Source organism: Polypterus senegalus, chromosome 9 (genome assembly GCF_016835505.1).
Source record: "Polypterus senegalus isolate Bchr_013 chromosome 9, ASM1683550v1, whole genome shotgun sequence".
In the NCBI taxonomy this organism is placed as follows: domain Eukaryota; kingdom Metazoa; phylum Chordata; class Cladistia; order Polypteriformes; family Polypteridae; genus Polypterus; species Polypterus senegalus.
Genome location: NC_053162.1, coordinates 169,787,871 through 169,859,959, shown reverse-complemented (window position 1 = coordinate 169,859,959; position 72,089 = coordinate 169,787,871). Strand labels below are relative to the sequence as shown.

Sequence of the window (72,089 nt, the reverse complement as noted above, 5' to 3'; positions counted from 1 at the left end):
TATCACAACATGCACACATATACTCTCAACCCCACTTAACTCACTGCAGGTTCTTGAGAGGATGAAGACTATCCTGGCAGGCCTAGAGGGGGCACCAGTCTGTCATCTGGCATGCTCACACACTCAGCAACAACTGACTTATTTGAAATCTCTAATCAACCTTAGAAAGAGCCTCTACAAATACATCAGTAGTCAAGTCATCCACAATGATGATCTGCCTCCCATCACCAATCCTCTTCTGGCTCGTGATTGATTGGATGATGAGAACAACCATGGGCCAGCCTAGGGGCACACAGTGGACCCTGGCATGGAAGCTGGAGGACCTGGACTTCGCTGATGACCTTGGACTGTTGTTGCAAACCCACCAGCACATCCAGGCAAAGACCAACAGACTATACAGTGTTATCATGCCCTCAGGACAATAACGCCACTCAGAAAGCTCCACTCACCATCAATGGACAGGCCAAAGAAGACGTGAATTGCTTCACATACTTGGGCAGTGAGGTTAGCAAAACAGGATGGCCAGACAAAGATGTGAACTCCCGGAGCACTGAAGCATGCCAAGCCACTGTCGCCCTGAAACCAGTGTGGAGCAATAAGAACCTTAAGTCTTCATACCAAGTTGAGGGTTTTTAACACAAATGTTAAGTCCATGTTACTCAATGGGGCAGGGACCTGGAGACATACCAAGCATCTTGACCACAACCTATAAGTCTTTATCAACACCTGCCCTACGACTTATCCTGCACCTTAGGTGGCCACAACGGATTTCAAACCAGGAGCTCTGGTGGAGAACTCAGCAGCAGACAATCATCAGTACAATCCAGACAAGGAAATGGAAGTGGGGCCTGTACACTGTATGCAGGGAGCAGACAAAGAAGTCATGACCCCCAGGGAAAAGATAAAGGAGGAAGACCAGTCCTGACATGAAGAAGAACCCTACAGTTAGAACTCAAGACCATCGGTGAGGTAAAGCAGATAGCTCAAGATAGAGAGAGATGGAAACTTACAGTGCCTGGCCTATGTTCTCAACAGATCGGAAAGGAATAACTAACTGACCTAACCTGAACATAGGAATGAAAAATGTCAATAACATAATCTTATCACCATCAGTTTGTAACCATAAGCATAAAGACTGACATCATTTGGACAATCTCAGTGAACAGGGTGTCTGAGCTTGTTGAGTTGAATAGGCCATTCTGTCTCCATATTTCTACTGAAGCAGTCAAACATGTACATTTATTTCCCTAGCAGACACTTTTATCCAAAGCGGTCAGCATAACTGAGTAAATGACAGTCTTGGGGACAGCAATGGAACCAGTGTGACAGGACAACGTAAAGAAGTTGACCATCTCAAGTGAAAAGCTCAGAACAAAATGCAAGCGAGTTGCAAGTCCTAGATTACAAAACCTAAGTGATCAGTTAGAGAGAAATTTACAGAACCAGAGGGTCTTCAAACACTTCTTAAACACACTGAGGGAGTGAGAACTTCAAAGTGAGGTGGGCAGCTCATTCCACCTGCCAGGAGCTACGCAAGAAGAGTCTGGATTGAGATTTGATGTCACGCTGAGGTGGCATCTCCAGATGCTATTCATTAGCAGACCTGAGTGGTCGAGAAGGAACATTAAGTGTCTACGTATACATAGGCGCTGACCAAATGACTACACTGTAAGCCAGCGTTTCTCAACTTTTAAGTATTTGCGATCCGAGTTTTCACAACAGTTTTAATCGTGACCCCCCTAACATTTTTTTGAAATGTACAGTAGATGCATATTTTATTATACCTACTTAACTTTTATCGACATTTATCTAACTCTAGATTTATTTTTCTAGTATCAGAATGTAGTTTAAGTTAATTTGTTTTGGTTTCAACAGATGTTTTTTCATATTTTTGATTCTTGTTTTCTTTTTTCACATCTTCGTGCCCCCCTAGCGGAGCCCGTCCCACAGGTTGAGAACCACTGCTGTAAGCAAACATCAAGGATTTGAACTTAATGTGTGCTGCCACAGGGAGCCAGTGGAGTGACCTGAAAAGTGGAGTGTCACGTGCCCGCCTCGGCTGGTTGAACACAGAATGTGCTGCTGCATTTTGAATCATCTGCAGTGGCTTGGTGACACATGCTGGTACCCGTGCTGATCATAATAAGTAGGCAATCATCACAGATTTGAACTTAATGTGTGCTGCTGAAGGGAAACAATGTAGAGAACTGAAGAGAAGAGTTACATGTGCCCACCTCAACTGGTTAAATACAAGACGGGCCACTGCATTCTGTACCATCTACAGTGGCCCGATAGCACATTAGGGAAATCCTGCCAGAAGTGAGTTAAAGTAGTCCCGATGAGATCAGACCAAAGCCTGGACCAGGAGTACAGTCTGAATCTGTGGATATTGTAAGGAGTGAATCTACAAGACTAGGAGACGTGAGGGACAGCTGGTCATCGATCACCAGCCCACAGTCACACACAGAACAGGCAGGTGTTAGCAATAAGTCTGTCTTAAGAGAAAGGGGGCGCTTAATCGTTGGAAGAATTGGGATAACAAGAAGGTCTGTCATTGCCAGGTTGAGCATGAGATGGTGTTCCTTCATCCAGGTTTCAGTATTAGTGAGACATGCCAAGATTCTACCTGAGACCATTTGGTCCTCTGGTTGGAACGGCAGGTACTGCTGCACATCATCAGCATTGCACTGATAAGAGAAACGACAAGGCAGGATGACGGGGGCTAGTGACGAGGTGTATAGAAAGAGGAGGAGAGGGCCCAGCACCCGCTCCTTGGGTGTATCCCTGTGCTTGCTTGGTGCACCCTTAACACCAGCATGATTATGAGACCCAGGAAAAGCCATCAAAGATTCAAATGACAATGAATGTGTGCAACATGTTGTGTCGAAGCAGGCCTTTACTAAAGCTGAGGGCCTGAACATGATGTGCGGCCTGCTGCATCATCAGTTTTATATGCTGTTGACGAATGGCTGAATCAGCTTTCTGCAAAGGTGAAATAACTTGAAATTACTTCCATGGCGAAGACATAAAAATAAATCTATAGAAGCCTTTATTAGCTACACTACCTATTCCTCTTGCTCCCAAGGGTGACCTTAAAATTATGGGTAACTGCTATACGGCCAATTCTGTTTGGTATGCTGCCATAGGGTATGGTGGCACAGGGTTCAAGTCTTCGGTTCTCTCTGAATTCACAGGGGTCTCCTCCCTCAGTCCAGAGACATGCAGGTTAGGTGGATCTGCAATGACAAATTGGCCCAGATATGTGTGTGTGTTCACCTGGTGACGGGCTGGCACCTTGTCCGGCAGTCATTCCTGCCTTATACCTAAAGCTTGTTGGAGCAAACCACAGGATAAACAGGTGGATGGATGGAGATGCCACGGGCACTGACAACCACTGATCACCTCAGCATGAGATGCCTTTCACTCAGATCATGGGTGCTGAATGCTGAGTCACTAATGTGCTGCTTATGCACATAGCTCCAGTGTGACACTCCTATCGTCAGATTATGAATCACCCTTTCATCCCCTTGTACTCCACACACAAGCATAAGATCACTGAGTGAGCTTTTAGATCACTATTTGTATGGGTTGGAATGCCTATGCCCATTACTCCTTTTTGAGAAATCCCTCCACTCAAGTCATGGGAAGTAAATCTGCATGTGATGTGTAGCTTATGCCATATCTCAAATGTCAGATTGTGTTATTCGGCTTGAGAGCATCGGCCTTGTTTCACCAATTGTATGCGAGGTGTTGTCTATGCCCATCACACCTGGGCAAAAAATCCCCACATTTCAATTATGGGTGGATGCCAGCACAGAACCAATTGTGTGTGCAATATTACATTTCCCTAAATTTCTATGTGATCCACACACAAGCATTTGAGAACTTCATTTGGACCGCGGGCACCTTAATGGGTGCACACTTCACTCCTTATGTGAAGCCCCTTCATTCTGATCATGAAAGATGAGCAGGATACTAGCATGCCACGTGTTCCTCATCATTTACAAGATCACTTAATTCTGATTATGGGCACCAAGTGTCTTGTGTGTGATGAATTTCCTATACCTAGTACTTCTGGAGTGAAATTCCCCCATTCCCAATATTCATAATAAATATTGTATCAGTGTGAGAGATGCTGCCTATGCTATTTGCCCGAGTACAAGACCATGGGCACTGGGGGTTTGATCACCAACTGTACTGTATATGAAAAATGTGTAAAATTCTCCCAACAAGGAAGACGTGGTGGTGGTGATCTGTGTACGGATCCCAAAGCCCCAGTGTAATGACAGGGACACTGTGCTATAAACACTGGTGCTGTCATTTGGATGAGTTGTAAAACTGAGGTCTTGATCTCCATAGTCATAAAAAGCTCTGGGCATCCTTTGAAAAGATTATGGTGTACCCTGATGTCCTGGCTAAATTTGTCCACCATGACCTGGTCTTTTTGGCCCCCTAATGATCCTCTGTTCCTTAATGACAATATCTTTCTCATGCCTTCACTTGCTAACGGAAAATGTTTGGTGAATATACTGGCACAAGAATGACTGCCGTCAAATCATCCGGGTGGATGCTGCACATTGGTGGTGGCTTTAGTGGCTCTGCACTGTCTTGAGAATTGCTAAACAAATGCAACTAAAAGCACTGTATGAATATGGGAGACGCTGCTTATGCTTCATCCCATGTGTGAGATTCCTCTCAGCCACCATATAACCAGTATGAGGGGCAGATGCCTTTCCTTTTCATCCCCATGTGCTCTACATTCCCCTCTTTCAGTTAATGGATCTCCGATTGCATATGGACAGTTACCTCAGCCTCTCACCCTCATATTCCTCCATGCCAGTGCAAGATCCTCTTATTCTGATCAAAGCCCCCAGGCACTGCATCATCCTTCTGCTTCCTGATGCCAATCATGTGCCCACCACCCCAGTTTACATTATTTGTGCCATGTGATCTCTGCTTCTCAAGCTGCACAAGATAATCACTTCAATGTCACTCCAGGTCACAAAGCCATAGAGCCAATGCTCAAGTGGTTAACTCTGATCCCATCAGATTATCTTTTTGTAGCAGCTGGCCTGAAGGACTTGCTTTAGATGGGTCACTTGTGTGGCGACAATCTAATTTTTCCAGGTATTATTAACTTTATTATGGAACATCACAATGAGTCTGGCTCAATGTGTGTGTGTTTCCAAGGCACTTTCAAGACCTTTAGCTCTATTTTGAGAAAAGTCCCTAATCTCTCAATTGCCACACAGTTTCCCCAATCCCAGAACACAGCTGCCAGCTCCACTGCCAGGAACATTACGGATCCAGGCTCCACATTTGGACCCATAAGGTGGTTGCACACTTTGCCGCGTTGTCTGGGTTGCCCCATGCAGTCCATATTTACCCGTTTTGCGAGTCAGGATGAGCCGATTTAAGGGTACTCATCATCGGGCTGGCGTCCCGGCCACGTCCCCTGCAAGTCTTGTTCTAGTTCAGCCTCCGACTCCAGTGCAGCGAAATCCCTGCCCTATTGGATGTGATCCTTGTTTTTTTAGGACCCTGTCATTACTCACTTGATGGGATGCGCTTTCACAGCCAGTGCAGCACGCCGCTTGCTCTGCGATTGGCATTGTGTGCACCGCTGATTCCACAGAATGAAAGAAATTAAATCGTCGCGAGCGTACGACTGAAGCACTTACCCGTATCAGAGCACGAATCCACTTCTCGCGTTCTCTCCGGCAGCTCAGAGCTCAGAGACTCGGCCCATATTCTGCACTTTTTGTTACCGGCCTGCAGCGCTGCGAAGCCATAGCTTAGCTTCCCAGCGTTTGTTCACATACGCCCTCCAGTGGAAAAGAATGATCCTCGCAGCCCGGTACCCTTAGCAACAGCCAAAGCAGCGTCATCTGCTGCTGGAGGACTGACGTTACGATCGCCAGATAACAGAAAACACCACCATCTGCTGGTAATGAATGGTCGTAGAATTCTACTGAAGCTTATCTCCGCATCTCCAAAAAAAAAAAAAAAAAGAGATTGCTTTATTTCATAATAACTGTAATTTAGCAAACAGCACGGATCCAGTGGGTCATTTACCTCCACCCCACCCACGTTGTCGGATATACTGTTAATTGGTGGATATTTCACAACTCTCACCCTGCCAGAAATATTCAGCCCCCCCTTACCATTTTGGTCTAGAGCTGGGGCTGCACAGTCAGACAACACATTAGGCGTCCGCTAAAGGCGCAGTCATCCCAGAGGCGCCGTTTATGGAAGTTAAGGGGCACCTGCTCTGGACACTGAGGGGGGGCCGTTTATGACACTGAAGCGGCGCGAGATCTGGAGCCACTGCACCATGGACCCCGAGGGGTGCCTTTTTTTCTGATCTCCAGGGGCACGTGCTCCAGTCCAATAATACTGTCTAATAATACTGAATGCGCACAATGGACACCTATGAGAAGCGTTTATCAAATTCAATCGGGGTTTGAGTGTGCATGCTCTAGACCTTTCTGAAAGTAAGCGCTATGGACACAAAGGGGTGCAAACCGTAATCCCGCTCCCCACTTTGATATAGACACCAAAAGACGCTGTTTTGGGAACTCAAGGGGCACATGCTCCAGTCAATGAGGACAACCCAGGTGCTTCATATTGGCCTTGACCAGCAAGTGCAGGTCCATTTTCTTTAAAATCTAATAAAATTGAATGTGCGCAATCGACACAAAATGTCCCCATTTATCAAAATGAAGTGGTGTGCGATCTGGAAACCCCCTTCCCACTGAGCTGTGGCCACCTTAACTCTAGGGGCAGATGCTCCTCACTCAAAGTCTAATAATACTGAATGCATGCTATGGACACTGTGGAGCACCATTTATGAAACTCAAGTGACTAGCACTCCTTCCCTTTCCAAATCCAAGCGCTATGGACATGGAGGTGTGCCGTTTCGGTAACTTAAGTGCCTCATGCTCCAGAGACTGTGGCCGAGCCAATCCCCCCACCAAGGCTCTATCTGGGCTATGCATTCAAGCGACAAGAACATGCTAGAAATACAATTAAATCTCACAAGTACTCAGCGGTACATTTCATTTGCAGTTCAGAGGGAGTCAGTAATTATACCAACAGCTACCAACACCCACCACTCAAATCCATCGACCTTGAAGAATTGAATGGTCTCTTCTCATTTGTCAACTTTATGTTCTTATAACCTTTAAGAAGAATCTCGATTAAATATTGGGACATTTTAGGTATTACCTGAACAAACGAACAACACATTAGCTGAACGGTCTCCTCTTGCTGATCAAATGTATGTTCTTACAACCTTTTAGAAGAATTGGGATGGGATATTGGGACAGCTTAGCTATTGGCTAAACAAACAAGCTTGATGGACTGACTGGTCTCCTCTCATTTCTTAATTTCTTATGAAGACATGTGATCAACCCACTGTATAAATTTAGCAGGTGGTGGTGGTGATGGTGTAGTTTGCTTACTTGCCCTTCCCAGTTCAAAGCCTTTTCTCTGTCACTGGTGAAGTGTATGGCACCATCAAGGGCTTGTGTAGATCTATACAGTAGAATATTTTACATGCAATAACAAATAAAAAAATTAATAAAATATGAAAAAACACAGCATACATTTCCAGCAGCGACCATTAGAGAGACAGCATTTAAATTAAGAGACATGGCTCACATTTCAAGGTGCACCTCCCAGCATGCACGAGAGAACATATTATGGGATGTTCAAAAAGTGAAAGAGATGCATGTGTACTACAGTAGTCATTTCCACATAGAAAAATATTTTGTAATAACTAAGAGTCAGTAGTGTCCTGAATTAATAAGAAGTGTGTGGCTTCAACACCATCCAACCTCTGCTCCTTAGGGACAAGCTGACAGAGATGGGAGTAGATTCACACCTGGTGGCATGGATTGTGGACTATCTTACAGACAGACCTCAATATGTGCATCTTGGGAACTGCAGGTCTGACATTGTGGTCAGCAGCACAGGAGCGCCGCAGGGGACTGTACTTTCTCCGGTCCTGTTCAGCCAACATACATCAGACTTCCAATATGACTCAGAGTCCTGCCACGTGCAAACGTTCGCTGATGACACTGCTATTGTGGGCTGCATCAGGAGGGGGCAGGAGGAGGAGTACAGGAAACTAATCAAGGACTTTGTTAAATGGTGCGACTCAAACCACCTGCAACTCAACACCACCAAAACCAAGGACCTGGTGGTGGATTTTAGAAGGCCCAGGCCCCTCATGGACCCCGTGATCATCAGAGGTGACTGTGTGCAGAGGGTGCAGACCTATAAATACCTGGGAGTGCAGCTGGATAACAAATTGGACTGGACTGCCAACACTGATGCTCTGTGCAAGAGAGGACAGAGCCAACTATACTTCCTTAGAAGACTGGCGTTCTTCAATATCTGCAATAAGATGCTGCAGATGTTCTATCAGATGGTTATGGCGAGTGCCCTCTTCTACACGGTGATGTGCTGGGGAGGCAGCATAAAGAAGAGGGATGCCTCACACCTGGACAAACTGGTGAGGAAGGCAGGCTCTATTGTAGGCTGTGTAGCTGGACAGTTTGACATCTGTGGCAGAGCGACGGGCACTGAGCAGACTCCTGTCAATCATGAAGAATCTACTACATCCACTGAACAGGATCATCTCCAGACCGAGGAGCAGCTTCAGCGACAGACTGCAGTCACCGTCCTGCTCCACCGACAGACTGAGGAGACCCCACACTACGCCACTCCTCAATTACGCCTGGGGGGGAGGTAAACATTAATGTTAACATTATACAAAGTTATTGTCTGTTTTTTCCTGCATTTTTATTATTCTTTAATTTAATATTGTTTTTGATCAGTATGCTGCTGCTGGATTATGTGAATTTCCCCTTGGGATTAATAAAGTATCTATCTATCTATCTATCTATCTATCTATCTATCTATCTATCTATCTATCTATCTATCTATCTATCTATCTATCTATCTATCTATCTATCTATCTATCTATCTATCTATCTATCTATCTATCTATCTATCTATCTCTTAATGACCAGAGACCACACACACATATGTACCTATTCAAATACAGGTGTATATCTTCAAATAAATCAGGCAATTTCATTGTGCACTGCCTTGTGGAATTCTCTACATCATTTACCAGTGACCTGACTGGCACTCCAGAGTGAACACTATACGTCCTGAACACATTACAGATACAGTTGTCCTTTGCTACAGCTATAAAACAAAAAAATATAGAAAAGATCAAATTTCTTTGATCTTTTCTCCAGCTAATATCCATCCATCCATTATCCAACCCACTATATCCTAACTACAGGGTCACAAGGGTCTGCTGGAGCCAATCCCAGCCAACACAGGGCACAAGGCAGGAAACAAACCCCGGGCAGGGTGCCAGCCCACCGCAGGGCAGATCAATTCTTATAGACTGTATTTGTTATAGTTAGAGGTTTATTAAAAAACTAGGCTGACCGGCCTTTTAAAGCGACCGACTTTTAAGTTGACCACTTCTTAAGGCAATTCAATATGTAGATCAATTTGATATTTTATACAAACTCATTAATTTGGTTATATTGCATTTGAGCGGTATTACTTTAATACTTGTAGTTTCTGTTATTTTTGTGATGAAATTTAAACTTTTTTTTCTATATTGGGGTCACCATTTTGAACCCCCCTGATATTTACTACGCGGTGAGGCATTTGTACTCCATCAACATTAATTATTTCCAGAGACATAATTTTGGCTATTTTTCCAGCGCATCGCACACAAAAGCAAGGGAACGATGGGAGCACCAGAACTCTGCTCACATCATGTCGCTTCGTACCAGAAGCTGCAAGTAGTAAGTCTGTGATAAGCGGAATAGCGCTACGCTTTCCACTCACAGGACTGAAGGACAATCCCCACCGCTTTTATATAGTAAGAAAGCAGAAGAAGATATCGCACAGTCTGGAGTAAAAAATCATCTTTTACCTGGAAAAACGAAACTACAAATCCCATCGTGCATTGCAAAATGGACAGGGCGTGTGTGAAACTCCACGCCTGCGTAGCACTCACAGGATGGAAGGACAATCCCGATGGCTTTTATATAGAAGGATGTTTGTGCATTTATTTTAATAATTTTGAATGATGTTACCCTTGTTGTGGGGTATTTTTGTAGTTATTGAATACTTTTCGAGTTTTATTTTTCATTTTACTACGTACAGTTTTTTAGATCATTTTCACGCTGTGTTAGGCTGGCTAATACGGTGGAGCACTTAACTGCTAAAACTCAGCCATGGTGGTCCTCCAGGACAGGAGTTGGCACTGAAGTACTACTTGGACAACAGTCCAGTGATAATGGCAAGAAAACAGCATTTAACAAATAAATCGGAGAGAGTATTACTACCCTTAGAAGTGTAGGCCTTTCATTTGGAGAAATTGCAATAAAAAAAAAGTTAGTCAGTGAGTCCAGTGGTGTCCTACACAGTCCAAAGTCAATTGGAAACTGGAAGAAACTCTGATAGGAGGAGACCTGACAGAGCCAAAGTCACCAGCCAATCAGAAGACAAGTTCCTGAGGGTCACCTGATAGGCGCCTCACAGCACAGCAGCTTCAAGCACAACCTAACAGAGCAGGTCGACATAAAGCAAGTGGCAGTTTGTACTGTGAAGAGGAGACTTTGTGCTGCAGGTTTGACAAGGTGAGTGGCAGTAAGAAAGCCATTTCTTAAATGACAAAATAGGGCCTTGAAATTCCCTCTGTAGACTACTGTAGAACGTCTTATGGATCAATGAATCACAATATGAACTCTTCAGTTCATCATGCAGGGTGTTTGTACCCCGTCGAGTTGGCGATGATGATGGTTCCTCAATGTGTGACACCACACTTCTTCCTCCATGTTTGACAGCTGGTTATCTGGGGTCATTTTCCTGCCAACATTAACAGAGTGACTGGCATTCTGAATTAAAAGAGTTACCACAGTTTGGCTGTTATATCAGCAAAAAGTGCAGGCTACTTTGATGAATCAAAAATTGGAATAAACCTTTGTACTTTGTTAGTGACTCATTGACTTTTTTTTTTTTTATTTGTTATTGTTTATTTGTTTTATGCCTTGCTTTCATGAAACATTAAAATTTAACTGCATGCATTTTCATAAAAGCTGAAAAAAACTGAGCTGTTGTAAAACTTTTGACCAGTAGTGTAGCTTGACTCCACACCTGATTCTACCACCACTGTACTCATTTTTAAAGGCATGCAGGTGTTCTTCCTCGGTTTATGTCACTGCTGTCACCTTCCTACATGGTATACATTTTAATTAGTTTCACAGTCAATTAAATTATTAAACAATAAGAGAGGAGTTTTTATTTTTTTATTTGTGTAATATTTTATGTCCTGTGTATGACGTTAAACTGCATCCGGCCCTGCAAGTGGTTCTGCAACTTGCAGGGAAATCATGGGGGTTGGTGGCATGATTGGCACTCCAGCCACTGTAAAAAAAACTTCACAAAACTCTGAGACCACAGAAAGGACTCCTTTTTGCTCTCCGCAGGAGTAGCTCTGCTGCAGCCGCCCATTGGAAGGCTGCTCGCATCATGAAGGGGATGGGGGAAAACCCTCGGGAGCCCCATCCCCGGAAGAGTCAAAACCATTGGAGAGCCAACAGGGTCGAGTCTGTTGGGAATCGGAACTAGTGTGGTTCTGAGGTGAAGCCCGCTGCACAGCAGCACTCAGGTCCCAATTTGAGGCGGCCCATACGGGTGGGCGCATGGAACGTCTTGTCTCTCCGGCATGATAATCATCTTCCTCTGCTGTCGGAGGAGCATTTCAGTGGCAGCACTCTCTGAAGTGCGTAGACCGGGGACTGGCCAGATCTCTGTAGGTGGATACACCTTTTATTGGTCTGGTCGGACTGATGGCTGTCATACTCAGGGAGTAGCTGTTGCTGTAGCGGATTGGCTTTTTCCAATGGTGTTCGATGTCACTCCTTTCAAAGAGTGTATTATGGGACTCAGATTACGGCACTCCCTGGGTGCCTTGTCTGTTGTCTCAATGTATGCTCCGATTGCGGTCAGTGATGTCTCGGCTCAGGAGACATTTTATTCACAGCTTCGCTCGGCGGTTGATGGGTGCCCACAGGGTGATACTCCTCTGGTCATGGGTGACTTCAATGCAACCACAGGCACTGACAGGGCTGGCTATGAGGATTGTTTTGGTCCCCATGGGTCTGGTGACCATGGTGAAAGTGGCTCCATGTTCCTTGACTTTGCAAAAGGTCAGGGGTTGCGAATCACTGGATCCTGGTTCCAGTGCCCTGAACTGCATCGTTGGACTTGGTACTCCAATACTGGTGGTGCAGTGAAGGAGATCGATCACATCCTCGTGGGCAGACGCTGGAGGCTCTTGCAAAACTGCAGGGTCTACAGAAGTGCCCAGTTTGTGTATTCTGACCACAGACTTGATGCTGCTACTCTTAGGATCCAGCGTAGGTCCAGTAGGTTACCACATACTAGGAAAATGAGCCTGGACTTGGCAAGACTCCAAGACCAGGCTGTTTCTAATGAGTTTGCATGCAGTTTGTGTGAGGAACTCTCAGATTTGGATATGACTGCTGATCCTAATGTGATGTGGGAGACCTTCCATGACAAGACCCTGAAGGTTGCTGAGGGTTGTGTTGGTGTTACTGGGTTTTCCCAGAAGGAGTTGTTTCATCTCGCAGGGCACCCTGGATATCATCGAGAGGAGTCGCAGCGCACAGCTCAGTGGCAACTCTGGTTTGTACCGGGAACTGAGAAGGACGGCTGTGAGGGCTCTGAGGGCAGATAAAGAGGCGTTTGTAAGAGGAATCTGTGAGCAAGTGACACACCATCTGTGGTCTAGTGACCCATGTCCGGCTTACAGAGGAATCGAAGCATTTGCACATCTAAATCTGTTCCTCGGAGAGTGGCAGCCAGGGCAGCTGATGGAACGGTCTTTACGGATGACATTGCAGTTGTGACCCACTGGGCTGGCTATTTTGAGCAGTTGTTCAAAGCTGATCCTCTGGCTAGGACTTGGGATATCTCTGGGTCCTCGGTTCTTGAGGCTCTGATTAGCTGTGAACCCCCCAGTCTCATTGAGATTGCACAGGTGGTGAACCATCTGAGGGGGGGAAAGGCTGCAGGGATCTGTGGTATCCAGGGTGAACTTCTCCAGGCTGGTGGTAAGGCTGTCCTCCTGGCATTGCAAGCAATCTTTGCTTCCATTTGGGAGACTGGCATCATCCCAACTGACTGGAAAATGGGACTTGTCGTCCCTATCTGGAAAGGGAAGGGTGATTGCCTGGATTGCAACAACTACAGGGGGATAACACTGCTCTTGGTGCCGGGTAAGGTTCTTGCTAGGGTCGTCCTCAAAAGGATCTGTGATCACTTGCTCACCTACCAGCAACAGGAATAGTCTGGTTTTACGCCTAAGAAGCCTACCATCGACCGCATCCTGGCACTGAGGGTTCTCATGGAGCGCAAACGCGAATATCAGCAGAGTTTCTTTGCAACCTTTGTTGATTTTCACAAAGCGTTCGACTCAGTTGATCGAGCTGCCCTGTAGGAGATCCTGAGGGTTTGCGGGATCCCCTCGAGGTTGCTGGATATCATGGCTGGCCTGTACATTGGTACTGTGAGTGCTGTGCAGAGTGGAGGCAGGACATTTTTCCCAGTTGATTCTGGGGTTCCTCAGGGGTGTGTTCTGCTCCTACTCTGTTCAATGCTTGTATGGACTGGGTGTTGGACAAGATCATGGGGTTCAGTGGCTGTGGGACATCTGTTGGTGAAGAAAGATTCATGGATCTTGACTGCTGACGATGCTGTGATCTTCCTGGAGTCAATGGAGGCTCTGATCGTGGTACTCGAGAGACTGAGTGAGGAGTCTGAGTGTCTGGGCTTGCAAGTGTCCTGATAAAACCAAAGATCCAGGCCTTTAATGACCTCTTGGGCATGGCCATCAGCAGTGTGTTTGTCTGCGGAGAGAGTGTTGACCTTGTTTTAGGGGTTTACTTACCTTGGCAGTGACATTCATGTCTCTGGTGACTCTTCCTATGAAGTCAGTAGATGGATTGGGAGAGCATGGGGGGTCATGAGGTCGCTGGAAAGGGATGTGAGGTGCTCCTGATATCTATGATAAAGGACTAAGGTCCAAGTCTTTATAGTCCTGGTGCTTTCTGTCTTGCTATATGGTTGCGAGACATGGACACTATCCAGTGACCTGAGATGAAGACTGGACTCCTTTGGTACTGTGTCTCTCTGAAAAATCCTTGGGTACCATTGGTTTGACTTTGTGTCGAATGAGCGGTTGCTCATGGAGTTCTGAATGAAGCACATTACCTGCATTGTGAGGGAGCGTCAGTTACGGCACTATGGCTATGTGGCGCGTTTCCCTGAGGGTGATCCGGCTCATAAGGTCCTCATTGTTGGGGACCTGAGTGGCTGGACCAGGCCAAGGGGTCGCCCACGTAAAATCTGGCTGTGGCAGATAGAAGGTCATTTCTGGAGGGTGGGACTGGACTGCGTGTCTGCCTGGGGGGTTGCAAACCGGGATCCCGAGTTGTTTCGTTGTGTAGTGGGTGCGGCAATGCTGTATACCAGTGCATGCTCCCCAACTTGACTTGACTTGTAATATTCTGTGTAATCTATTAATGTAAGTGATAAATATGTAACTGGGACACAGGAGTTCTCCTAAATGTCCAAGGCAAATTTTCTCTTAAGAGCGACAATAAAGGCTAACCTAACCTATGGAATGCTTTTGTTTTCCCGGCTCACCTATTTTGTTGCATGGGGAGCGAAAACACCTTTGAATATCCATTCGTGTTAAATGTGGCTGCCACAGACGGAAACACTCCAGTGCTGAATCTAGAGGAAAACAAACTAGCTTCTGTAATACGTTATGAAAAAATGCCTGCAGCAATTAACTCTGCAGTTTAAAAATTACTTTTGATTTATTATTTTCAGAAATACATATTACTTTTTGAATTAATAATAAAATTATTATTTAAACCAAGTGGGAGGTGAGCAACCTGTGTTGTTATTGAAAATACCTGCAGTGACAAATTCTGCATTTTGGTAACCACTGGTTATTATTTACCCTAATGAAATGAACTATTCTTTGTTATGTGTGCACTACTAAAATAATTATTTAATAAAAATCATACTAGCTATTTTAAATGCCAGCAATGTATCAGCGCTAGCAGAAAGTATAATTTTGTTTATGAATGAAAGTTAAAAAATGTGTACCTTTGTCAAGACGGCAGCTGAAGGATATCATTTAGAGGTCTCTCACATATTCATGTGGTTCTCTGGGGGCCTTGGGGTAATAAACTACTGTGATAGAGCAATTCTATTACCAGATTTGGATTCAGCACTCTCAGATCATGAAGTACACCTGAAAGTTTTGATGCAGGCAAAAGAAAACCTTTTTTTTTTTTTGCAGATCAGTATAATTAAAAATGCTGGTTTAAATCTTAAAGTGGAGTGTTTAAACCAATGAGTAAAAACCTGCTGCTGCTGGACAAGCTCATCCATTAGAATGTGTAGAACAAAACCATCAAGTGCAGCCACAGCACCTCAAATCTCTGTATTAAGGAAGAGCGGAGAGAAAAACGCTTATGAAGAAAGTGAACATCTCTTGGAATGAAACAAAAATGTCCTTATGAACACTTTATATTTATTAAGCATTTACATTTAAATAAGAGGGACAGCTGAACTCCTCCTAGCCCATTACCCCAACCCACATATGATGTCAGAGGAACCCCTTTGGACTGTGGCCTCTTGCTTCAGAATGCAAAACTTATCAAATACAGTGAACAGTATAGAAAAATAAAAGCCACAATCCCTGAACCCACCCACCCTCCACCCCACCTTCATTTCAAAGTGTTATGAGGTCATATTCTCTTCATCACATACACACACAAACAAATTAAGAGTACCCAGTGGTCTCCAAGATATCCTGCAAACTATGGAGGGACAGTTTTCCCTTAAAACTACTCATATATACAAAGGGTTGGGCAGCAGTAGCACACACTGAAGTGGAATATCTGAGAATTTGTAACCCACTGGTTAGGCACTTATTAAATGGTGAAGTCCTTGAGGCACTTTGGCTAATGGTCATCACAGGTGGTTTGCCTAGAAATGACTGGAAAAGGAGATCCACGTTACACCTGGAACATACAAAGCATCTAACATGTTGAAGTCATCTGAATCACGTTGAAAGTCCAAGCCATGGGTGCACTTCAAGGAGAGGAAGTGGCTTTGAGATACGCGGCTGCCTCTGACCGGGCTAAAATTTTCCTTCATAGCAACGGCTGTAAACATTCCAGTTAATTCAAAAATGCATAGAGTACGCTCATCTGGTGCGGTAAGTGAATCTCACTTATTATTGTTATTTAATAAAATTAGTGTGTGCCACAGTGTGTACTCGCATACTTGGGGGCTCAGTATGTGACAGCTGGATAAAGAAAACAAAAATGTTTACACAAACAGAATGACATTTTGATAGCAACCAGCCCTCACATCTAGCGCCGCTTGCAACTAAATAAATTAAAAACATCACATTTTCACTGTTATGTTCCAACCCAATACCCGCGCCGATCGCCCTTCAGTGCGCGCAGCTCAGTCCGTCTTCAGCGGTCTCTTTCCCTATAAACAACGCGAGGATCCAGCGACTTCAGTAGAGGGCGCTGTTGGTCAGGAGGAGATAAAATGCTGCTGAGGCGCTTTAGTGAAGATATGAAGGGTGATTCCACGTCCGATACCAGGACCTAAAATACAAAGCAGAGGTGAATAGGTGAATGGACACGGCTGTCTGGACAAACAGTTAGGGTGCGATTACAGCATAAGCGGATTAATGGCCATATTTGACTTACCCTGCAGTGTTAAGGGACTGTGAAGACAGTGAACTGCTGGACGAGATACCTGAAGGCGAAGACTCTCTGTTGGGACTGCCCGGAGACGAGCTGGACGACACTGAGCAAGTAATCGACAGAGAGAAGTGTGTCAGAATAACAAAACACTGTTCAAAGAGTTGCAGTGTATAGAGGAATATTTAGCTAAAATTAAATAAATACGTAAATACATATGAAACGTAACTGTATATACAAACACAATGATGTGTGTGCATAAATAAAAGGGATTTTGTTGCGTTTGTCTTTCATTGACGACACGCGCAAAATGAACTGCGAAATGGAAACTGTCTTCACTTGTCAAAGTTGAGAGGGCGGGATCTAGCGAGTAATGCGTTTTGATTGGTGAATCGCAGGCGCACTCTTAGAAATAACGGTTCTTTAATGGCGCTTTACTGAGTTGTGTAGTTTCTCGTTGAGTCATAGTATGACAAAGCGCCATTTCATTCTGTGAAGGGTTCTTTGCAATATGAAATTGGTTATTTGGACTTTGAAAGGGTGGTCTTTAATGTATAGTAGACTATTTAGTAGGATATTAAAGAAAAAGTGAACTTAATATGTGTTTGTGTCCTTATAAAATCAGGACCCCATTGCTTCTACAAATCTTTTATCTATTAATGGTTGTTTATGGAGGCTGTAATGGAATTAAAGGTTCTTTCCGTGAGAATCCTAAATCCTAAATCCAAAGAGGACTGTTTCATTTATGTTAGGTAGAATGCCCAGAGGGGACTGGGCGGTATCATGGTCTGGAATCCCTACAGATTTTATTTTTTCTCCAGCCGTCTGGAGTTTTTGTTTTTCTGTCCCCCCTGGCCATTGAACCTTACTCTTATTCGATGTTAATGTTGATTTATTTTTTATAATTATGTCTTTCATTTTTCTATTCTTTAATATGTAAAGCACTTTGAGCTACTGTTTGTATGAAAATGTGCTATATAAATAAATGTTGTTGTTGTTGTGTTGTTCTGGAACCTTCATGTAGATGGCATGTTTGCAAACAAAAAATTGTTTCCCTATGGCAGGGGTTCTCAAATATGCCTCTGGGGTTGGCACAGTGGCTGCAGGTTTTTATTCAAACCAGTTTCCTAATTCGAAGTCAGTCCTTGCTGATAGTGAGACTTGGTATTTAATTCTTAGTACTTTCATTCTTCCAAGATGAACCTTTATTACACTGTAGCTTTTCATTGTCTGAGAACATTATCCATGTGTTTGGTGGATCAGCTCAGATTTGTACCCTCTGGTCCTTTTATCTAATTTATTTCTAAACTTGCATTAACACATCAGATACTTTGTGACTCTTTTAAATGACAGCACATTAAGAAATAGTGATTCATTTGTCATTTACACCTCATTACCAACAGGCAAATGTAAAAATGAAATGGTTTAAAACCAAAACAGGCAATTAAAGGTTTTGAATTGTAACATCCCAGTTAGCTAAAACTAAGACCAAAAACAGATTGCTTTAGTAATAAATAAATGGGATCTAATTAAGAAATTGGTTGAAGCTGAACGTTGGAGGCACTGTGGCCCCCAGGATGCAATTGAGGAACCCTGCCCTTATGGCATCGCTCTGAAGAACCACTTTAGCATGGTGTTGCCAATGGGGTTAACCAAGAAAAGATCCGTTGCTTAAATAAACCCAAATTCTACACACACGCACACACAAAAGATAACAAAACTCAATAAAATACTTTTAATCCAAACTATTTTTTTTTACCTATTTATTATTTCCATTAGTGATGTTCTTTTTAGCCAGCTTTTAAATTCAAGTTTCTGCAGCCAGTTATTCATTTTTAAATGAATATATATGTTTTTATTTTTTGTCCTTCCGCGACTCTTCACTCATCTTAGTTAATAAAGGATGCAAATTGCAATACAGAACTGCAAATGTACGACTAAATTGAAACATGGGAGCGCGCACGCTCGCACCCTGCAATTAATAACAACCTAACTGTTGCCTGTGAGTGGGATGCTCTGTCTTGTCGAAGTTAGAGAATGGGCGCGTCAAGCGATACTTAGGTGATGGACAAGAGAGACGCTGCTGCCAGCAAATGACGTGACCGCATCTTCGGTGCCGACTTGCGCTGTTACTGTCTTTTTAGTTAACCAATAAAAGGTGTCATTTTGATTGACTTTTCACTACAATACAATCAAACGAATATATATATATATATATATATATATATATATATATATATATATATATATATATATATGCGGTGGGTTGTCGCCCTGCCTTTAACCCTGTGTTGGCTAGGATTGGCTCCAGCAGACATATATATATAAACACAAGTCCAAGTAGGGATCGATTCTCCCCCATCTGGGTTTAAAAACTCAGTATTGGCAACCCTTCTTCAGCACTTTTATTTTTACGCGAATTGAGGAGGCACAGTCGCAGTGTGCGCATGCCTCGGAGTCAAAGTTATTTCTAAGTCAAGCAAAGCGCAGCTCAAAGTTGTGGCTTTCACGAGTGCAAGAAAACGTTGGGCCGAGTTACAGCACGAAGCGGGTGCTTTAACTCGAGAAGCTCTGAATTCGCATCAGCAGTGTCTGCTGTAAGTACGGCACTTGATGGCTGAAGGTTTAAGTCCACTTGGCAGCCGAACGCCAATCAAATCAGAGAGGGATCTAACTATAGCGCGCCGTACTCGCTTGATCCCATCCTTTCATCTATGACAAGTTAAAGTGACAGTTCTCATTTCTGGGCTTGTTTTATGTTGCGTGCGTGTCGCTGAAATAAACAGACGAGGAAATTATTAAATTCACAAAGAAAAAAGCAACAAAATATTTGTGCACGTGTATTTTATTTATACTCAAATTTCATGTTTATTGTTATATGTTACAGTACTTTTATCTATTTTCGTATTTAATTTTGTCAGAAATATTTCTCCGTACAGCCGAGCACTATAACTCTTAAACCTTGTTGGCAGTAAAAGCCCTCAGTAAAACGTAAGTTATCTCCAGGAACTGCAAGCGTGAATTCACGGATGGTTAGGGTAGAATGTTATTTAAATAAGCAAGTTTTAACATTTTTGATTCATACGTTTTCCTAACTTGTTTCATCCGATTGAAGGATGACAAAAAAAGAAAACAAAGGTACCCATATCAGCAACAACATAAAAAGCAAGGCTGAGAGGGCAGTGTTGACTAATACCTTATCTCTTCCTCCCTCATTGACCATTGATGGCTTTGCCACCCTTGAATTCACTTCTGGCGTCCACCTGCCTGGTTGTGCCTCTTCCTATCAGAAGTTCTTATCGAGATGGATCCAGCTGCTGCGAGTCAGTAGCTCCGCTTGACAGCCAATTGGATTGCCAAGTTTTTGTCACGTGCGTATGCGTCATGTACCCCGCTCCCAAACCTTAACCTTAACCATAGTGTAACCCAGTGTTATCACTCAGTGGCGTATAATGTAAGGTGACAACCGGAGTTCTGTAGCTAGACACTCTTATCCTTCTCAGCGGAAGCTCCACCATCTTGAAACAGTCGATTTGGAGACTTGCATCTGCAATGATGTTTTTCTGTTATTTCTATGCATTTACAACCTGCGTTTTGTTTATATTATGCTGGGTTTACCTTTGAGTGCCCCAACACTTCACAGTTGTCTGTGATTTTTCTTACACCATGTAAAGTTCAGGTTTTCCTGTGTGTGTGTACCCAATGATTGCTAGGATAGCCCCCATCTTACCCGCACCGTTGACTTGGATAAGCTGGTTAAGAAGATAGATGGATTAATGGATTGCTCTTTCCTGTTTGAATTTTGCTTGGCTGATAGTTTTGGGGGTGCTCAAGTGACAGAACAGAGATGTGTGTGGAGAGGTCCAGCTATCGTGTACCTGATGGTTTTTCTTTGATACAAATAAAACATCTGACAAGGTAAGGTCTTCAGCCTTTCTTTTTTTCTTAACTGCACTTACACAAACATTACTTCCATATATACAATTCATGTGCTAATTTAAACCTGGTGGTTTCTCTTTGGGCTATATTCAGTAACCAGACAGTTTGAGAGCACTCACAGAAACATGGCAGGTGGCATACCATTTACCCACAGTGCCATATATAAAACGGTGACCAAATTTTCAATATGTAACAGCACCAGCTGTGCCATTCTGTCACTTGAGCACAGTATTTAATGTGGCTGACCTGGCTTTGTACGAGTGAATGTAGCTGTGCTTGAGTGTGCCCTGTCACAGACTGGTGTGCCCACCACATGCTCAATGCTGTTACCAGTGACTCCCCACAAACCTGAATTAGGCAACCTGGTAAGAGAAGTGATTATTTGGATCAGAAGATAAAAAATGACTGGTCAAAGGGTTACCTGCAGTTAGGGTGCTGCTGTGCACTTGTGGGATGGGCAGTGGGCTGAAAGACCCCGGTGTGGGAACCTGCAGTAAAGGAGAAGAAAGAAAAGAGCAGTAAGACGGGTGGAGTCGGGGTGAATCAAGTGCTAAATGTCAGGGCTTCTGAGCAGCTGGAGTTCAACAGACTACCGTAAAAGCTGGAGGCCTCAGAGGCAACATACAAAACTGGATCTCTGCTTGGTTAACCGGCACAAGGCACAGGGTATAGATAAGGGGAGAATGCCCCACATGGAGCGAGATCATCAGTGGAGTGCCTCAGGGGTCTGTCCTGTGTCTGTTAGTTTTTCAGATTTATATTAATGACATTGACTCCATTACAGCATAGTTAATAAACTTGTGAAATTCACAGATGATACTAAAATTGGAGGGATGGCAGACACTAAGGAGGCAGCAACAAAAATTCTAAATTACCTGGTCAACCTACAGAACTGGGTGATCACTTGGAAAATGCAGTTTAATGCAGAAAAGTGCAAAATTCTACTCTGGGCAAAAGGAGCATCAGTTATAAATACAAATGGATAGACACTGTCCTCTGAAAAGGATCTTAATACATTTTCATCACATAAACAACATGCAGAAGCGATTACAAAGGCAAATAAAATGTTAGGTTGAACAATGTTGAATATAAGTCAGGGGACGCTATGTTTGCACTATATAATGCACTGGTATAGATCGCAACTGGAGTCCTGTGTGCAGTTCTGGTCATCACATTAGAAGAAAGACATAACAACACTTGAAGCTGTGCAGAAGAGAACAACCAGGAGCATCTCAGGACTTAAGGACATGTCCGTCTGGGACAGACTCAGAGAATTAAACCTGTTTAGTCTGAGCAGAGAAGGCTACATGGAGACCTCATCCAGGTATTTAAAAACCTCAAAAGGCATTGATAAAGCAGATCCAGCAAAACCCTTTCAGCTGAAGGATGAATCACGTACTTGAGGACATCAGTGGAAATGAAGGGATAGTGCATTTAAAACTGAAGCCAGGAGGCGCTTCTTTACACAAAGAGTTGTTTGACTCTGGATCAAACTACTACGACATGGCGTTGAAGCAGAAACGTTGACAACCTTTAAGAAGAATCTGGATGAGGTACTGGGACAGCTTCGCTATTTGCTAAACACAGGAACTTGATGGACTAAACTGTTTCATTTCATTTGTCAGATTTCTTATGTTTCTTCTGTAAAGAGAGAGCAGACCCTGGAGTGAAAACCTCAGCTGTAGAGCGTTTAGATTTAAGCAGCTTGAAAATGTTCTGTTCTGTAGGACCAGAAACTTTGCACCCCTTCTGACTTTGTGCTCTCTGTTTAAAAAAATAATAATAATAAAGACTAGGGGGCTCTGGCCCCTGCTTGCTTCGCTTGCCAACCCCTGTGTTTGGTTAATCGGATATACAATTTTAAAAGCTTTGTTTTTTCTTTGGAATTGTTTCATTTTCATTATCTGCACTTTTACTTTAAAGCTTCATTAAAAACAATATTTGGAATTACATTTTCTTCAAGATCGCATTGAATTTTGATTCCGTTTCTGGAGACACATTTTGACAACGCAACGTATAACTGCCCGTGATTGAAAATTGTTTCTGTTTCTCTAATAAATAATCCGACTTTTTCTAATGTTTGTCCCTGTGATTTGTTAATTGTCAGAGCAAAAGCTATTCTAACGGGACACTGTAAACATTTTAAAACGAATGGCATATCACGATCTCCTTTGGTGTGTAATGTTATTCGCGGAATATATACATTACCTTTCTTGTCGCCTGTTAAAATTTGCATCGCTTCTCCGTGATTATAAATATACACGTGACCGAATTGTGTTTTATTTGAAATTCAACTTGTCGTTGCTTTAACTGTTGCGGGACCACAGATTCTCATAGCGTATACTCTATTATTGCGTAAATCTATGTTTTGTGCATTGAATGATGCGAAGGCGAAAAGACTTTGTTTTCTGCTCTTTGCCTTTAATTTCTGACCTCGCTTTGTCCTGCTGTTTTTTCAGTTACACCTGGTCCTGATGATTAATTTCCTTTTGTTTGCGCTAATGCAATCTTTTCTATCTTTTTTTTGATACGGTAGCGACTGACGTAATAAAGTGTCACAAAAGTTTTACTTGAACAATCGGTGACTTTGTAACCCCAAACACAACTTTCTAGCACCCTCTCCAAACCCTCTTCCCCCGGGTCTCACCCCCCCGCCTTACCGCATCAATCAATACCCCGCGATCAGTCTTCCGTGCTGAACTCTGCCCTCCCTCAATCGGACCAAACAGTCACTTAAAACAAAAAAAGATTCAACCTGGCTGGGACGCTACAACACTTTTGATTTTTACTGCTTTCATATTCTTTACCTTTCTCTGCATGTGTATCGCGTCATCATTTGTTTGAGCCTTTCGAATCCCACTGCTTTCATAATCTCTTATCTGCCTTTTTTTTCTCTCCAACGCGTTTGGGTTTCTTTTCTCCGCACTACTCTTTCTTCTTTGCTTAGTCGTTGATGTTTCATCTCAAACGTATTGTCCTTATATGCTTTATATGTGCTGAGAGCACAGGATCTGTGTGTGCTGTGTTCCTTTACACGACTGAGTGTTTTGCTGGCCGTGCTCTTATCTGATATTGTTTGTGTCTCGCGGGTCTTTTAAGTGTTTCTTCCGAGAACTTCTGAGAAGATCACGTCTCGTCACCCTGCTTTTCCTTTCCAAGATTTTTTTTTTTTATAATAGAGAGATAAACACAAGAACATACAGTGGAGATGAAGTTCTGAACTTCAGTCTTGGAAGACATCAGTGACCACTGGTGTTTTTTTTCCAGTCAACTAGTGGTGCCGATTCAAAAGGCATGCTGGCAACTGAAATTTAGCAGACGCAGACATTTGGACATTTCCTAACAAATACCTCGCCAAAGATAGCAACGTTTTACACGAGACAAGTTTTTTTTCAGTGTCAGCTTTTGATATCTTAAGGGAATTTTAATATCCACCAGTTCTTCATCAGAAGCAAACTGTCATCATTTCTGAATAACAGGTCACTCCTGCTCACGTACTGAGTATACTCTCCACTCAATTCATTGGTCAAGAGGCCTGTCCTCAATTCAGAAGCACAGAATAATGGGAATGTGTTTGTCCATTTACAATGTACACTGCATTTTCCATGGATAATTGCATGTGTTGTGATCATATGACTGGACACGTCGATTATGGAACATCATTAACGTGAAATTTTCTTATTTCCATGGACATTTTTCACATTGTTTGCTGTTGTACCGCATGGGGTGCCATTGGGTTCCAATTTACCACAGATGTTTTTCTTTCATTCTTCATGAAAACTTTTCAAATTTTTTCTTAGCCATCACTACAAACTACATGGGGCAACAAAATATTTTTGGGTGAAGTATTCTTTAAGCGTGTCTAATATGTTAGCCACTAGGGGGCCACATTGCTTACCAAAGTGACTAACAAATTGTACTGTTGTGTTTCTGCACTTGTTCGGTGAGTCACTTAAGGTCAGGGAGATGGTGGAGGTAATTTAAACCAGAAACTCTCACCACCAATGGGCCATAATGTCTTTGTTAAAAAAATAAATAAAAAACAGCATGGCTTTGAACCCATCGTAACCGAAGTATCTGCTTACCAGCCTGGAATTGTAGATAGGGGGCTTCACAGGGGATGAAATAGGGCAGCAGATTCGCTTTTCCTTTTGCCGTCTGTTGCAGAACCAAACCCGTACCACCTCTTTCTCCATGGATAGCTGCTCTGCAATCAATGTGATCTCCTCCGAGCTTGGCTTTGGGTTCTGGAGAAAAAGAAAAATAGAAATTCAATAAAAAATCCAAAAGCTCCATTTGCTGCTAAACCTCACCACTGAGTTTCCAGCTCCTATAAAGCCAATGTGGCTACCATGCCTGCTACTAAATGACTATGTTACTATTTCAAGGTGTAGCACCAAATGTCAGAGAGGGAATGGTGAAGTTTACTGTCCACAGCCAGCCAATGGCTGGCCTACCATGGTGCAAATATCTGTACAATATGGCAAACTAAAATGGGCTGGATGGTATCAAGTGAAATATTAATCTCATGCAAAATCAGGGTTCTGTTTGCTAAACGGGCAGCACCCACCTCTGCCAAAGTCTCAAACAGCACAACTCCTCCACGAGAGATTTGCATTTGTACATGCAGGTTTGGCACATTGACATCCTGGCACTCTCCACTGTTTCAGTTCCAACAAAGGCAGATGCCATTTCACCTAGCGATTACAGACCAGTGGCCAACAGCATGAAGATCTTTGAGAGGCTGGTCCCTGGCTATGCGAGTCTTCCTGTGGAAGACCACTTGCACCCACTGCAATGTATCTAATGGGCAAAAACTGCAGTGGAAGATTCAATTTTCTGTGTGCTCCATGACGCTTCCTCCCAGCTGGTGGCACTGTAAGGATTATGTTTTTTGATTTCTCCAAAACCATCCAGCCATGCCTGTTAAGGTGTAAGCTCACGGATATGAAGGTGGATGAGCTTGTGGTGTCCTGCATAAGGGACTATTTGTATGCCATCTGAGAGGTGCAAGAACAGTGAGCAGCACTGGAGCACCACAAGGAACAGTCCTGTCTCCTTTCATGTTCAAGTTGCACGCCTAGGACTACAAATATAAAACCAGGTCATGGCACTTCCATAAATTCTCAGATGATTCTCCATTAATGGGGTTTGTTGACAAGGGGGGGTTTGAGATAGAAAATAGGAGAACTTTGAGAATTGCCTGCAACGCAACATCAGCGAAAACAAGGAACTGCTTATTGACTTTCACGGCACCAAACAGCATCTACACTCAAGTCACTATTCAAGTTGTAGAGGTGGTGCACTGCTGCAAGTAGTTGGGGTCCACATCAATGAAAGGCTGAACAGGTCTTGTAACACAGAAGAAAAAAGACAGAGCAGACTCTCTTTCTGAGGAGACTACGTTCCTTTAATGTGCATGTTCTAGAACGGGGTGGGCAATGTCAGTCCTGGAGGGCCGCACCGCAGTGGCTGCGGGTTTTTGTTCCAACCCAGCTTCTTAATGAGAAGCCAATTATTGCTGATGAAGCACATATTGCTTAAGTGACATTTTGATGCTTCATTTTAGTGGCTTTGTATGTTAAGGTTTCCCATCCTTAATTGCTTATTTCAGTCTTAAACTGCTGCATTCAGTGTTTTAATGGCACCTTATTAGCAATACAATGTAAATGACAAAGCAGCCAGTAGTTCTCCATCTAGCTTGTTTCCATTTACATCTGTGTATGTTCATTGTGCACTGTTTGATTCAATAAAAAGCTTCATAGAAAAATCTGACAGACTGATATTTATACGTTTTAGGCTCCAAATGATTTGTAAGATATCTTTGTAAAGGAAAAAAATCTACAATATAAGAACTTTACATTGCGCAGACTAACAAGCCATAGAATTAAATAAGGTCTGAGATTGGCAAGGATTGGTTTCTAATTAAGCAATTGGGTTGGAATGAAAACCTGTAGCCAGTATGGCCCTCCAGGACTGACATTGGCCACCCCTGTTTTTAGAATGTTCTTGAAATCTGTGATAGCCAGTGTGATGTGGTGAGCATCATTTCAAGAGAGGCCAACCAAACCACCAAGCCCTTTAAAAAGGCAGGCTCAGTTATGGGATGACTCGCTGGACATAGCAGAGGAGGAGAGAATGAAGACAACATGGACAGCCATGATGATCCTACAAACCCTCACCTCTGACACATGAAACATAAAGACCTTTAAGCAATGAATTATTCAGCAGAGGTGTGTCAAAATACCCTTGTAATGCGTCCTTAGAATGCCGCGCTGTGACTGCTCTCTTATATTTTGTGAATCACAAATTGTGTCATTTTTGGGTTTTTTTCTGTGTGTTTCAGAGGGTGGTTTTGGCTGTTTGTTATAATACTTCTAGATTTCTTGTGCTTCTGTAAGAAGACAAATTTCACCCTTGGTACAAATACAGTGTTTTCTATCTATCCGGGTGTGTAACTAGTGGCTCGTCCTAACATTAAGTGTCCTGTTTCGGTTGTCACAAGAAGTAATTGGCTTTTGGGAAGTCTAAGTTCATGCTTACATCTTGGAAGCGCTTCTCCAGGGTAAGTCGGATGTTGGTCTCAATGCTCGTTCTCTTTTTGCGCTTTCGCCCAAAGCCCTCAATCAATGGTGGCATAGCAGAATTGCTGCTCATGGCATCTGAGGGAGAGTTCTCTGAAGAGAAGAAAAAGACACTTGCTCAGACTAAGGGGTTGAGGGCAGCGAGAGAGGCAGTGGTTTTACACTCTTCCTTTTTTTGTTCACCTGCATCACTCAGCCATTTCTCCAGCAGTGGTTTCAGCTTGCACATGTTCTTGAAGCTCAGATTCAAAGCCTCAAACCGCGAGATGGTCGTCTGGCTGAAGTCATTGCCGTACAGTTTCCCCATGGCCAAGCCAACGTCTCCCTGGATAGGCGAGAGAGAGAGAGAGAGATATAAGGAATTAAAATGAGATGAATGATGGAAAAGGTCTAGAGTGTAGAGGAACAGCTTGGCCCCATGGGCTTGGTGACCAACCTTTATACAAAACAAAAACGGTATGTGCCAATCAAGTGAGTCGTTTGGACTGGTTCATTCTTACTAGATCCAAGCTACCTTCTCTCCCAGGCAAGGGAAGCCTTTATTTGAGTCTTATTTTTGTGATCTTCTTCAGCCAAAGCAGTGACCATTCTCTAGTTGAACCCATTGAGTTCCTCTTCCTAGCACTGATATGGATTCTTCATAAGTGGATTCTTACTGACAGACAGACTTTATCTTAATTTGTTCCATCACAATGTGCAGCTGGGTTGTCTTCACTCAGACACCTCTCCAATAACCACATGGCCCCACTTGTGCTTGTACACCAAGCAGAATGTGGAGAGCAACCATCTAGTCAATTTTCAAGAGAACACAGTTGGCTCAAATGACTAATTGGGCTTCTGACTACATGGTTGTCTCATCTTTGCAGTGGACTTGTTTGAGTCTTCTACACTGCATGCTGCACATGTGACGATACTATTAGAACCTGTGATAAGAATAAGCCATTCCGCCCAACAAGGTTGTCCATCCATCGAGAGTCTCTAAAACATCTTCAAGTATTGGTACTGCAACACTCTCTCCTCACATAATATTGCCCTTTGTGGAGAAGTTCTTCTCACACTGCTTTTCCTTGACAAATCTGAGTCATGCCACTCATGTAACTGGCATCTCTTCCCTTGGGGAACAGATCCCATGTGAGTAGTGAGGAAAAAAAGCCACCTTAGACCATTGAGCCAAAAGAGACGTTTGTCACCTGAAGCCACTAATTGGGCCTTTGACAATCAGGAGGTCTCTTGCTCCATTTCAGCCCCTCTGCATATGCAGTCTCTGATAGAACACGAGCCAGCGGTGACCGATACAGGACAGTAGTAAACAGCATAAAAGTGTTCATAAAAAAATCTCACATTACTGAAGTTTCACATGTCATGTCATGCCGTTGCATGTGCCGAATGAGCAAAAAGCATGTATTTTGCTAATATATTGTTAAATAAATGAAAATAGTCCATAAGCAGGAAACTGTTGTTTGGCCACACTTTTGAAGTGAAGACAGAACTCTTAACCAGTGAATGGTTGGTAAGCAAGTGGGGTATCATTTTAGCCTATGTCTAGGATCAGTGATTATGAAGATGATGTTATTAAATGTCGTGATCATTTGTTAAGTATTTAGCTCTCTATGGACCTCTATCAGAGGGAGACAAATGACTTTAAACATTTAATCTGAAGCGTACATTTTACTATTCAAATATATGACCTCATGAAGTAAATCCTCACATTTTTAATGAACATACAGAATTAGAGTGGCTTATGCTAATTCAGACTTTTCAAATTTCAATTTAAAGTGCATGATAAACATCAGGGTAAGATTCTATATACAGTAGGCCTATATAAGAACCCAAAATCACACAAAAATACACGCCTAGAATTGCGTCCATACTACAGCTGGCACTATGATGGACCATGATGGACCATACTTTGTGTTCAGTACCACTGGAATAGGCCCACCATGGCCCAAAATGGATTTGACAATGTAAACTTAAAAGAGAAAAGGTATGGCTGTGAAAGTAAATTAAGAAAATGGATAGACTTAAGAAGGAAAGAAGAACTTCATTTATTTTTTGGTCATGGCTTACCTAGTTATAAAACAAAATAGAAGAAATACCTGTGTGAAGCCCAGCTTGATCCGCCGTTGCTTAAATGCTTTGGCAAACTGCTCCAACTCCTCTAAGTCACTCGGCTCCTCTGGCTGAGTCGGTATGCCCAAGTGCTTGGGGACTGTCAGGTGAGGAGGCATTTCCAAGTGGCCATCTAACGATGTCCCCGTCAGGCCTGACCGGCCCACAGTCTGAGGAAAGTGAAGCAGATTATTTTCACAGGTGACAGAATAATTTATTAAATACAGCACTCATTTAGAGTAGGCCCAAAGCATCCAGACACAATGTGTTGGAGATTTCATTTTAAATGAATACATTTGTTATTTTTGCCCATCAATTTACAACCAATAACTCATCATCACAAAGTGAAAACATGTGTTCAGAATAGTTTGCAAATTTATTAATAGCCAAAATCTCTCCTTCATATAAAATGGCAAATTTATTAATTGAAAATCAAATGTAAAAGACAGTAAAGTGTGTAAAATGTGGCAGGATCCGCATACTCTTTAAAACCATTATATATGTAAAAAGATGACAAACAATTCTAAGTAAAAGTCATCTGTCCTCAAGGTATAAATATTAAAATAGAAAAAAAACACACACAACAAAATATCAAAACACTGGAGAACAACAAATGCTTTCAAAGTCACTTGGGAAATGACTCCCTTAATGAGAAAATGGCGGTGGAGATCACCTACAAAGTGAATTTAGCACTTACTGTGTTTTTACCAGTTAAAAACTGGAGTGAGTGGGTTGGTAAATTGCAAAGTTAGGTGACAATGGTGCCCCCTAAAGGGATACTCAAGGGGTCCTGACCCTTCGGCCCAGCAATGTGAGGAATGATCAATTCATTTACAGTTCATCTCAGGTCTACAAAAAATTAGCGAGTGACAAGGAATTGTTGTCCAATACAAATAAGACACCATTTGATTAAACTTCTGAACTATTCTTTACTGCTATTTGTTTTCATGAAATGTTTATTCAAACCTAAGTTAACATAATGCAACATTAATTCAATGAACTATCCACATACTTTCTGAACTTTTCTATTAGAGGCTCAGTGAGGCTGGTGTGCATTTCCATGGCATCAGGTCCAAATCAGGCACCAATCAATACTGCTTAGGATGCCAGTCCATTATCAATCTATTGTCCATGTCTACTTTTCCCAATACATGGGGGTAATGAGGGCTGGAAACTACTTTGGTAAAATTTGGTGCAAGGCAAAACCCAGCCCTGCATGGCAAGGCAGTCCAGCATCAAGTCCTGAATGTATTCATTCAGACTCCATGTTCACATATCCCAGGATAGACTCATTCACTCATTACAGCTATTTGTTTGTAACAATGGATCCAAAACAGAAACTATTTGGATGTCGGGGCCGTTTACTATCAATTCATTCATTCTCCATACTTGCTAATTCTAAAATATGCTGGTGTTATGGTGGGAGTCTATTTCAACGATATTGTGTGCAAGGCAGAAACCAACACTGGATAGCAAAGCGGGCTAAGATCAATTCATTCCTTCTGCATGACCACTTATTCCAATATATGCTTGTGGCCAGAGGGTATTCCAGCTCTTCACCTACTTGATGGTATACCAGTTTATTGAAAATTACACTCACGTACACACAAACACACGTTCACCCACCCACCCATCCACACTGGGCCAACATGTAAGAAGAACATCACAAGAAAACCCATGAGAAAGAACACCACAAGAAAATCCATGAATAAAAGGGAAAAATTCACAAAACCCACTCAGAGGGTGATCAGGCTTTGATTTGAAAGCAGATTCTAGAGTGCCAACCACAGCACCATCATTCCTACTCCAGGGTCAATTCCGGTTAGTTGGAGTTATCTTTGGAGCTAAAGGTAAGCACTACCACTCCGAACCAAGAGGTGGCACCAGCATTAAAGCATTTTTCCTCTCTGTCCACAGTCCAGAAGCTTCAGGACCAGAACAGCCATGAATACACTTCTATCTCTACCACAGTCTCCCATCACATTCTGTACAGAACATGTAAAAGGACCACAGCTACTGGAAGTCAGTGTTTACTTTGAGCCAGGAGACCAACATGACCCTCTAGGCACTCTCTACTTACCCTTAGGCAGCACTGCTGTATTTTGCAGCTTTGTGACCCTTTTCATTTGCTTGAATTTTTTGACCTTATTAAATGGGTCTCTCGGTTGACCTCCCAGCACTCTTTTGCTGAGCCCATGTTTTTTTGTTACTATATATCACAAATGCTAAAGACTGCCTGTCTGATGCACCAAAGCTTGTGAACCACTGGGCCTTGAACCTTGATTGTGGTCTTAACCTAGATATTATAACATGATACACGTAACATGGCACAAGAATTGAATGTGGGCAGAAAATTGGACTTCAAGTCCTTCTCATGGCAAGTGACAGCATCCTGGCTGACAGGAACTGAGAATAAACTATGTTGCACAAGCTGACTGATCATTTTAATTGCAAATGCAAATCATACACTCTGAGCAAAACAAAATGTCATATGCGACCAAAGAGATAGAGGTATAGGCTATGGAGCTTTAGGTCCTTTACATGGACACACAAGGCTGACAAAAGAAGAGTAGCCACACGAGCATGTAGTATGTCTGTCATGAAAAGAACCATGGTGGCATCAGATGGTGATGAAGGACATTGCACGGGCTGATTGATCAGTACAACAAAAATGGCAGCAACCTCGGAGGAGTGACTTGCACATCAACCATCCTTCATCGTGGATCAGAGGTCTGAATATTACTATTTATTATATAAATTATTAATTCTGCTCTGAGTTGAGCTTACTGTCATAAGGGAGTATCTGTGATGAAGATAATAATTTAACATAACAGTTTCCTTGTGGGAGGGGAGATGGTTACCTACTTGAGGGCAAGGCTGTGTTGCTTGATGTTCTCCTGTTCTTCTAGCTAGTTTTGCCACTGGCTAGCTCATCTCCAGGTGTTGTTCTATATTGACCAAATATTATGTTAGGTGTGATTATTCCTACAAGCCTAGAGGATCACAGGAAAGGGTTGTAGAAAAGCCAGAGGATTCAACGTGCCTATCCTTTGTAGTTCTGAAGTTGCCAACCGGGTAGAAGATCTGTGGCCCTTGTCCAACTCCTTCTACATCTTTGCATTTCGCCACTCCTACCTAAGATTGCATCAAAAAGAGTTCTGTGAGGCTCAAGGATTATCCCAAGATGATCATGAGAGCCATCACTCTGTCGCTTTGTGCAGTGTAAACAGGAGATGCTGATGGGTTCTTGTGACACCTGTATGATAATCTAAATTAATAGGGGTCTTCCCACTTCCCAAAAGGACCTTCACCTTTCTTTAAGTATCTTGGTGTTTAATTTCTATATTTGGATGAGTATTTGATTTCTGGGTAAAACTTTAGAACAGGTGTTGACTACAGTGCATTTGTAGTGCCACGTGCCACTAACAAACCTCTTTACAGGTAGCTGACTAATAGGTACACATGGATAGCCCCTATTCTCAGTTTGTTCCCATTTTATCTGTTATAACTGACAGGATGAAAAACATATTAATAAGACACTAAAATGGGGCAACCCAGAGCTCAGGCACATTAAAATTAAGGTTGTCTACCAACCAGAAAGCCTGGAATGACCTTCTGGATGTATAGACCTTCACATTTTCCCACGCATGTTGTGTGAGCCCCCTGAAGGTATCAGTATGCATGTGTACACAGCAGCCATGTTTGAAAAGCCTATGCAATAGGTAAACAGCTTGAGGATCTCACACACAGCCACACACATAAAAAGACATTCTGGCAGAGTTCAAACAAGCGAGAGGTTTCTGCATGGCCACCAGTGTGAGAATGAATAATGTGCTGGCTCCTGCCTGCAGCTTTCAGCGAAAGACTAACAGACAGCCACCCAACAAGGGACATCCAACTTGGGGACAAGATGGGAACTGGAGGATGTACTGAACTGCAAGAATAAGAAACAGGACCTCACTTACAAACCAGTGACTAAACTGGGAGACGAAGGACTGGATACTGACTGAAATGGTAGTAAGAGAATTTTTACTGGAGTAGCATTTGTTACGATACTAACAAAATTTTTATGTCAGGTATATTTGATAATTTTGAAGGTTTTGTACATCAAGGATTCTCCAGGTATAATTATTATTACTTTTTTTTTTACAGTTTACTGCCTCTGGACTTAAGCTGATCATTTTGATCATCACGTTTTTGTCCTACCAGTCCACTGTTTCATTTCTTTGTGTTCTCATTACCACGATGCATCACACAGTCGCTAGGGGTATGGTGTCCAGAGGTTGCATGTGCGACTCACTGGTGCCACACTCTAAAAGCCAACTCTACATTGCTTGATAGCATCCGAGATTGTGGATGAATTCTAAAAAGATTTGTGTGCAGTCCTGGTGTGATTTGTTTTGGTTAAAAGACTTGTCAATCCTTTGATTTTAATTCAACATTTTGGAGACAAGAAAAACATACAGCACTTGTGCAACCCAGGACTTAAGCACATGGCGTATTATGAAATACTCCTGAATTAAACCTATTTAGTCTCAAGCAGAGGGCGCTGCAAGGGGGGCCTAAATCAGATCTTCAAAATTCTCAAAGGCATTGATGAAGTAGATCCAGCAGAATTATTTCAGCTTAACGGTGAATCACATAAATGGAAATTAAATGAAAGGAAATTTAGGACTGAAGCCAGGAAGCACTTCTTTACTCAAAGATTTGTGGGAATCTGGAACAAACTACTGGGACATGGAATTAAAGCAGAAACCTTGACAACCTTTAAGAAGGATCTGGATGAGAAATTGGGATAACTTAGCTATCAACTGAACAACCGGGCCTGATGGACCGAATTGCCTCATCTCGTTTGTCAAATTTGTTATGTCTGATTCTGAGATTTCCCAGTATTGACTTTGACTGGATCTAAGGTTTATCAATCATCTCTTGATCCATTTTTAACCAACACTGCCTCATTTCTGCCACATACTGGTTAGCGATCCCACCTCATCAGAAGCCAAGCCTGGACACAGTTTCCAGATCGGCTAGTGTCTGTGTAGAGTCTGTAAGGTCTTCCGCTCTCCTTGGAGGAGAAGAATTCACTTTGTGAACAGTTCACTTTGGCTTTAAATGTTCACTCTCTTGCTTAGTAATATTTCTACACTACTTTGGGACAGTTGTAGTTTTTGAGGTGCTGGTTTCACTTCCAGCATTAGTTTTTTATTTCAGTTGAGTTTTCTTATACTTTAGATATTATGGCATTATTTTCTGGCACCATTTTGTTTTCAAGGATGCAGCCATTTTGAAGCACAATTACCACAATGTGTCCCTAAAAGGACCCAGAAGTGGGCAACACATGATGTCATCATTGAGATGGTATAAAGTCCTGCACAGCCACTTCTTAATATCTGAGATAAACAATTACTGAGTGCCTGTTAAAGAATCTTTCTGTTTTGCACATACGTTTTCTGGGTTCTATTTTGGGTTTAACGTAAGATTGGTTTGACTTTTGGTGTACAATCTTGAAAAGCTGCGAAGTACGGACTAAGAAAAGCCATCACAGCAGCCAAGAGGCAGTACAAAGAGAAGCTGGAGGGCTTCTATTCTACTGCTAATTCTGGACGTATGTGGCAGGTCCTACAGCACATCACAGACTACAGGACCACCATCAGCACAATCAGCTCCACAGACAGCTCTCAACATTTTCTACACCCGCTTTGAGACATCCAACAACAGCACAGAATGGAGGCACACACACACCTGGACAACATAACCCATAATGGTCTCTTCAGGTCAGGTACACAAAGCACTAAGGAAGATCAACCCCCTTAAGGCAGCTGGACCAGACAACATCCCTAGGCGGGCTCTCTGAGCATGTGCCAACGAGTTGGCTGATGTTCTCTACTCCATCTTCAACCTTTCCCTCAGTCAGCGCATTGTTTCATCCTGCTTTAAGACCACGATCATTGTCCCCCTTGCTAAAAAAAGCCCATCCACCTGCCTGAATGATTACAGGCTGATAGCACTCACTCCAATCATCATGAAGTGTTTTGAGAGAGTGGTGCTGGCCCACATTCAGAGCAGCATACAGGACACTCTGGACCCCCAGCAGTAGACCTACTGGCCCAACAGGTCCACCTCAGATGCCATTGTGGCCACACTACATTATTCCCTCTTCCATCTGGAGAACAAAGACTTCTACATCAGGATGCTCTTTGTTGACTACAGCTCTGCCTTTAACATGGTTATCCTCCATAAACTCACCCATAAACAATCTGCACTTGGCCTGCACCCCAACCTCTGTGACTGGCTCCTAGACCTTCTGACTGGCAGGCCCCAGTCTGTCAGGATTGGTAATAGGACTTCATCCACCATTATCACAAACACAGGCACCCCACAGGGATGTGTCCTCAGCCCCATCCTCTACACCCTGTTCCTTCACGACTGTGTCACCTCCCACAAAGATAACATCATCCTAAAGTTTGCAGATGACACCGCAGTGATTGGACGCATCACTGATGGGGATGAGGCAGCCTACAGGAAGGAGGTGAACAGTCTGGGATCAAGGTGTGAGGACAACAACCTCACCTTCAACACAGACAAGACAAAGGAGATGATAGTGGACATGAGGAAGGAATGGAGACCTCATTGGCCACTGTTCGTCTGAGGGCTTGAAGTGGAGAGGATGAGCAGCATTAAATACCTGGGCGTCTACATCAGTGAAGACCTCACTTGGACACTTAACACCACACAGCTGGTCAAGAGGGCTCAACGGTGGCTGTACTTTCTGATGAGGTTGAGGAAGTTTAGTATGTCGACTAAGATTCTCAGCAACTTTTACAGCTGCATTGTTGAGAGCATCTTGACCTGCTGCATCACCATGTTGTACGGCAACACTACTGCTAAGGACCACAAACGCCTGCAGAGAGAGTGGTAAAGACTGCTGAGAAGATCACCAGGAGCCCACTGCCCTCTCTGCAGAGCATCTACAACTGCAGAGTCTGCAGGAGAACGGCCTCGACTCATCCCCAACACGAACTGTTCACACTTCTGCCCTCAGGCAGGAGGTATAGAAATATGAAATACAGGACTTCCAGGCTAAAGAACTCTTAAATAACAGACTGGAGTTTATAACCATGGTTCACCTCATTCCATCTCCCTCACACAACTGTATTTGACTTGTCCGTCACACACCTACCTGCACATTACACTTTATATTTCTATTCTCTTTTTATATTTTATGCTGCCTCTGTTACTTATTATCTATCTGCTACTTATTTTTTATGTTTATCTTTATACGTTGGTTTTGTCATTTGGTGTGGACAGCAAAGAAAGAATTTCATTGCACAAGGAAACGTGTTTCCTTACCGTGCACATGACGATAAACTTTGAACTTGAACTTGAAACTATTCCATATTTTTTTTTACTATGGTCCCTTTCTTGGCTCTCAACTTTAAAATTGTTCTCTCATCTGCTATGCCCTCTCGAGTTATAGCAATGAGTGCCTATAACTGCACTTTATTCATAGAATCACGGTTATAAAAACTGGGATATCGGTCTCTGAGAAATCAGGTTTTTCCACGTAGATTTCTCACAAAGTAACCTGGTTATGTGGCCATATAAACCCTTAACCGGGTTACAGATAAGGATTTTGCAGTCTGCGCATGTCTGTTGCACTCCGTTAGCTTTGCACTTGCTTCCTGCACCCACGAGCAGAAAATGGTGGAGGCGTCCACAAGATAAATTTCCTGAGGCTAATATTCAAGTGATTGCATTATTCCTTGTCCTAGTTGAAAATCTGTGTCTCAAGATTTCAGAAATTGCTAAATGTAAGTTAGTAAGATGAACTTATTGTGCTATGCTCAGCAGTACAATCTCGGAGAAGTGTTGGAGGTAACATGATAAAAGTAACGTCAGTTACATAGTCCAGTTACTTTTTGATGTAACTAGCAACCTAACTCTGTACTTATTTTTTTTAACTTGTGTTATTATCCCAGCAGCACTGGGTACAAGTCAAGTAGCACACATACGGGAATGTTGCTCCTCTGCAGCATCCCATCAAACAGCCAAGCAGAAGAGTGAGCCGCGCGCAATCCAGTAACATAAACCTACAAGAAAAGCGTCAGTTTAGTGGTCATCCCGCTATTTGCTGCAGATATGTTGAAAAAGCGTGATCAGGTGATGTGGCGGCCAGTGTTCATACCGCAATATCATTGGGGTCTCAGGTCGAGGATGTAATAAGGGGATGGATGCGATTTACTTCGTAGCATATGCAGGACTAATGGTATTTATAAAACACAAGAAAATGACGTTTTGACAGTTTCTGGTCAGTTTCATATATAGGCTTACGATGCTGGGAAGTCAAATGTGCAGCTCTTCATGCAAAAAAATAAAAAGTAAAGCACTGTCTGTAGCACATTGCATTTTGTAATAAGTATCTACTATATATAACATAATGTGTTACTTTTTTTGGTTATGTAATGAGTAATATCACTACTGTAAGTTTTAAAAGTAACCTTTCCTGCACTGCTCAGGAGACACAGGCTCCACGTTCACTTTTGGCCTCATGGTGGCCAATGATGACGTTTAACCCTTTTTTGTCCAGTTTAACGACATTGGAGTGTTTTACCCAACTCCATAAGTGAACTTGTGCATGTAAACGGGGCTTTTTTGGGCAGCAGGTTTCTGCCTTAATCGGGTTACTCACCTGGTCCTGGTTTTGTAAAACACACTGAATGTGTGGGCTTAGCTGATTGGAGACTGAATTGGCCAATTGCGAATGTCACTGTGAATACATTTAAAAGACAGACTTCCTTCATAGCAGCCAATTCTGCCCGCACAGAGTCTGGCCCGTATTGGTTTAAGTAGGTTATGGAAATGAACAGATGGGAAAGGATGCTGGCTTCTAAACTGAGAAGTGGTGTAGAGGCAATCATCTACATTGGTTCAATAGTATGGTAGACAGAACTTAATTGGGCGGGGTGGGACAGAAATTAATGGCCACCCTTAAAACAAGTGTCTGTACTGGGAGGAAAGGAAATGCTAGAAAAACCTTGGGGGGAAAAAGGGGTGAATATGAGAGGTGATAATAGGAATTACTAGCTCAACTGAGAAATTAATGGAAAGAAGCACTGCAAGGAGGGTAAGGAGAATGGCAGCAAACTGGGAGGTGCAGCAATTATATAAACAGAAGAGAAAAAAAATAAATACCAGGATGTGTCATGCGTAAGAAATCACTAAGGGCCGTATCTCGGTCCATTTTACGTCCTTACCTGGTGAAGCTGGATACAAGCACGAGGCCCTGTAATCGAGAAGCACTAGCCTACCCAGCTGAGCTATAAGGGAGCCGGTGGGTTTATGATCTCTACCTGTCACTACATGGGGGTCCTATTAGGCAACAGCAGGCTCTCTCCCACTACTTTCAGCCTAGCGATCCTTCACTACAGAGCCTTACTGGGAAGTGATAAGGCTCTTGCTCATAGCCTGAACTACAATTGGGATCCTACTGGTTTCAAGTATGCTGCTTGCAAGAAGTCACAAAGACACGGCCAATGAATCTTCCCTCTTAAAATCTGAGAAGAAGTTGGCAGCAAGTATGGGGCTCTTACCTGTGCTGTCAGGCCTAATCCAGGTTGGTGTGGGAGCAGCGTTCCTTGTGGCTGGGAGGTAAGTGGCAAGAGATTGGACTGTAGCAAAGCTGAAAGGCAAGAAGAACAAAAAAAAATTATAAGTGGGTGGGAAAAAAGTGGACAGATAAGTAACCAGTTGTTGACATTTTTCCACTTGCCAAAATCAGGGGGCAGTCAGGATTTAGGTCTACTGTATGCAGACCTCATCCTTGCTCAGGACATAGAAATGACAGTTCATCATCAGTTTACTTCTGAAAGAAAGGTCAATCAAAGGAACCTCTCCATACCTTGATGACCTGGTTGAGGTTGTGAAATCAGGAACTGGGAGGCTGATTGCAAGTGAGGGCCAGGAACCAGAACCAATTGGTGAAGAGGCTGAATTTCCTTAAACAGAGACAGAGAGACATGTAAATAAAGAGAGAGAGACAAAACAGTGGCAAATCATTCAGAAGCCCACCTTACATAGGATAGTAAAGAGGAGCAGAGAAATGGCACCACACTCAGCTTACCCCAGGCAGTGAAGGGCTAGGAGACACATGGCAGATCTTGTGGTTGGAAATGGATTGGGGAGAATCACAGATGTCCTCGGTCTTGATCTGAAACATTGGAGAGATTGTAAGGTGAATGACCAGTGTGGCCTCCCCGTACAAGCGGAGCCTTGGAACCGACAGAGAAAGTAAGGCCGGAAAGCTGATATCCAAATTGATTTTCACAAAGAGACACAAAGTCGCTAATCTGCAAATCTTGGTATCATTTCCTCTAAAACAAACCACTAACCACCCCACCCTGCTGGTGCAGCTAAGTCAACACACACCGGCAGCTCTGAAATATTCCTTCAGATTAGGTATCAAAAACTCCAGACTGTGATGAGTGAATCTTTAGAAGGAAAGATGAATCTAAAGTTTTGGCTCCTAGTGAAGATCATGCAAGTCCCTGGTTGAACCCCAGTGTAGTTATTGGCTTGAGAAGAGTTTCATGTTATGGGACGCTCCCACGTGGGCTCACTTTTGCTTTAGGAACTGGATGGAGGTGTTGCCATGCAGTGAAGAACTTTGTGCCAGTCAATGGAACCCAGAGGGGGTATCAGCTTCATTAGCTATTACATTCCAGAGTTATACTTGGCCACACCACAGATATTTTTTTGTAAAGGAGAAGGTAGCAAATGAGTCAACATAAAACCACTCAGTATTGTGGGCGAGATAATTTACATTTTATATGACTATTGATATTGACAATCATAAATAATGCAGATAAAAATAACTATGCCAAGAGGAATGATCCAGTCTGGACAAGACTGGTGAACATTAAATTGTGCTGGGGTTAAGGCTGTGACTAAACCGTATGCCTGCAGCAATGCAGACTTTAAGTACTCCTCAAAGCGCAACACCTGACCTTAAAACCAGTCCGACAGCATGCAGGTGCTCACATTGCCTGCTCCTTTGCACTATGCAAATTCTAACACCCCCAACACTCCGAGCTCCGGAGCCACTTCCTGTTGTGTCCTGGCGCAAATAAAGACAGGGAACAGGAGCGGACACACCCAGAATTCACCCATTCAGCCTCATTGTACACAACTGAAGGATGTGATGAAGCAGCTCTCAACCATATCCAGTCTATTGGAACTACACCTGCAGAGAACAAACACGGTCACGCATTCTGATTTCACTGTCAGTCTCTCACTTCCATGAAGCAGTGCTACAGTAATATGCCATCTTTTATTGCACAACACAAAGATGTGTGAGAAAGTGGCTAACAGAGACCCTAGGGGCCATTCTTCAGCTAGATGAGAAGCCTAGCAATTCTAATGGGCACCATGGGAGCAACCATCTGAGATGACAAGTGCGCACTGACCTATGGGGAGTCTCTGAAAAAAACTGAAATTAGAAACAATTGTTCATCAACAGGAATGGCCAATCATGATAATAATAATCCATAAATATTATTGCTATAGCACCTGTCCTATGATGTGTTTAAACCAGGGGTCTCCATCTCCAGTCCTGGAGAGCTACTGTGGATAGTTAGTTTTCATTCTAACTGTTTTCTTAATTAGTGACCAGTTTTTGCTGCTAATGAACTAATTCCCTTTATTTTAATTGGCTTTTCTTTAGACTCTGGACACTGAATTGATTCTTTTTTCCTTAAACAACACCTAAACATAAATTTGATGTGAAGTGAGCCAACAGATGACTAACTGGGGCCTCAAACTCCAACCAACATCACGTCATTCAATTTCTTAATTTGCTAATTAAACCCGTTATTTACTTCCATATGGCGCACATTCTGCCACGGCAGACATTTCCAAAACTGTTTTGGTTTTCTTTTTTAAGAGCGCTGTCAAAATGTTTTGTGGATCTGAGCAGATCAACATTACTGAGGAATTCACCTTTCTTTATCTTCAATTACTATGTGATGGATGCAGGTTGTTGTTTATGTGTTGGTACATCTTGTATCTTAATATTGTTTGGTGGGCGGCACGGTGGTGCAGTGGTAGCACTGCTGCCTCGCAATAAAGAGACCTGGAGTTCGCTTCCCAGGTCCTCCCTGCGTGGAGTTTGCATGTTCTCCCCGTGTTTCCTCCCACAGTCCAAAGACATGCAGGTTAGGCACATTGGTGATCCTAAATTGTCCCCAGTGTGTGCGTGCCCTGCCTGAGATTTGTTCCTGCCTTGGCTCCAGCGTGACCCTGTGTTAGGATATAGTGGGTTGGATAATCGATGGATATTGTTTGGTTGCTAATTAAGGAAAAAATAAATAATTTTAAGTTGTGGATCAATTGAAATTAATGCAAAGAGTTATATAGCAGCAACATCGGTTCACTAATTAAGGAAAGGGTTAGAATGAAAAGCTGTAACCACCATGGATCTGCTCCTGTGGATTTGGGTCCCCTTGCACAATATGGTACGCCTGTCATTACAAATTTGGGTTTTAGGATAGATGAGAATCTTAGACTGGATGGTCAGATCAGTGCGGTGGTGAAATCTGTTTTTTTTCAGCTAAGACGTTTGGCGAAAATAAAAAACATTCTTTCCAAAGATCAATTTATAACAGTAATCCACGCCTTCATTACAACCCGATTGGATTATTGTAATTCGTTGTATGTTGGTGTTAGCCAGTCCACCCTGTCTCGGCTGCAGCTGGTGCAAAATGCTGCACGCCTTTTAACTGGCACGCGAAAGAATGAGCACATCACACCTATTTTATCCTCACTGCACTGGCTGCCTGTTCAGTTTAGAGTTCATTTTAAGATTCTTTTATTTGTTTTTAAGTCCTTAAATGGTCTTGCTCCGCCCTACCTCGCTGAGCTGCTGCATATGCACTCTCCTTCCCGCTCACTCAGATCAGCTGGTCAGCTGCTTCTGGATGTTCCTGGGACTCAGCGAAAGCTCAGGGGGGATAGGGCTTTTTCCGTTGTGGCTCCAAGGCTCTGGAATTCACTGCCGATCCACATTAGGCAGGCCTCCTCACTGCCCATTTTTAAGTCTGCTCTTAAGACCTATCTTTTTGGTTTGTCGTTTGATCCTGTGTGGGCAGTTGATTTTACTCTGTGTTAACTCTGTTTAGTTGTTTTTACTATGTTTTAATTTGTTTTATTTGATTGTATTTTATCTACTTATTTATTAGTTTGTTTTGTTTAAATTTATTTTAGCCAATGTTCAGCACTTTGGTCAGCGGCTGTTGTAAGTAAAGTGCTTTATAAATAAAGTTGACTTGACTTGACTTGACCATGGCTCTCCAGGACTGGAGTTGGAGACCCTTCTGACTTAAAGTGATGACTTCCCACATTAAAGTTCCACTCTTATTGTATCTAATGCTGCTCGACTCTGTGAACTTCTGAATCAGAAGCCTGTTGTGACCATTCTGATCGATTCATGCAAGGATAAAGACAGAAAGGAAAATCAGAGTGACGGACACTGTAAAAGCAACCCAATGAGAGCAGAGAGATGTAAGCAAGAATCACACAATTAAAAATCAGAGACATGGAAACAACAAGCTAATGGAAAACAAAACAACAAATCTCCACGTCAAACACCTGGTCAGAGCCTGAAACTATTGCTATAAATTCAATTGTTTAGGAACCGAATTTCCTTTACTTGCTCTTTCCATTATGTAAGCAAAATTCAGAACACCTCCTAAAAAACTAGCTTGACCTTATGGGCTAAATGATCATCGTGACATCATACACCACTTTATATGCCCATGACCTTTATAAAATATACTAAAAAGGTAAAAAAAAAAATAACAAGTACAACAACATAAACCACTATGTTTTATTTTTCTTCCACTACTCAAAATGACACAGTGTTTCCACACATCCAATTTCCTCTTGTTGTTCAACTGGTTCTTTCAACAAATGGCGTACACCCATTGAGACTTCACTTTACACATCATACTTAAAATGCAATATGACTTCAATTTAAATTAATCCATGCGGCACTATATAGACTGCCTCAGAGAAGGTGAATGCAATTTTGATCCTGATATTTCAAAGATGGTATTACAATACAAAAATCTGTGCAGGTGAGAGAAAGCTGGTACAATTATAAAGTCAAAAGGCTTGTGCTAATTCAAAAATGTATGGGGTACCTAATGTAAAAATAAAGAAAAGAGTAAATGAAATGAAATACTGTACATAATCAAACAAGACATTGCAACACTCCTAGGAACTGACAGACACGGTCGTTAGATTGGAACATAAAGCAGCTCTTCTTTACAGAGGTGGCAATCCGAGCCTCTGATCACACTGCCCGGTCAGACGGCTTGCCATCCTGAGAAGTGGTCGTATATAACTCTAGTACAGGGATGCCAACTGGATGCCAGTTGTCTTTCCCGTCAGTTCAGCTAGTACCCACTGCAAAGAGGACAGACGTCTTTTACCTAAACTTTAACAGACTTGTTTTTTAAGAATTCATAACCTTTAAATTGATCCTTTTTTGTCCTTTACCAGCAGACAAACCATGATGAAATGAAAAAGCAAGCCAACAGATAATTTGGGGTCTCAAACTGGAAGAGGCCTATTTTGTCTCCATCCAATTTTATCTTTAATGAGAACTCAAGCGTTTCTGTCAATTAAACATCTTCTTTGACTTTTAGTGCCCTTATTGTGTTATCATACATGTCCAATATTGTTGTTTTTCTTCATTTTGGGAACACTACCCAGATGTTTTATGGACTGGCAGATTCAGGTTTCTCAGCTTTCGTCAGATCACCCATGTGCACACCTGCAAAGCAACCTGGGAATTGTAGTCCTGTTGGACAGCCCTTTGGCGTTTCCCGAGTGCCACCAGAGGGAGCTGCCTATAGAAGGCATTTTTGGGGGGGTTGGGGGGGCTTCTGCCTTCATTCAATGCTGTGGTACTGGAAGTGCTCCCTGGTCCAGGATTACGGTAGCCATCAAACCTCACTCTGGGAATTCAGAGCACGAAGACAATGCTTGGAAGAAGAAAGGAAGCAAGGATGGAAGAGATAAAGGAATTGTGCATTGTATTGTATTGCGTATGAAGGTACTTTGATAAAGTAAAAATAAGTTTATTTGAATTCAGGATTGCTGTGGTGAAATTGTGTCTGGGGTTTGATTGTCTGCAATGCCCCCTACAGGCCATATGCTTCATTTCTGATTAGTCTGCTCCTCACTTCCTTCACAGATTTCAGATGTTAACTTTGACTTTTAAGTTACTTACCGGCCTTGAGAAATCCAAGCCATTTCGTTCATTGTCTGGGAAAAGAAATAAAAATTTTAAAAAAATTAGCCAGCTACCTGATCTCTCCAATACTACACATTTGAACACACATTGCAGTGTAGCTCCAGGCTGGCTTTTAAATATTCATTGCTTATTTTGGGACAATAAAAAGTACAGAAAAAATGTTTTGCAAAGCAACCCACTCAATACTTTTATCTACCGGTCTACAACGGCTGTACTGCATACACAATTTTCTCTTTGCAGTATTGTAATACTGTATTTTTCCCAGTTAAAATGTAGTACTAGGGTGTTGTACCGTGTTAGCCATTATGAATGTGGAGAAAAGCCAAGCAAAATGACACCTTTTATTGGCTAACTAAAAAAAATACAATATGCAAGCTTTCGAGGCAACTCAGGCCCCTTCTTCTTGACATCTTGCCTGAAGAAGGGGCCTGAGTTGCCTCGAAAGCTTGCATATTGTAATTTTTTCAGTTAGCCAATAAAAGGTGTCATTTTGTCTGGCTTTTTTCCAGTTAAAATCAAATTCATATATCTAAAGGACCTGTGGTTACTGTGAATTCAGAAAGTATTGAGACCCCTTCACCTTCTGCACACTTTGTTTTTTCCATTTTTGTTCATCAGTCTACACTTAATAACGCATAATAACAAAGAGAAGATATGTCTTCACAAAGGTTTGCAGATTTATTAAACATCACAGACTGGAATCTCTCATGCTCTAAATATCCAATATACCCATTACTGTCAAACCCCAAATTGTGCTCAGCTCCATCCTGTTCGCTTAAATTGTCCTTGAGACGTGTCTAGAACTTGAGTGGAGTCCACCTGAGGTAAACTGAACTGATTGGACATCATTTAAAAATACACACGTGTCCACAATTCACACTGCACATCAAGACAAAAACCAAGTCATAAAGTTCAAGGTGTCCATGATCAGACTGTGAGAAGTTATATTTCAGGCCAAGGGGATCAAACCATTTCTAAAGCTCTGAGTGTTCCCAGGAGCACTGTGTAACAGAAGATGTTTGAAACCACCAGGACTCATCCTACTGTAGATTTAGCAGTTGGCTCTCCACCTAAACTAAATAACCGGGCAAGAAGGGTCTTGGTCAGGAAGGTGATCAACAACACAATGGTCATTGTACAAGAGCTTCAGATGTCCTCTGCAAAGATAGGAGAACCTGTCAGAAGGGTAGGCAGCACAGCAGCACTCTGTCAACCAGGTGTTTATGGTAAAGTGGCAAGACAGAAGTAGAGTAAAAGGCATTTGACATGTTGAAGGACTCAAGCTGTGGAGAAGGATTCTCTGGTTTGATGAGAGAAAAAGGGAACTCTTTAGTCCGATCTCCAAGCACTATGTCTAGTGAAGACCAGGCACTGCTTATCACCTGCCTAATACCATCCCTAGGAAGAAGCCTGGTGGTGGCACCTTCATACTATGGAACTAAAGGAACAGGGAGACAGGTCAGAACTGAGGCAAACACAGAGATGTCTTGAAGAGCACCTGCTGCTGAATGCACACCATCTCAGACTGGGACAATAACCATGACTCAAAGCTTATGGCCAGGATACCTCTGGCGTGGCTTCAGGACATGTCTCTGAGTGTCCTTGAGTAGCTCATCCAACATGCAGACGTACATCCCAGTGAACATCGGTGGGGAGACCTAAAGATGGTAGTTTACCATCCTATTCAATTTAAATGGAGTTTGACAGAATCTGCCAGGAAGAATGGGAAAAACTGCTCAAATCCAGGTGTGCAAAGCTTGTAGAGACTTCCTTAAGAAGACTTGCTCTGAAAATTGCTACTTTTACAAAGTACCTGAATGAAGGAGGGGTTTCAGTTTGATTTTTAATAACTTTGCTAACCTTTCTGAGAATGATGTTTTCACTTTGTCATTATGGGCTATTAAGAGCAGACTGATGGGCATTAAATTGCCCATTTAAAATGAAATCTGCAACACACAAAAGTGGGAAGAAAATTATGGAGCCTGTGTACTTTTTGAATCCACTGAAAAAAACTGGTGGATCATAAGAAACACATTCAATATCGGGGCTTCAGTAATCAAAAAAAAAATAAGACTAAGAAAATGTTAGCTTGTGGATATTGACTCTTTCTGGAAGAAGTTTTACAGCATTTATTCAAAAGATTTGTATTCATTAGATCCATCAATGCCTCTCAGTTAGGAGACCCAGGTTCGCGTCCCTGTGTAGAGTTTGCATGTTCTCCCCGTGTCTGCGTGGCTTTCCTCCCACAGTCCAAAGACATGCATGTTAGGTGCATTGGCGATCCTAAATTGTCCCTAGTGTGTGTGTGTGTGTGTGCTACAGTGGGCTGGCACCCTGTCCAGAGTGTGTCTCCTGCCTTGCACCCTGTGTTGGCTGGGATTGGCTCCAGCAGACCGCCGTGACCCTGTAGTTAGGATATAGCGGGTTGGATAATGGATAGATGGATAGTTCTATACAATTCTGAGCTTCTCTAAGTGCATTTAGTTTGAGTAGATTACATTGGGGGAAAAAAACAACACAAAACACTGTTATATAATTTCACACTTTAAAGAGCTGTTTGAACAGCCTTAAGGAGAGGAAAGACATTGTCACGCAGAGGCGTCCGAGGACCTCCTTGCATAATGCTAGAAGCCCAGCTGCCCAGAAGGAGATGTCTTTTCAAGCTGAACAGACCGCTCCTGTGTAGGACCCTATATAGAGCCCGTTGTATGTTCTTTTTTTTGCCCTGACAGGGCTGCATATTAAAGGCAGAAAGGCAGTTATTTGCATTGGACTGTTATATTGAACAGGATGACCCAGTTGGTGTCCCAACTATTCTCAGTTGCTGCAACCTGTCATTCCTGCACCGGGCCACAACATCCATCAGCGACTTGTCCTCCCAGTACCTATAAGGCAAGCACAGTTTCTTACCTTCCTTTATTTCTGTGGCACTGTTTCTGCTGATTTTTCAAAGTAAACCGTTTCTTTAATAGACTTGGTGCAAAGTCCCGTGTAATATAATAACAACAATATATTCCTTGCATAACCAAAAATCACACAAGGAATGCCTCAATTGGTATTAACAGGCCCTCTCTAAGAAGTCAAGAAAAAAAAGCTCCCTAAAAACCTTGTAGGACAAAAATGACAGAAATTTTGGAAAAGGCAATTGAAAGAGAGAACCCATTTCCAGGTAGGTCGGCCATGCAATGGGTGTCAACATAATGTTGTAAATACAAAACACAAAACAGAACACAAGTAATCTTCTGCACAGAGCTGACGGCCAATGGCCACCTGAGAAATACAATACAACAATACAAAGAACTTTGTTCTCGTACAGCACTCCTCACCAAGTGCATACACAAAGCTAAATGCAAGGATAGAATACACCACTCACGAAATATAGAGCCATCACATACAGTATGAGGATACAGATGTATTTAAAATGCACGGAAAAACAGAATAAAAAGTAATGAACATAAAATGAAAACAACAATATTTGCCCATCAGATAATTGCAGAACTACAGTCAGATTGTAGAAAAGGAGTCAGACAAGCCAAACACACTCAGAGTCGTGGAGACCTCGGCCAACAAGCCGTCTCTCTCCTATTGGTCGTTTTACAGTTGAGTCACTGCTGGGATGGCCAATCAGATTAAAAGGGCCCTTCCACCCAACGATTCCAGTGCTCCTTTATCTGAGATGACTTTATATTTGTTTACCAGTTTTTGGACTTTGTTATGCCCTATAATATCCAAGGGCTGTTATTTTCTGAACAATTTGATTTCCTAGACTTTATTTGCAAAAAGATGACGTATTAGTGATAAATATGTAAATCAAACAAAGCTTAATAGTAGGTGCATGTCACTGATCACACGGGCATGACGGGCACCGAATGAGTGGCACCTGTTTATGTCTACTTTTGATTTTAGTTTGCTTGACAGTTATAATTATTACAATAAAATAAACACACTGAGGGATGAATGATGGCACAGACGTTAATGCTGCTGTTTGCTAGATTCAAATGATGTGTGTGAGGACATGCTGCACATTCTACTTATGTCTGCATGGGTTTGACTTCTGCGGTTTTCTTCCCACATCCTTAAAACGTACAGCATTGAGTAGATTTGCAGATCTACATGGTCCCTGGTTGGAACGTCAGTGTGCCTGTGAGGTGGCCCAGAAATGGACTGGTGTCCTCCATGTGCAGAGTCTGCCTCACTCTATTGTGAACTGGATTAAGAAAGTTCAAAAATGAATGAATAAATTCAAGAAAACACGCTCCCGGCGATTAAAGACTACAGTATGCATCTTCACATGCTTCTTAATATACGGTGCAGTTGGAAAATATTTAAACCCCCTCACTTTTTTTCCACATTTTTCCACATGGCACCTGTATGCTAAAATCATTTAAATTAATTTGTTCCACTCATCAAACTCTCAGTAACCCAGAATGGCAAAATGAAAAGAGGATTTTAAGAAGTTTTGCAAATTTAATAAAAATAAAAACTGAAATCTCATACTGACACAAAAATTCAGACCCTTTTCTATGACACTTGGCTCAGATGCATTCCATTCTGTTGATCATCATAGAGATGTCTGAGCCCACCTGTGGTCAATTCAGATGACTGGCCTGGATTAGGAAAGACAGACACTTGTCTACAGAGGATTGAGCAAAAACTCAAAGTTGAAGGAACTGCCTACAGAACTGAGAGACAGGATTGTCTCGACACACAGATCTGGAGAAGAATAAAAAAAAAAAAAAGTCTTCAGCATTGAAGGTTCCCAAGAGCTCAGTGGCCTTCATAATGTTTATATGAAATAGGTTTGGAACAACTGACCAAACCAGGGCCTTGGTAAGAGTAGTGACCAAGAACCTGATGGTCACTAAGGCTGAGCTCTAGAGAGCTATCTGTGTGGAGACAGGAGAAACTTCCAAAAAGACAACCACCACTGCAATGCTCCACCAATCTGGGCTTTATGGCAGAGTGGCCAGACAGCTCTTGAGTTTGTAAAAAGGCACCTAATGGACTCACAGGCTAAGAGAAACATGATTCTCTGGTCTGATGAAACCAAGATTGAACCATCTGGCTTCAACTTTAAGCATCACATCTGGAGGAAACCAGGCACTGCTCATCACCCGTGAAATACCATTCCAACAGTGAAGCATGGTGGTGGCCACATCATACTGTGGGGTTGATTTTTCAGTGACAAGGACTTGGGAGACTAGTCAGGGTCCATGAGAAAGCTGCATGGAGCAAAGCACAGGGTTATTTCAAATGAAAAGCTGCCCCAGAGCACCCTGGACATCAGTCTGGGCTGAAGGTTCACCTTAAACCGGACAAAGCAAAGACAACACAGGATTGGCTTAGGGTCAGCTCAATGAATGCCCTCAAGTTGCCCAGTCAGAGCCCAATCAAACATCTCTGAAGATGCCTGGAAATAGCTGTCCACCGAAGGTCACTCTCCATCCACACTGACAAGAATTTGAGGGGTATGTAGCAAAGAATGGCAGAAAATCCACAAATCCAGGGTTGAGAAGCTTGCTGGTGTCAAACCAAAGAAGACTCCAGACTGGAATCACTGCCAAAGGGGCTTCAAATAAGAGCAGAGAAAGGGGTCTGAGTACTTATAATTGGGATATTTCAGTTTTTAATTTTGAACAAAATAGCAAAAAATGGTAAAAATCCCATTTTTACTTTGTTATTCTGTGGTATTGAGTATTAATTGATGTGGTGCGAAAAATGAACAGTTTGGGATAAGGCTGCAACATAACAAAATGTGTGAAAACAACTAAGGGGTCTAAATGCTTTCTGAATGCGTGCTACAAGCCAAACCAGAATTAAAACATTTCAAAATTGAGATCTCTTGTCTTAATATTAAATAATGGTGTGCAGTTGCCAGTTTGTAAGTTAGGGATGGCTTTTGTAAAGGTGGGGAGCTTTCAAATGTAGGGGGCATAAAAAAATCCGATTAACAACCCGTCTGGTAAATGTCTACAATGGGCCTTATTTTTAAAACTTTAAGTGTCACAAAGAAAAAAAAAAAAAGCAACAACGGGAAAACATGCCTTTGTTGGGATAGATTAAGCTCCTCGCATCATCCTAATTTGAAATGCAAATTTCGACCCCTGTCTCTTGCTCGCTCGCCCCAGGTCTGCTGTCCTACATTATGAAAATCTACCTTTCAGGGCTTCACTTCCAGTATGGAAATGATCTGCTCATGCAAATAGGCTGGGGCTGGTTTCCAAGGAAACGCTCTTCTGCGGCCCCCGAGACGCTGCTCTTCAACTGGGACCTTTCTGCAGGACAGGTGTCAGGTGGAGCCGACGGCGGAGTTGGAGGCTCGTGGAGCGAACTAAACAAACCGCTTACCCTGGTACACGGTACCTGGCGGTCTCAATTATCCTGCTTCGCAAGGCCATCAGGAAGGCTTCGAAACATCTGGATTAAAGAATTCGCAAACTAACATGCATAGGAACTTCTCAAGCTGATTGGAATGCTCAAGAGCGTCCATGCATGTACCATCTGCAGCCTTTAGACCTAATTCGTGGGTCGTTGGGGCTATGAGATGAGTTGACGCGAAAAGTTCGAATTTCATCAGGCTCCTCAAATAATCACATTCGCTAGGCAGCGCTTTACGGGATTTGATCGTCCTGAAAAAGGAGGAAACCCCAAAAAAGACGGCGCGTTGCACTTTTGGACCGCCGTTGACGCGTTTCCTGGAATAACAACACACGCATGCGCTCGCATTGACGGACTTTGGTTCAGACTGACTCTAATCTATGCTGTTCATCTCCGTTCGCATTTTTGATTTATAAATTTCGTTGAATAAATTTTTATGTAAATAAATTATCCGTCAATAAATAAACAAATAAGCCAATCCAAACAACAGGTTAGCTAAATAAAGTAACAATGCATAAACGAACATTTGCCGGCACTGCACCCCGAACCTAGTCAAACCAAATCCGCACCCCCAAAAATCACCCGAGTCGGTCCTTACTAAACCTGTGCAAGGCAGGATTAAGACCTTTAGAGGCTCTAAGCATTTAAAAGATTTTGCTGCCCCCATACATATGAGCTGTACTCATCCTCAGTGGACGAATGAATGGGACAGCCGTCATGACCAAGACAAGAACGATCATGTGAACCTCGGTGGACCGTGTGGCAGTTACCGGATTCTAATTTGTTGTATTCCCAATATTAATATATAACACTAACCTCTATTATTACCATTCATATTATTATTATTATTTGTATTTATATATAATTTTTGTAATTTAATGTGGGAGCCCCTTTTTGTGGAACCTAGTTCAGCTGCTCCATTTGCAGTTTTCCACCATGTGGTCCATGGAAAATCCGGCAATGGAAAATTTCTGTTTTGTACCCTTTCCCTTAATGCCCTAAGTGCGTATTTTGCTTAATGATTAATCCTACTCTGTATGATAATTAAAAATAATTTAAAATGTAAAGGAAAGGCTAACTCACCTTACTCATTGAAGTGTCCTTGATCTATGTAATTTTAATAGAAGCTGACATAACTCAAATCTTAGCTGTATTAACTTTTTTTTTGATTGACCTGAAACATTTTTTGGCAAAACCAAAAATATATACACAAATATATATATATATATATATATATATATATATATATATATATATATATATATATATATATATATATATATATATATATGTGTGTGTGTGTGTGTGTGTGTGTGTGTGTGTAAATAACAGCACACATACGAGGTCCAGTATGTTTTTATCGCGTCGTTGTCAGACAAAACCATACACTTCCAGCATGTAAAGCGCAAAGAACGATTTTATTTTCATAAACGATTTCTCAGTTTTGTGCGAAGTGGCAGGTCAGCTGTCGTCAACAAATCGCAAATGTTTTGTACTCGTAATCTGCAGTCCATTAGGCATTAAAAGAGTTTTTTGTCGACCAGGACGTATCAATTTCAGGCTTTTCACTTACTATAATAAATACAAAGAAAGACAACAAAACAATTCGTCATAACTGAAAAAACAGACCACGTGAGCACCTGAAATTTGTTTTCGGTGAGCGGTGCGGGATGGATTGCCGTGTGCGTGTGTTGGCTTTACGTACTCACAATTACAGCTAACATGCCGCCACTTATGAACAAACAGGTTGGAACTCAGTAAGGGATCCTCGGCAGCTCTTCCCAGAGCTCTTGTCACACAGTTCAGAAGTGCCGTCAGAATTGACCGTTTATTCAAAATCACCAACTTCATCTGCTTCACTGTCACTATAGGATGGTTGGATTAACCATTAAGCAAAACATGCACGTGCTTAGAGCATCAAGGGAAGTGGGGGCACTACCGAAAATTTCCATTGCCGTATTTGCAATGGACCATATGGTGCAAAACTGAAAATGGTGCAGCTGAACCGGGTTAAAAAATGGCTCCCACATTAAATGACAAAAATATATATACCTACTGTATATATAGAAATTAACACAATAATAAAAATAATAAAATAGTAATAATAGAGGCTAATGATATGTAGTGATCTTTGGGAATACGACCAAATTAGAATCTGGAAACTGCCACACGGTACACCGAGGCTCACGTGGTCGTTCTTGTCTTGGTCATGTCGGCTGTCCCGTTCAGTTGTCCACTGAGCGTGAGTGCTGCTCATATATACGGGGGCACCAAAGTGCTTAGAGCCTCTAATGGTGTTAATCCGGCCCTGCAATATATAATGCTGTCACTGGTCATTGTAGAAGACTGTCATTAGAACAAGACAAAATCGCTTTCTTCATCACATATTTTTCTCTTTCCATTACCACCCGTTTTCCAAGAGCCGCCCTCCATCTCTAGAGGCGCGTAAATGCGGGATGACGGTGCGCGTGCGCGAAAGTGAGACTAGCGCGTCATGAATGTTTCTTTGAAAAAACAAATAAACTGTTGAATACACCTTGAATAATTTCAGGGCACCTTTAGCCTGTGCTGAAATCCGGCGTTGCTTCTGTCCATTTCCTTTAAACCCGTGTATTCCTCAGTGGTAAGGCAGTGCATATCTGACAAATCGACACAAAAGGGGCCAATGAAGAACTATCCCTCCTGAACATGCGTGTGGCATGAGACCCGTGTACTCGCCACCAAGAACAAAACTAGAAAGTGGAGAACATGCAAATCAGACACAGACAACGACTGATCTGGCATTGTACTTACTGAACCTACTCATGTGCTTGACGTCTTGTGGTGCTAAAATCTGGGACACCAGGGTTACCAACAAAATGGAGAACACGAACAGTAAATAAAATTAGATATAATCAGAAATACAGGAAACTAATGTTAAAAAGGAATGTTGAAAAATATGCATCAATAAAAAGAAATGGGTACACGAAGAAACAATTTGTAGCTCCTTTGCGTAAACAAAAATGTACATAAATACTGAAACCTCTACATCAGTCAGTAATCAGGTATGCAGACGAATAAATCAAATTCACAACCACACATACATAAATACACTTTTTTTTACATACATACACACACAGACACACACGGAGGGTCAAATTTATTTATATATCGCCTTTCCCATGTTTAGACTGCTTCACAAATATTTGATAAGAACAAAATAAGAATAAAACCACAGAAAATCATAGCACTGAATGCAATCGTATATAAACATTAAATACCAACTAACAGAATAATACATGAGACACAAATTTCTAATTTAGAGTTAGAAACGATAACAGAGGATAGAAATTAAACAAAAATACAAAAACAAAAACAAAAAAAAACCCCTTCTGCAGGCTCAAGATGCTGTGAAAAAGTATTTGCCCCCTTCCTAGTATCCTGTTTTTTATATTTTACACAAAGAATCACCTCAAGACTTTAGAAGAAAACAATGTTAATGAAACAGCAACTGAATTAACCCACAATCTTCTTCTTCCTACAGCTAAATACATACACATACACATAGAGTAACAGTCAGATGCTCACACGCAACCCACTGAAGCATATTTAAATGTGCAAAATACTTTTAGTCAAAATTATATCTTTCAGATAAGCACTTACTGGATGGGCACATAAACAATTCAGGCAAGTAAACCTCGAAATTAAGTTAAAATCTTTAAAATCACTAATCTTTCTGTCCCAGTATAATATTTCCCGTTCTAATACAATCCAGAATTAATAAATAGAAATGAGCTTTAAAGTTAATCTTGGCTACATTTTATTTGAAAGGCCAAAACAAAAAGGGCTTATTCAACTAGCTAATTTACAAAATCTGTTTAAAATGCAAATTGTTGTAATTCGTATCAATGCATTGCACTTAAAATTAAGAAGTTTAAAAATTAAATATGATAATATGGATAAAATAACTGGCTTATCCATAGAAACATGAAGTATTAACATTTCTGTCAACTTATTTATAAAGGTTTGCCTTTGTTAAAATTGCCTTTTGCTAGAATATCAGAATGAAACTTGGTACACATTGGATTTGTTTATTTATTGCACTTTTTCTTGCACCATGCATTTCTGCGATCATGTTTTAGATGTGCTGTGTTAATAACCATTTCTTCTTCTTCTTCTTCAGACCTGAAGGGCTATTTTATGCACTTCATACACTAGTCTCAGACTTTGTGTTTTTCCATTGTCCATCCATCCATCCATTATCCAACCTGCTATATCCTAACTACAGGGTCACGGGGATCTGCTGGAGCCAATCCCAGCCAACACAGGGCGCAAGGCAGGAAATAAACCCCGGGCAGGGTGCCAGCCCACTCCAGGTTCTTCCATTGTTTCCCCCTTTTTTCATACCTTCAGAACTTAGTTGTGGGGCTTTCCTCCCTCACTTCCTTCTCCACATGTTGAATATCTGACAAAGCCTCATCTCTGGACAAAGAAGCCCAGAATTCTCTCCTGCTTTATTGTCCTCCTTTTACTGCAGCTGATTAAAGTAACAAAACTATTAACCTCGGCTATCAGGCTTGCTACTATTGACTTTCAGGTTGATCTGCAGAGATGTGTTTGGTTTCTGTAAGAGTACCAACTGAATGCCTGGCACAAGCGATAGTATCACTGCAATGCAACTTGCATAGCTATCAGGAGAAATTGTAAAAGGCCACACACTCAGGAAGACTTGCTGCATTAGACAGTTAATATGGCTGGAGATATTCCCCATCTAACTATCCACGTTAATTCTTCACGCATTCAAAAACCTTCAGAGCGGGAAGTCTGGAAAGCAAGGAGACATTGCCTGCATTCCTGGTGACTCTTATCAATTGGGATTGAGAAAGGACGTCCTTTGGAAAGACAAGTCAACAGCAGACCATTCTTATTATGTCAAAATTGACCCATCTCATTTGCACATTTATTTTTATGTTCCACAGTGGGAAACAGTTAAGGAAGACCTTCACTAATTCCAGCTAATGAATTCATATGCATAATGATGCATAATACATCCTAATGTTACACGGCCTTATCAAAGAGCTCTTTGTGTCCAGGAGTAGTGCTGCCGCCTCATGGTTCTAATATCCTTGTGCCTGTGTGAAGTTTCCATGTACAGTGGTGCTTGAAAGTTTGTCAACCCTTTAGAATTTTCTATATTTCTGCATAAATATGACCTAAAACATCATCAGATATTCACTCAAGTCCTAAATGTAGATAAAGAGAAACCAGTTAAACAAATGAGAGAAAAATATTATACTTGGTCATTTATTTATTGAGGAAAATGATTGAATATTACATATTTGTGAGTGGCAAAAGTATGTGAACCTCTAGGATGATCAGTTAGTTTGAAGGTGAGGTGTCAGGTGTCTGGTGTTGTCAATCAAGGGGATGCCAATCAAGTGTGAGTGGGCACCCTGTGTTATTTAAAGAACAGGAATCTATCAAAGGCTGCTCTTCACAACACATGTTTGTGGAAGTGTATCATGGTACGAACAAAGGAGATTTCTGAGGACCTCACAAAAAGAGTTGATGATGCTCATCAGGCTGGAAAAGGTTACTAAACCATCTCTAAAGAGTTTGGACTCCACCAATCCACAGTCAGACAGATTGTGTACAAATGGAGGATATTCAAGACCAGGAGTGGTCGACCAACAAAGATCACTCCAAGAACAAGGCATGTAATAGTCGGTGAGGTCACAAAGGACCCCAGGGTAACTTCTAAGCAACTAAAGGCATCTCTCACGTTGGCTAATGTTCATGTTCATTAGTCCACCATCAGGAGAACACTGAACAACAATGGTGTGCATGGCAGGGTTGCAAGGAGAAAGCCTCTGCTCTCCAAAAAAAAAACAATTGCTGCTTGTCTGCAGTTTGCTAAAGATCACGTGGACAAACCAGAAGGCTATTGGAAGAATGTTTTGAGGACGGATGAGACCAAAATAGAACTTTTTGGTTTAAATGAAATATGTTATGTCTGGAGAAAGGAAAACACAGCATTTCAGCGTAAGAACCTTATCCCATCTGTGAAACATGGTGGTGGTAGTATCATGGTTTGGGCCTGTTTTGCTGCATCTGGGCCAGGATGGCTTGCCTTCATTGATGGAACAATAAATTCTGAATTATATCAGAGGATTCTAAAGAAAAATGTCAGGACATCTGTCCATGAACTGAATCTCAAGAGAAGGTGGGTCATGCAGCAAGACAACAACCCTAAGCACACAAGTTGTTCTACCAAAGAATGGCTAAAGAAGAATAAAGTTAATGTTTTGGAATGGCCAAGTCAAAGTCCTGACCTTAATCCAATCGAAATGTTGTGGAAGGACTTGAAGCGAGCAGTTCATGTGAGGAAACCCACCAACATCCCAGAGTTGAAGCTGTTCTGTATGGAGGATTGGACTAAAACTCCTCCAAGCTGGTGTGCAGGAATGATTAGAAGTTACCGGAAACGTTTAGTTGCAGTTATTGCTGCAAAGGGGGGTCACACCAGATACTGAAAGCAAAGGTTCACATACTTTTACCACTCACAAATATGTACTATTCGATCATTTTCCTTAATAAATAAATGACCAAGCATAATATTTTTGTCTCATTTGTTTAACTGGTTTCTCTTTATCTACTTTTAGGACTTGAGTGAAAATCTGATGATGTTTTAGGTCATATTTATGCAGAAATACAGAAAATTCTAAAGGGTTCACAAACTTTCAAACACAACTGTCATTCTCATGTCACATTAGCTTTACCTCCTGCATTCCTAAAGGCCTTCAATCAAATGTGAGCCTCAATGTGCCCTGCGATGGACTAAAGTGCACCGTCCATGGCGATTTCCTGCCTTGCACCCAATTCTTCACTCTCACAACCCTGTGGTTTATTAAGCAGTAGTAGTACTGAACATGACTGTCCCAAATAATGACAACTTGCAGATACTAAACTGTGGATTTTATAGCGTGCTCTACAGGTATACAGTATCAACTTTGGTGTGACTAAAAACTCCCAGGCCTGTCCTATTATTCCTGAGGAAAGAAATAAGAAGACATCTCGTCCAGGTAAAGGAAATTTCCTTTTGATGAAGCGGTGCGTTCAATTTTGGACTGCAGTTCAGAGATTACATACAAACTGCCTTTTGGAGTAATCCCTCAAATCCGTCCTAACTTGGACAGTTTATGAGTATTTTTCTCTAAACCCGCCATTTAATAAAAAAATATCATCAAATCAGCAGAAAAGCAATCGATAGATAGATAGATAGATAGATACTTTATTAATCCCAAGGGGAAATTCACATAATCCAGCAGCAGTATACTGATACAAAGAAACAATATTAAATTAAATAGTAATAAAAATGAAAAGAATTAAAATAAAATTAATGTTCGCTCTAATGTTCAATCAATGCACAATATGGTGCTGTCATTATTAGGTGTTATTTTTGGCCCTTTGGTGGTATTAAAAAGCATTATAAACTGAACATGACATCATAAAATCATAATCCATCCATTATTCAACCCATTATATCCTAACTACAGTGTCACAGGGTCTGCTGGAGCCAATCCCAGGGCGCAAGACAGGAAACAAACCCCAGCCCACCGCAGGGCACACACACACACAGCCCAAGCACAATTTAGGATTGCCAATGCACCTAACCTGCATGTCTTTGGGAGGAAACCCACGCAGACAACATGCAAACTCCACACAGGGAGGACCCGGGAAGTGAACCCGGGTCTTCTAACTGCACGGCAGCAGCGCTACCCACTGCGCCACCATAACATCATAATGTGATGTCACAAAAGTGTATAAAACAGAGACAAAATGAAACATGTACTATTTCTGAAGTAAATTTAAATAACATCTATATGCAGCTGAGGAAAATCATGCTGTTTCTAAAGAAGGGTCTTGTTATTTATGAAGGCCACATCCACACTACCAAATGTTCATTTAAAAATGGAGTTTTTAAACAAAACAAAAAGACATCCATCCACACCATCATTTTCAAATTGCTTATGAAAGGATCTTCTTAGGGTTGCCAGACGTCCCTTATATACAAGACATGTCCCATATTTGATCATTCTGTCCCCTGTCCCGTACTGACCTTTCAGGGACACCCAAATGTCCCATATTTATTTCATTTTCAAAATTCGTAATAAAAATGTATTTTTACTATCTTCTTACAGTACTTAGTTGTAACTTTATAAGTAATCATACTTTCTTTTCTCAGATTCTCTCGATGAAAATAATCCAAATGTAACGAGGAAGCTCGTGTTTGCTGCCTGTTTGCAGCTTGTTCAGTTGCTCTGGTTGGCTGAGGACGGCGACACTCTCACCGTTTAACTCTCCAGCCGCGCTGCTGTGCAGTCCTGGATCAGCATTGCAACATACAGCGACTGTCACCAAAGTGTGCTGTTACTACTCGCCACGGCCCACTTAAAAACTAATCCATCCATCCATCCGAAGATGCCAAAACGTAAGTGTAAATTTCGTGATGAATATTCCGGCGAATGGACATTTATCAAACAAGGCAGAAGCTGTTTTGAAGCAAACTGTGGTGTATGTGATTTCACTTTCAGTAAATCATTTTCAAATGATTTTACTTTTGTTATACCTACTTAACTTGTATCGACATTTATCTAACTCTATATTTATTGTTCTAGTATCAGAATGTAGTTTAAGTTAATTTGCTTTGGTTTCAACAGATGTTTTTTTCATATTTTTGATTCTTATTTTCTTTTTTTCACATCTTCGTGTCCCCCATTTTGTTACTTCGTGCCCCCCTAGGGGGTCCACCCCACAGGTTGAGAACCACCCATTAAAATCCTTGCTTTATGTTTTTAACTTATGTCTCTACTTTTATATAATATATTGGTCTGGGTGTGTGGGGGGTCTGTATACATTTATATGTATAGTAATATAGAGAGAGATTTTAACAATGTCCCATATTTGTAATTTTCTAATCTGGCAACCCTATCTCCCTCCTCACTAAAATGACTGAAAATACATGTAAAGAAGCCGTTTCTCAACACTGGGCACAAACAGGACAGGGAAGTGTCCTCCATGTTAGGCATTAGTTTGCAGCTTACATTTACAGACAGAAGAACAGCAATGGTGAATAAGAGTAACCCAAATAAAAAAAAAAAAAACAGATTGTATTGTCTGGACTGATGATGAGAGTAATGCACAAGTATAAGGCGAACAAAGAGGATGAGAAAATGTATAAAACAGGATCCAATCATGGAAGTGCCATGTACTAAGCAAGAACCAATCAGAGGGCAAATAGACTTCAGAACTTCCCATTTTCCCCCACACGAGAACTCTGGACTGGCATTTCAGAAATATACTGTACAGCTCTGGAGAACACTTTCAAAAGTCTCCGTTTTTGAGGTTAAAAACGCCAGGGTAGAGTGAACAAAAGGTGAAAATGGAGACTAATGTCTGTGTTCTTAAAAGAAAATGCACTTGTATGGGTCAAGGAACAATATTACTGCCCTTTACCTACAGCAGTGTCGTGGGCTGCTGCTGGTGGGTTGCGAGTTTCCTATTGTTATATAATGGCAGTGGGTTGTGGTGGGTCACTCCGACGATTGTGCTCGATTCACCAAGACTTCATAAAGCACTCTGACGTTAACACTAAATTCACCTTGGTGGACCGTAAAGACACTTACATGGCATAAAGTTGGTCACAAGTGGGCTGAGAAACATTATTCCAGGGGAGGAATATAGGAAATAACTGAATCCAAGAAATACCAGTAATGGACTGCAAACACTTACTCTCAATTATAAACCAATGAAGTAGACAAAACAATCACGTAGAAATAATAATTGATAATGACCTGTCCAACTTCAGCATCAACCTGTTATGGACCTTCTGCTCTAAAATTAAGAGTTTCAACATTTCAAGCCTCCATCACTTCTTCTTCATCTTCACCGGGCAGGGGTACGGCTGCTTGAGCACCAGGGATATGTAGCATTACACACACATCCAGCACAGCACAACACCACTGAGGTGAAAATCTGACACTAGTCGTTGAATAAATAAGACAGCAGAAATGAATTTTCTTTCATTACGAACAATGCTGCATTTCACCACACTATGGGTTTGCTAATGTGCTGCATTAAATTGCTCTTGGGCCACCAGGTGGGCAGTTAGTTACCAGCTGTTAACTATATGATATCATTTTAATTTCTGCTTATTAAGCAGGACTCTTAGTATTCTACTTCCAGAAGCACCGATGATGTAATAGCTTAGTAGGAAAGATGAAGAAAAAATTTCCAGGGAACTAAAATGACGTGAATTCAAAGGACGAAGGTCCAAGTTTTGGAGTCCTGGTGCTTCTTGTTTTGGTATATAGTTGCGAGACATGAACTCTATCCATTCACTTGAGACAAAGACTGGACTCTTTCAACTCTGTCTTTTCAGAGAATCCTCGGGTACCGCTGGTTTGACTTTGTGTCCAATGAGTGGTTGCTCATGGTGTCCCAAATGAGGCACATTATCTGCATTATTGTGAGGGAGCATCTGTTACGGCACTATGGACATGTGGTGCAATTCCCCGAGGGTGATAAGGCTCATAGGACACTCATTGTCGAGTGGCTGGATCAGGCCAAGGGGACGCCCACATAACACCTGGCTTTGGCAGGTAGATGGTCATTTCTGGAGGGTTGGACTGGACACCATTTCTGCCTTTGGGGGTTGCTTACCAGGATCTCAAGCTGTTTCGTCATGTGGTGGGTGCAGCAAAATGCTGTATCAGTGCATGCTCCCAATCTGACCTGACCTGAATTCAATGAGCTCTGTCTGTAGACAAGCTTGGTGCAAAAAGTAGACAGTTGAAGAACCGCTCAGCAATGAACAAGTGGGTTGGTGAGCATGTAGATTACAAAGACTGAATATGTTACTTAAGTTACAATGGTTTAATTTGGGAAACATTTGTGAATTAATAATCATCAAGATTGGAGTTCAGGGTGTCCTTAACACTGCCATGCTTTTCAGCAAACTCGGCCGTGTATATTTGTAAAGAGTGCAAGTAACTGAGCAGTCAAAAAACAAGGATAACGCTTTATCCGTCCATCCATCCCACTATATCCTAACTACAGGGTCACAGGGGTCCGCTGGAGCCAATCCCAGCCAACACAAGGCGCAAGGCAGGAAACAAACCCCAGGCAGGGCACACACACCAGGGACAATTTAGGATCGCCAACATACCTAACCTTCATGTTTTTGGACTGTGGGAGGAAACCCACGCAGACACGGGGAGAACATGCAAACTCCATGCAGGAAAGACCCAGGAAGTGAACCCAGGTCTCCTATCTGTGAGGCAGCAGTGCTACCACTGTGCCACTGCGCCACTTTCAACACATTTATTTATTTTTTTTATGTTGGATGTGTTCCTTTAATGTTGGAAGTGACGTCCTTCACATCTTCTATAGCTCTGTGATGGCCAATGTGATATTCAACGCTGTGGTGTGGTGGGTTTTTAACATCACTTCAAGAGAGACCCATTGAATCAACAAGCAAATTAAAGGGGCAAGCTCAGTTATGGTATGCATTCTGGAGCCCTTGGAAGTATTAGAGGAGAGAATTAAAACAAAATGGAGTGCCATTCTGAACAATGGCGCACATCCTCTCTCTGTGACACACCAACACTGAGGACTTTCAGCCAACCAATTACTCAGAAGAAATGCTATGGGAGGGCTCCTTTAAAGTCAAATGGCAATACACCTGCATAATGTCTCAATGTGACTGCCAAGTCAGAAGTTTACTTTCTTTTAGTCATTCTGGTATGCATATCTATTTATTTATTTATCTACATATTTATGTATGTGTTTATTTAAACAGCTTCTGTAAAAATCCAAAATTTCCCCCTGAGAACAAATGAAGTTTATCTAAGCAAATGTACAAATATAGCAAACGGTACAGGTGAAAAGACAAGATAATAAGGGTCCACGTTTATAACAGATAATTGTAATAGCAGTCCATTTCTCATAGTATTACATGATCTTTTCAAAGAAGCTCTTTGCATGCAGGCATAGTGGGTATGGTGATCCTGTCTCATGGGTCCAGCATCCTAAACACAAACATCTTCATGCATAATTTTGGTTTCATCTAATTAATTTATTTATTTGGTTTATAAATCCTCTTTAAAAACTGTCAGGAGCGGCAGAGGCCTCACCTAACTGAATGGGTAGGATGGGAAGACCCAGCCCTGGAAGCGACAGAAGCAATGCGTTTTGCCATTTTTACTAGAGTTATCTTTTATTTGTTCATTTCATCACACCAACCTATACAAACAAATGCAAACTGGGTACATATTTTAATGAGACCGCTAATTAAGCAATGATGGATAAATTAACTTAACTCATGAAACTGATGGTCGTCTTTTGCAGCAGTGGACTGGCTTGTGACTTGGGTGATTAATTTGGTGCTACTTGGTGTGCCGGTTTTCAAAGACTCATGGATGGCATTCTTAAAGTTATGGTTCTACAATGGCATTTTACTGGATTGTGTGGTTCCCTGTATACCAAGAACTACTTCATTCTAAGGGTTCTTTGAATATGAAATTGGCTCATTTGGCTTCGAAAAGGGTCCTAATAGGTGAATAAAACAGAAATCTTAAATGTGTAGTAGGCTAGCCAACAAGATATGACATATCAAGAACACTCAAACTTCGCCGGTGCTACCATATGTGGTGAGGGTCCTCCAAAAATCAGGAACTCGCTGGTATTTCACAAATCTGTTATCATCTCTGCATGGCTATTAATGGAATCTGTTGTCGATCTAAATAAATAAAGCTTCTTTCTTGAAGCTTCATGTGGATGTTTTTCCTATGACAAGGGTACTCAACTCTGATCTCGGAGGTCCGCAATGGCTACAGGTTTTTGCTTTAATCACATTTTTAATCAGAACTCGTTTTTCCCTACTAAAGCAATATGTTTTCTTAGGCTTAGTTTCAGTTAATTCATTTGTTATGATTCTGAATTGATTCTTATTTACTGGAGGAACAGGGGCTGGGTGCGATATGACCTGGGTGGTGGTTGAAGGAAGAGATCTTGGTGGACTGAAACTCGAACACACAAACCGACTCAAGTTTTTAATTAGAACCTTTTCATTTATTATGAAAGTGATATGTTTGCTGGGCTTAGTTTTAGCTAACTCATTTATTATGATTCTAAATCCTTAATTGTTCATTTTAGTTTTAAACATCTGCATTAAGGTTTTAATTGTTGCACATTTTCTAAATCAGATATCAGTTAATAATGAGGTGCAAATGACAAAGGAGCCCCCAGGTCTTCAGATGACATGCTTCCATTTAAACCTGTGTATGTGAATCATGAAGTATCTATGTTAAACGAATCTTTAGAAATATGCGAGGGAAGGGACAGACTGAGTTGTACAAATCTCCTCTGGACCACAAATGGATGATGTTCTCGGAAAATGAAAACTCTACAACTTGATAAAGATTTTTTCTCAGAAGAACGAAAGCACAAAAGTCATAGGATTCAATACCAGGGTCATTACCAGTGCAGACCTCCAGGAGCGGCGCTGATTACCCCTGCCTATGGCATCACTATGAAGAGCCACTTTGACATTTTCTTATAGCGTATAGGCGATCTACAAATTACGTTTATTTGGACATAAACCTGTTGATAAATCCAACTCTGACTCATTGGGATTAAGCACAACGCTTATGCGGGGGGCTTTGGGGTGTTGGTGGCGATTTTAAAAAATGTTGCCAATTTTCTCATAGGTTTTGGAAACTAACTAGCTGCGTGTAAAAATTAACACAGGCAAAAGATTTTCTGAATTAGTGTCCTGTTAGGCAGCCTACCACACCAGCTTCATATGCAAAGAACCCTTCTCTGAATGAAATACTGCTTTGTCAAGAAATGGTTGTACAAGGAACCACACAACCCAAAAACACACATTGCTCTTGCGCTGCCGAATGTAGCCCTGCAAGTTCTCTAAAATACTGAGACTGATAAGGAATAATGCGATCGTCTGATCATTTTCCTCACGAAGTTTATCTTGTGGACGTTTCCACCTGTGGCTGCTGAAAGCGCGCGCGCGCGACGCCAAGACACGCACAGGCTGACTGATTGCAGCGGACATGCGCAGACCACGAAAGCCTTAACCTTAACTCTTTAAAAGTTTGCATGGACAAGAAAAGTGGGGTTATTCGCGGAGCAGTCTGGCCCTTTAAACCAGGTTTCTTTAACCGAAATAGGAATAGGAATTTGCATGCCATTTTTAAAACCTGTTTTCTGTGAATAATTGGGTTATTAAAGCTCAAGTAAATGCAGGACTGCTGTTATCTATTTAGTTTTAGTTACCATGGTGTGTGCCTGGGAGTTTGTGTTGCTGTTTGTTGCAGTATTTATTGAGTTTCAGAAAGTCAAGTCTCCCCCTGGAAACAAATAATGTGATATCTATCTAAATACTATAGATCTTAAGCTAACGGGTCCTTTGGGCCATGGTCACTTTTTTCTGTGGCACTGATCGATACCTTAACGGTTAAATCGTGTTGGTGTAGAAGGGCAGCGAGACCTTTTTTTGGTGTGGATTTTTCTATCGCAACAGATAGTAGTAGTAGTAGTCTGCACGATCGATTGTGTGGTCTTATGAGGAGGCTGGGTTTCGTATCTGTATCCCCCAGGTGAAAGTGGCTCGCCTACATTGTCATTTAGTTTTACGTATACACCGTACTGTCGATAATTGTCTTAAATTTGGGTTTATTTTACAAAAAAAACTGATTCGGTTTTCTGGAGCTGACAGATACTCTCCCAATTCTTCTTCTTCTTTCGGCTGCTCCCTTCAGGGGTTGCCACAGCGGATCATCTGTCAACTGATTTGGCAAAATTTTACACCGGATGCCCTTCCTGATGTAACCCTCCCCATTTATCCGGGCTTGGGATCGGCACAAAGAAACACACTGGTTTGTGCATACTCTAGAAATTCAGATCAACGTCATATGAGCCTCGGTGATCCCTGATGACGCATTATCTGGATTACCACCTGCACATTTTGCACCCAATCCAAGTGTGGAGTGCACGTAAATGTATTAAATCGGGACAGAAGGCTCGTATGGCTGTAGTCGTTCTTGAGGAGACCGTTTGAAGTATCACTAAAAGGAGCGATAGCGAGAAAAAAATACTACTAAAGAGCACGAGTTTCTATTTTTATAGTGATATTTCTCTCCACCCGCTCTTCACTGCCTTTTCAAAACAATTCAGGCTAAGCAAACAGAGGAACTCCAAGTTCTCCTTTTCAGGAGGCATCTCTCAAATTCAGTTCCAGTTTGCCCAACTGTGAATTCTACTGAAGAAAACAAAAGAACTATTCGCTATTTCAAACTGGTAACAGAAAATACACGAGTGAAATATAATAGTGGCCAAGTAAAACTTATGACATAAAGATAATATATTACAGGTAACATCCCACATCGAATCAATACTTTTCAAAAGGGATCTTGCACTGGAATATCCGGTTCAGCGCCCCAGGTTTTTAAATGAGACAGTTGGTTTAAACGCGTGAAGAACTCCACAATGGCGGGCGCCAGCGTTGTAAACGGAACACCCATAAGTCAACATGGAGTCAACACACCAAAGTGAGCCTTTCGACTTGTTTTCAGAATGCGCTACGAGAGCCCGTGACAGATTACTGTCGGATAAAATAGCTTTCCGTGAAAAGCCACCAGAGATTGGGGCATTCAAACACCGTGAGCAAGTAAAGGGAAAGGCCACCGACATATTCGGATATTTGATCAAATGCACGATTCAAAGAACGTGCGCCAAAATGTTTTCATTCAAAATATAGCAATGACTTTAAACAAATACAGCACTTCCTAACACGATCTGAATAATCAAGAAATGAATTACTTAATCAGAAATCAGGAAATGAACAAGGAGTGGCACGAATTCACTTATTTTGCCTTTAAGCCATTCATATAGTAGACGCAGCCAATTGCCGCCTGTATTTCAGGGCAGTGGCCACCAGTTCCCAGTTCATAACGGATTAATTTGACTTCTAATTTTTTAGGACAAAAGTTAGGTATCGCTAAACATGAACAAAAAACTGTTAATTCTTGTCAGAGACTACGTAAGGGCGGCACGGTAACCCATTTAGGAGACCCGGGTTCGCTTCCCGCAGGTCAACCCTGCGTGGAGTTTATGTTCTCCCCGTGTCTACGTGGGTTTCCTCCGGGTATTTCGATTTCCTCCCAAGGTCCAAAGACATGCAGGTTAGCTGCATTAGCGATGCTAAATTGTCCCTAGTGTGTGTGGACTGGCGCCCTGCCCGGGGTTTGTTTCCTGCCTTGTGCCCTGTGCCACACACACACATTTCTAAGTTTGCTTAGACAAATGGGTAGCCGGTACATCTTCCTACAGAATCGAACACGAGGCTGAATGCGTTCAGGAAGGGACAGACACACCAGAATACTCATAAAAATTAAAGGAGCCCTGGTGACTCTTTAGGGCGATGATGAAGTGAAACCAATCCACATGACGGTTCCAGAAAGAATATTTATTGATTTAGGTCTGAAATTGGCTCCGTAAATAACCACGAATAGATGATAATAAAGTATCTATCTATCTATCTATCTATCTATCTATCTATCTATCTATCTATCTATCTATCTATCTATCTATCTATCTATCTATCTATCTATTATATAGTGCCTTTCATATCTATCTATCTATCTATCTATCTATCTATCTATCTATCTATCTATCTATCTATCTATCTAACTAACTAACTGATTAGAAAAATAGCAACGGGTCCCGATTTTAAAAAGACTGCATACAATAACACAGGCTAAATTCAGGTGTACTTAATCTGTTTGTTTCCTGGTAAGTAGTCTACCATATATTAAATATTTATGCATTATTCTAGATATTAAAGTTTTTTTGTTTTTATTTGCAAAGCACAATGAACCCACTTCATATGCAATTAACCCGTCCAGGAGTGAAATGGCGTTATCAAGCAACAGAACCACACAACTCATAAAATGTCATTAGGGAACTATTTGTTCTAAGAGTGCCAGGGTGATGCCATTGAGGAACCGTGTACTGTAAAGTCCAGAAAGAACCTTTACTTATTGAGATATGTGTCAGATCCGACAGATGAGCGTATGAAATAAAAAATCGATAACTGAAATACCAACGGCTTCATGGTTTCAAAAGGGACTCTTGCTACACACAACCACACTCTCCATACCTTCACGTTTGCTTGATTCGGTATGCTCTGTATCCTACTATAATAATAATAATAATTCATAATCATTCATTTTATTTATAAGGCACTTTACATTTGTAGTAAACCTCAAAGTGCTATATAAAAAATGAAACAAAGACACAACAAGATAAAAACAAAGAAAAAACAATAATTAGAGGCAATTTTGTTAATATGCTTTCCTAAAGTCTTTAACTGTTTTTTGAACCTGCTGTGTTCTCAGGTTCTCTGGTAGGGCATTCCAGAGCCGTGGTGATTTCTGTTTTCTCCACATATTAGGAACCTTCTCAAAGCCCAAAGACCCAGCTTCATCCCTTCCCAGGATAAAAAGGATTGCTCTACGAGGAGCCAATCAGCCTAATGCCATTACAGAACTTTCATTCTTAAGAGTGTATACCGCAGTCGAGCACATCACGAGAAAAGTGCAATAGGCAGGGCATCATATCTGGAGAAAATGTTCAAACGAAAACTTTGTCGGATCTGAAAAGATTCCGGCATTCAAAACTAAATAAATAACCATGATTAGCTAACTCTCATTTCCTCAGAATCTATATATACACACACACACAAGTACATAATTACAATGTGTATATAGCTCCATCGCAAGGGTGATTGTGTTAACATTTATACATAAACATTTTGCTAAAGGCGGTCACACATCTCTGCAGAGTTAGTCTGTGTAATCCCCCCAAAAAGGCATCGTTAGAGGAGGCGGCTGTTGCTGCTGCTGATAATAATAATAATAATAATAATAATCATAATAATAATAATAATAATAATACATAAAAAGGATCTTCTAAGGCTTCTATTCACAAGAAGAGTTCTTTACCTAAGCATTTTACTTTAAAACGAGTGTTTTTCTGTTAAGATCATCTTATACTTGGAGGGTAAAAAACTCAAGTCCGTTAAAAATCGATTCCTGACATTTACATAAACGTTATTTATACAGCGTACTGTACCTCCATTAACGAGCAGAGTGTTCTGCAAATTACACATACAGAAACAAAGTATAGTTAAAAAAACATCAAATAATAAACACACAACTTCTTGCAAGAACACATAATAAATGTATGTAAATAAACATATCAATACAAAATTTAAAGAGGTACTGCAAACTGAATTTAATAAAGACAGCCGCCTCGCTACCCGCCCAGGATAAGTGCTTAGGAAAACGGATGGATGGATGGAGGACTAAATGAATTGTAGACCAGCTGGAAATGCAGTTGTTATTTCTTATTCTAAGAACGGGCTTACAAACGAAATATGACGCGTGTTTATCCTTTTCTTTCTGGTTTACTCAAAATGACTCATCTCAGTTTCAAACCTGTACATCACCCTTAGCAATACAATATTCGACATTTTCAGCACATCGGTGTAAAAAAGGTTAATGAATAAGAAAACTGAGAAGTCACGATGCTATTACGAGGATCATTAATCTCACAATATTACTATTATGAACAATAATAATCGTCTTTAGATAGCTAAAACACAATCGAAAGCATTTTATTTTGGACTGGTATTGAATAGTACTTTGAGCAATACTTCCAATAAAATCATGAACAGAATAAAATAGGACAGAAATCAATACATACATGTTAAGCAAATGTTTTGAAATTAACAGTCGATTTAATAAAACTTCACTTCACTGAACTATAACACACCGATCGACTACTCCCTTCGTTGTTCTTTAGGCAAAACATAAAAAAAATCTTAAACGCAAGTCCAGTTATGGACGGAAAATGGAGAAGGTTCTACAATAGAAAACATATTGATATTAAATTTATGTAGGGAAGACCTAATTTTAAAGTAGTATAAATGAACTGCTGTTGATATTTGATGAGAGTCATTCACTGTTCTTCAATAACCCACCGATATTTGCACAAACATAAACGTGACATTCCTGTGAGGAAGATAAAACTTTGCCCAACTATCATACCGAGTTTTGAAAATGATCATCACTCAGTCAGTTGACACCGAGTAGATTTTTTCGCTTTCTTATTTAAACCGATCAGCGTCCAGCCTTGCCCCGCCACGCCGCGCTTCTCTCCCTGCTTACCTGCGTGCTCGTGTCGGGTCTCCGACTGCTCCACTGGTTCACCGCTCATCTTAATAATATCTGCAATAATAAAAACACCTGATTTTACTAAAGGGTCACTTCTTTGTGCAGTGCCCTTCGCTGTGTGTTGCAGCAGGAAAATTATCTTATTATTCTAAATACATTGTACTGCCAAATACTTTGCAGCAGGCAAATGCTGCTATAATATTCATAAGGTAGCGGCTTCCCCCGCGCCCCGTGACCACTATCTCAAACACCTTTTTTCCTCTTTCACCATTTCACTCACCTCGCTGGGTTAACTTGTCGTCTTTCAGACACACTCGAAGGCTTGGGATGTTTATCTCCAAAAAGTAAAGAGACTGACAGCTAACAAACTTCTTGGGTTTCACTCCTTTAGCCGGTTACCTGTTGTCCGCGCGTTTAGATATGTGTGTGTGTGTGTGTGTATGCGTGTGTGTGTGTGTGATGCACCCGGGTGCCTGCGGTTTAACTTCGCTCACTCCGTCTACTAACAGCCAGTGTCGGTTAATGGATCCGAATATATTATTCAAATGATCTCCCTCTATGCCCCTCACCAGCACAAAAGTTCTCCTCCAGGTGGGTCCCCATAGAACTTCTGGAATCAGTCGCCATGAAGAGACTTGATTTGCATAACGTCGTTAGTAGCCAATCGCGCTCGAGTTCTATTTTGCATAAAAACTCGTTTAAGTTCACGGAAAACCGGAGCCTCTGTCTTCTCAGACTGAAAACTGCCCTTCTGCTCCTGCTCTATTTTTATTTACTATAAATGCATTTGCATATATATATATATATATATATATATATATATATATATATATATATATATATATATATATATATATATATCTCTCCTCTGATGAGATGAGAGATGTTTAATGGGCACTAAAAATGAATTGTTAGTTTCTCACAGCAACTATTGCAGAACTTTGAAGGAAGTAATAATAAGGTGTTAATTAATACGTTAAAAGGCAGAGCTTAAAAGATATGTTATAACAGATTAACATTTCACTGGTATAAAAGGAAAATAAAGTAACAATTATCTTCATTTTCATGAAACCAGCGCGGTAACAGCTGCACATTTAATTGGGTTATCATTGAAAGACATACTCAGACACAAACTAGCACTAGAAATTGGGCAATCAAATCAACAAAAAGCACGGGGGAGGTTGCCCCACTTTCCTAGACAATGCCCAAATATTGGCCAGCTTGTGGTCACCATGCATAACACTTGACCTGGTCATATTATCAGCTTGGTAATGGTGCTTACTATGAAAGGTTCTATATGAAGGTGACTGAATGTTATAAACTGCGGTGGGTTGGCACCCTGCCCAGGATTGGTTCCTGCCTTGTGCCCTGTGTTGGCTGGGATTGGCTCCAGCAGACCCACGTGACCCTGTATTCGGATTCAGCGGGTTAGAAAATGGATGGATGGATGAATGTTATAGAATCAAACACATTTGCAAGTAGGGGCTCTGATGCATCAAAGGGAAGACCTTTGGCACTTGAGTATTTTCTATTATTTAATAAATTTATAAATATTAGCCTCTCCATTATTGCTAAGTGTTTGACTTGCCAGAAATTTTTCCTTATACTC

At 41.6% G+C, this 72,089-nt stretch overlaps 2 protein-coding genes across 3 annotated transcripts in view; both read right to left on the bottom strand.

The window, feature by feature from the left end:
• LOC120535972 (TLC domain-containing protein 5-like) overlaps positions 1–5,836 on the bottom strand; it is a 13,777-nt gene extending 7,941 nt beyond the window's left edge. The window contains exon 1 of the mRNA XM_039764218.1: positions 5,682–5,836. The gene's annotated coding sequence lies outside the window, so the exon portion shown is untranslated. The remainder of the gene's footprint in view (positions 1–5,681) is intronic.
• Positions 5,837–15,653: 9,817 nt separating this feature from the next.
• On the bottom strand, positions 15,654–71,122 carry pou2f3 (POU class 2 homeobox 3). Of its 2 annotated transcripts, none has more exons than XM_039764210.1 (13): positions 71,050–71,122; positions 70,475–70,534; positions 44,787–44,821; positions 39,618–39,704; positions 39,396–39,492; positions 39,088–39,176; positions 29,485–29,667; positions 27,572–27,713; positions 27,348–27,481; positions 24,890–25,051; positions 21,226–21,292; positions 16,872–16,971; positions 15,654–16,766 (listed from the first exon to the last, which is right to left on the bottom strand). In XM_039764210.1, exons 1-13 carry the CDS (start codon positions 71,105–71,107, stop codon positions 16,724–16,726), a joined length of 1,257 nt encoding a protein of 418 aa, XP_039620144.1. In that variant the 5' UTR covers positions 71,108–71,122; the 3' UTR covers positions 15,654–16,723. The 2 variants fall into 2 exon arrangements, with proteins under 2 accessions (XP_039620144.1, XP_039620145.1); XM_039764211.1 differs by lacking the exon at positions 71,050–71,122 and adding an exon at positions 70,761–71,043.
• Between the last annotated feature and the right edge of the window lie 967 nt (positions 71,123–72,089).

What these genes read in the sequence shown, in the direction of transcription:
- pou2f3 (XM_039764210.1), bottom strand. Translation starts at nt 71,107, where the DNA reads ATGGCGACTGATTCCAGAAGTTCTATGGGGACCCACCTGGAGGAGAAC. An exon ending in GCTTGGATTTCTCAAGGCCG is followed by an intron (nt 39,705 to 44,786) that starts GTAAGTAACTTA and finishes CCAATGTTTCAG; the next exon opens with ATCAAGACCGAGGACATCTG. An exon ending in GAAATGGCTGAGTGATGCAG is followed by an intron (nt 27,482 to 27,571) that starts GTGAACAAAAAA and finishes TCTTCTCTTCAG; the next exon opens with AGAACTCTCCCTCAGATGCC.